The sequence below is a fragment of the Mesoplodon densirostris genome, assembly GCF_025265405.1.
Source record: "Mesoplodon densirostris isolate mMesDen1 chromosome Y unlocalized genomic scaffold, mMesDen1 primary haplotype SUPER_Y_unloc_1, whole genome shotgun sequence".
Classification (NCBI taxonomy): Eukaryota; Metazoa; Chordata; class Mammalia; order Artiodactyla; family Ziphiidae; genus Mesoplodon; species Mesoplodon densirostris.
Window position 1 is genome coordinate 958,518 of NW_026778236.1, and position 72,089 is coordinate 1,030,606.

The following is a 72,089-nucleotide window of genomic DNA, read 5'->3' on the forward strand; positions in this document are numbered from 1 at the left end:
ACCAAAGAGTATTGAAATCACTAATAAAAGATGCAGAGTTGTTGAATGGATTAAAAATCAAGACCCAACTATATGCTGCCTCTAGGAGACTCACCAAGTCTAACGGCAAACATAAGCTCAAAGTGAAGGAAAGGTAGATGATACTCCAAATATCAGACAAAATAGATGTGAAGTCAAAAAAAATAATAACAACAGGAGACAAAATGGGTGCTATGTAAAGATAAAGGAGACAATGCACCAAGAAGACATAACAACAACAAAAACAAAAAGACATAACAGTTACAAATACATATGCACCTGATATGGGAGCATCAAAATATATAAAACAATTATTAACAGACCTAAAAGGAGAAACTGACAGCAACACAATAGTAGTAGGAAACTTTAACAGCCCACTTACATAAATGGGTAGATCTAGATCATGCAGACAGAAAGTCAACAAAACAACAACAACAAAACCAGTAGTCTGAAATGAAACTTTAGGCAAGTGGATTTCAAAATTAATGCCAAACATTCTGTCCAAATGCAGCAGAATACACATTATTCTCAAGTGCACATGGAACTTTCTCAAGGATGGACTCCATGTTAGGAGGAAAAAACAAGTCTCAGTAAAAAAGTGTCGATAAAGACTGAAATCATATCAAGCATCTATTCCAGTCACGATGGTACGAAACTAGAAGTCAACTACAAAAACGAAACTGGAAATATATGGAGAATAAATAACATCCTACTGAATAACTATTGGGTCAACAAAGTATTCAAAGGAGAAATAAAAAAATACCTAAAGACAAATCAAAAAGAAAATATGCCATACAAAATTGTGTGTGATACAGCAAAAGTAGTACTAAGAGGAAAGTTTATAGCAATAGAGGCCTACCTCAATAAACAAGAAAAATCTCAAATAAACAATCTAAACTTACATCTCAATCAATTACTTAAACTTCTGGGAAAAAACTGAAGAGGAGGGAACACTTCCTAACTCACTTTATGAGGTCAACATCACCCTAACAACAAAACAAAGACAACATACTCACACACACACACACAATTACAGGCCAATTACTCTGAAGAACATAGATACAAACCCTCAATAAAATATTTGTGAATCAATTACAACAATACATTAGAAGGAGAATACCCCATGATCAAGTGGGACTTATTCCAGAGATGTAAGGATGGTTCGATATCCACAAATCAATCGAGATACACGTCATTTTAAAAAATGATTGATTGGGTCAGAGTCAAGATGGCAGAGTAGGTGGGCATGGAGTTCGTGTCTCCTTACAGGTACAGCAGGGGTGCACTGGAACAGTTTTCTCGGAGTGACAGCTGGGTGCCAGTGGGGGACCTCAGATGCATAATATTACAGGAGAGGTCCCCACAAAACTGGGTGGGGTTTGGAAAGGATGGAGTGGGGGAAGAGGGGTGGAAATGGGATGGGACCCCTGCCCCTGGGTAGGGCTTGGGGTGAGAAGAGGTTCCCACTCTCAGGGGGCCCACTCACGGAAGGAGGATAAGTGGGGATGGAGGGGGACCTTCAAGGGTTTGGGGGTCGGAGGGGAGCATGGTGACTGGTCTGTAGGGGGTGGGAAGGAAGTGGGGCACCATTATTGAGTGGCATGCAAGGGGTGGGGCCACCGTTGCGGCACCATTCTCCACCCTCCAGCCCGGCCTCCTTGGAGAGCGATGGGGGTGCACACGTGAGAAGGCTCACCCACCCCTCAAGCCCTAGTGACCCTGCTGGGATCCTAGGCCTGAGCCCAGCCCCTGCCAAAGCCTCTGAGGACCACCTAGGTACCAGGCCTGAGCCCTGCCCCCGATAAAGCCTCCAGAGGCTGCATGGATCCCAGTGGATCCATGCATGGATCCTGAGCCCTGTCCCTGCAAATGTGTCCTCTGGCTGCGTGGTCCCAGTGGACCCAACACCACCACCCCAAGCCTCTGTGGGACATGTGGGTCCTGGTGGCCCGGGTACCACCCCCGACAAATCCTTCTCTGGCTGCATGGATCCAGGTGGTCCAAGTGTTGTCCCCCTTCAAAGCCCCCTCTAGCTGTGCTGGCCCCTGTGGACATGGCTGTGGAAGCCTTACTTCCAGCCAGGCCTGTGTGGATATGTGGGTCGCAGGCCAGCTCAGGAGCAGACACTGGTAAAGTAACACATGCAGAGGTGGGGCTGACACAGTGGATCCAGAGACCTACCTAGAGGTCTTGAGGCCCACCTGGGGAGGCGGGTGTTGGATGTAGTTCACCATGGGGGCAAGAACATTGATACGAAGTACCAAGGAATTTCTATTTTTTAAATTTTTTATTTATTAAAAATTTTTTCTTTCTTTTTTTTGCTGTTTTGTTTTGTGGTTGTTTTCATTTTTATTTTTCTAATATATTTTCTAATTTTATTTTATTTTTTATTCTTTGTTATTGTTCTCCTCTTTTTTGATAGTTGGGTCTTTGTTCCCAGGCTTGGTTTGGGACTGAGCCCTGTGGTGGAAGCACTGAGTCCAAGATGCTGGCTAACAGAGAACTTCAGGCCCAGGGAATATTGATTAATGTGAGCTCCCCCAGAGGTCCTCATCTAAGCACTAAGACCCAACTCCACCCAACTGTCTACAAACTCCAGTGCTGGATGCCTCAGGTCAAACAACCAGCAAGACAGGAACACAGCCCCCACACATCAACATAAATGAGATGACAGGGAAATATATTACAAAACCTGTAAGACCAAATAAATGAAGAGGAAATAGGCAATCTACCTGAAAAAGAATTCAGAATAACGATAGTATAGATGATCCAACATCTTGGAAACAGAATGGAGGCATGGTTCAAGAAAATACAAGAAATGTTTAACAAGAACCTAGTAGAATTAAAGAACAAACAGAGATGAACAATACAATAACTGAAATGAAAAATACACTAGAAGGAATCAATAGCAGAATAACTGAGGCAGAAGAATGAATAAGTGAGCTGGAAGATAGAATGTTAAAAATAATTGCCACAGAACAGAATAAAGAAAAAATAATGAAAAGAAATGAGGACAGTCTCAGAGACCTCTGGAACAACACATAATGCATCACATTTGAATTATAGGTGTCCCAGAAGGAGAGAAATAAGAAGGGGCTGAGAAAATATTTCATCATATGGTTTTTATTCTTCAGTTTGTTGATGTGGTATATCATACTGATTGATTGCAAATACTGAAGAATCCTTGCATCCCTGGGTTAAATCCCACTTGATCATGGTGTATGATCCTTTTAATGTGTTGTTGGATTTGGTTTACTAGTATTTTTTTAAGGTTGTTGCATCTATCTTCATCAGTGATATCGGGCTGTAATTTTCCTTTTTAGTGATACCTATGTCTGATTTTGGTATCAGGGTGATGGTGGCCTTGTAGAAAGTGTTCCTTCCTCTGCAATTTTTTGGAAGAGTTTGAGAATGATGGGTGTTAGCTCTTCTCTAAATGTTTGATAGAATTTGCCTGTGAAGCCATCTGGTCTGGGACTTAGGTTTGTTGAAAGATTTTTAATTGCAGTTTCAATTTCCATACTTATGATTGGTCTGCTGATATTTTCTATTTCTTCCTGGTCCTGCCTTGGAAAGTTGTACATTTCTAAGAATTTGTCCATTTCTTCTAGGTCAGATTTTGGGCATATAGTTGATTGTAGTATTTTGTTATGATCCTTTGTATTTCTGTTGTGTCTATTGTAACTTTTCCTTTTTCATTTCTAATTTTATTGATATGAGTCCTCTCCCTTTGTTTCTTGATGAGTCTGGCTAAAAGTTTGTTCACATTGTTTATCTTCTCAAAGAACCAGCTTTTGGTTTCATTGCTCTTTGCTATTGTTTTCTTTGTCTCTATTTCAGTTTTTCTGTTCTGATCTTTATGATTTCCTTCCCACTACTAACTTTAGGTTTTATTTGTTGTTCTTTTGCTAGTTGCTTTAGCAAATTTGCTTTAGAAAATTTAGTTTGCTTATTTGAGATTTTTCTTCTTTCCAGAGGTAAGATTGTATTGTTATAAAATTCCTTCACAGAACTGCTTTTACCGCATCCCATAGGTTCTGGGTCATTGTGTTTTTATTGCCATTTGTCTCTAGGTATTTTTTGATTTCCTCTTTGATTTCATCAGTGATCCACTTTTTGTTTAGTAACATATTGTTTAGTCTCCATGTGTTTGTGGGTTTTTTTACAGTTTTTTCCTGTAATTAATTTCTAATCTCATAATGTTGTGGTTAGAAAAGATGCTTGATATAATTTCAATTTTCTTAAATTTACTGAGGCTTGATTTGTGACCCAAGATGTGATCTATCCTGGAGAATGTTCAATGTGCACTTGAGAAAAAAGGGTATTCTGCCACTTTCAGATGGAATGTACTATAGATATTTAACTAAGTCTATCTGGTCTAATGTGTCACTTAAGGCTTGTGTTTCTTTATTAATTTTCTGTCTGGATGATCTGTCCATTTGTGTATGTGGAGTGTTAAAGTCCACCACTATTACAGTGTTACTGTTGATTTCCCCTATTACGGTGGTTTGTATTTGCCTTATATATTGAGGTGTTCCTATGTTGGGTGCATAAATATTTACAATTGTTATATCTTCTTCTTGGATTGATTCCTTGATCATTATGTGGTATGCTTCCTTATCTCTTGTAAAAGTCTTTATTTTAAAGTCTATTTTGTCTGACATGAAAATTGCTACTCCAGCTTTCCTTTGATTTCCACTTGCATGGAACATCTTTTTCCATCCCCTCACTTTTAGTCTGTATGTGTTCCTAGGTCTGAAGTATTTCTCTTGTAGACAACATATATATGGCTCTTGTTTTTGTATTCTTTCAGCCATTCTATGTCTTTTGGTGGGAGAATTTAATCCACTTACAGTCAAGGCAGTTATCAATAGTATGTTCCTGTTTCCATTTTCTTAATTGTTTTGGGTTTATATTTGTAGGTCTTTTTTCTTCCCTTTTTCTTTTGTTCTCTTTTCTTGTGGTTTGAGCACCATCATTAGCATTGTGTTTGGGTTACTTTTTCTTTTGTGTGTGTCTGTAATTTTTGGGTTTGCTCTTCCTTTGAAATTTTGATATAGCAGTTTATGTTTGTACAAGATTGTTTTAAGTTGCTGTTCTCTTTCCTGCTTAGAGAAGTTCCTTTAACATTTGTTGTAAAGCTGGTTTTGTGGTGTTGAGTTCTCTTAGCTTTTGCTTTTCTATAAAGTTTTTAATTTCTCTTTCAAATCTGAATGAGAATCTTGCTGGGTAGAGTATTCTTGGTTGTAGTTTTTTCCCTTGCATCACTTGAAATATGTAGTGCCAATCCCTTCTGGCCTGCCAGAGTTTCTGGTGAAAAATCAGCGGGTAACCTTATGGGGATTCCCTTGTATGTTATTTGTTGCTTTTCCTTTGTTGCTTTTAATATTTTTTCTTTGTCCTAAATATTTGTCAGTTTGATTAATATTTATCTTAGCATGTTCCTCTTGTGTTTATCCTCTCATTATTCTCTGAGTTTCCTAGACTTGAGTGAATGTTTCCTTTCTCATGTTAGTGGATTTTTCACCTATAATAACTTCATACATTTTCTCAGACTTTTTCCTTTATCTCCTTCTTCTGGGACCCTATAATTCAAATGTTGCGGCATTTAATGTTGCCCAGAGGTCTCTGAAACTGTCCTTTTTTTTTTCTTTATTCTGTTCTGTGGTAGTGATTTCCACCACTCACTTATTTGTCTTTCAGCTCACTTACTTGTTCTTCTGCCTCAGTTAGTCTGCTACTGATTCCTTCTAGTGTATTTTTCATTTCAGTTATTTTATTGTTTGTCTCTGTTTTTTCTTTAATTCTTCTAGCCACTTGTTAAACAATTATTGTATTTTTTTGATCTGTGCCTCCATTGTTTCTCCGAGATTTTAGATTATTTTTACTATCACTACTCTGAATTCTTTTTCAGTAGATTTCCTGTCTCCTCTCTGCCTTACCACAGGAGCCAGTAAAACAGAAACTTTACTCATTCTGACTTTTGTGAGTGTGTATGCATGCGTATTTGTGCTCTTTTACCCATTAGCAGCAAACAGGTACTCTGGAAGTTGTTGATTTGTGGATGGGCATGAGTTGGTGGGGCAGAAGAATTCAGTTTTGATTTACCTTTTTAAAGAGAAGTGCTCAGTCAGCCTAATTTTCCCTTGGTGTGCCTGTGGCTTTCTTGAGTTTGTATCATAATATTTGCAAAGTATATAGGGGGGTCCTTTAATTTTTACTTTTGTGTACTAACTCTCTGTTTCTCTAAGGTTTTCACTTGGTTAGGTAAGTAGTTCTGACAAGGCAGCTAGGTTGCTTTCATTTCTGTGTTTATCTCGGTGCCCTGTAAATTCAAAAATGAGAATGATTTTCATTATAATGGTGGTAGACATAAACCTCGGGTCGGGTGTAGCTAAGGCTCCTTGAACAGAATGGTCAGATGGGTGTGCCAACCATAAACCTTGATATGGGGGTCAGTGCCCTCTCATCAAATTGACTAGCCAGGTTATGCCAGGCAGAGTTAATAAGGCCTGAGTTCCACAAGTGATACCTTCATGGGTTGGTGCATTGTATTAAGTAGGGTCACATCGTGTAGCGTCTTGCACAGTAGTGGATCTGTAGTAGTGGAAATAACACTAGCTGGCCTTTACTGCTTTACCGGCGCTTTATGATCACTTACCTTGTTCTGCCCTCTTATCTGCTCTATTTGGTATAGAAGTGTGCTGTAATTATTCTCATTTCAGAGATGACACAAGATTCCACATCTTCTAAGCTGAGGGACAGTATTTATACCCAGCACACACATACTGGAGAATGCCCAAGCTCTGGTTACTTTGCTTAATATGTCATTCTTTCTCACCTCCAATGCAGGTCACAAGCAACACTGTAAGCAAGCTGGTGAACCTTACTCAGACCTGAGCGCCTAAAGATAAAGGAAGGAGTGGAATATTTGTAGAGGAAATGGAGTAGATTAAAGGAATAGTCCCTGAAATCCATTTACTGCACCCCTTTAGGAGGTTTTCCGGTCATCTGGCTCCCTTTGCCCTTTTATTTTCACATTTACCAAAACCTTTTCCTCACCTAAGACTCCTGAGGATTGAATCCTTTGTTTAAGGGATATGACATTTACAGTGTGACATTCTAAATTCCTATTGTCTTTTCATGCAAGTAAAGTTGAAAGAAAAACCCACCTTTGTCACTTTTAAGTGATGAATCCCTGTGGGCAACCTGAGTTACATGGAATCAACATTGTTCAACCAAATGGCTTATGTTTATTTGAGTTAACATTGTGTACTCTTATGCAGCTTCTAAAAATCTCTTCTGGAACATAGTAGGGGTTGGATAACCATGGGACCAATGAGACATGTACTTGATATGAGGCATTTTATTTATTTTTAATAAATTTATTTATTTTTTTGTTTATTTTTGGCTTTGTTGGGTCTTCGTTTTGGTGCACGGGCTTCTCATTGTGGTGCATGGGCTTCTCATTGCGGTGGCTTCTTTTGTTGTGGAGCACGGACTCTAGGCATGCAGGCTTCAATAGTTGTGGCACGTGGGCTCAGTAGTTGTGGCTCACGGTGTCTAGAGTGCAGTCTTAGTAGTTGTGGTGCATGGGTTTAATTGCTCCATGGCATGTGAGATCTTCCTGGATCAGAGCTTGAACCCATGTCCCCTGCACTGGCAGGAGGATTCTTAACCACTGCGCCAGCAGGGAAGTCCCGATATGAGACATTTTAACAGCTTCCCCTGGTAGAGGTTATTTGAGCTTCACCAGAGTGTCACACACATATCAATGAGGAAAATAGAAAGTAGCTAATGGAGTTATGCTTCTTGAAAGAGAGTTGAGAGAAAAGGGGATTGTATGCAGCAAGTGTCTAACTGGTTGCATACAACTGCTTTACCTAATCTGGTCATGAGGGCATCATGTTCTTGCAGTGGCAGAGTTAAATTTGTTGCTGGGGCTCTTTGTAGCTGTCCTCCCAGAGTTGAAGGACAAGAGTGTATAAGTCAGAAATAATAAGTCTTGGAGTAGGCAGGTTGACAGGCAGGTTAATGTGTGTCTCTCTAGGTGTGTCAAACAAAAAAGTTTTAAACTTGTGGTTAGTTTCACTGAGTGCTCTTCCAGCAGCTGCCACAAGATTCTGAAACAAAGATTTCCTGTAGGTCAACTTTCCCAGGAGGCTAAATTAGTAACTGAGTGTGGCAGGTTATCAGCTCTCAGACTAGTTAACAGAGTTTTTCCCAGGACCACTTCCTCTCTGCCTAAGAAAATGCTGAAAATAGATTATGTTGGCCTGCATCTCACAGGCCAGCAAGTCCTGTGTTTGTGCAGCTTTAAGACCAAAGAAAGAGCCTGAAGTCAGCAACATAGACATCAATAGTTTAATGGATGGGGAGACTTACATGTCTGAAGCCAGGTCCTGGAGCAACACCCCATCATGTGCAGCTCACAGTGGACAGGACTCCCTGGGGGAAAGGGAAGGTTACCAGTTATAGGGGGAATTGACACCACGTTGGCTCATTAGTTACCAGGGAAACTAATAGAGGGGCACACCCCTCACTGCCCCTTTGATAAGCTATCCTGGTGAAGATGTTCTGATCTAAAACTACAACAATTACTAGCTTGGGCGGGGGCAGGTGAGTAGGAAGGTCAGTCATGTGAATAGAGTATAGGTGAAGTAGGCAGTGGTCCAGCAGGGGATGTACAGCGAGTAAGAGGACAGCCATCTTGGGGGGATCTGACCATATACCCACTTGCCCATCACATGCACAGCAGTAAGGAAGTTTCCTAGCATGTTAAGGGCCAAGCACAGGCGAATGGAGAGACTAATGATGTTGGGGGCTCTGATTTTGAGCTCTATTCATTTGGAAATATGGGTCTGATTGTAATATCTAAAAGATACTCAGAAGACAAGGGGAACCAAGGGACATCCCCCTGGAAACTTGGAAAATAAAACACAAGTTTACAACCTAAATTATCTACGAAACCAGTCAAACCAAAAGCTGCTGTTGTCAGAGGAACACTTTTATTTTTATTGTGGTATAATACACTTAGAATAAAATTTATCATATTAATAATTTCTAGGTGTACATTCAGTGTTACTGCATATAATCTTGAGCAACCATCACTACAATCCATCTTCATAACTCTTCTCATCTTATGAAATGTTATATACATTAAAAAAGAGCTTGTCATTCCTTATTTCCCTTCCTCTCTGCCCCTAGCCACCACCAGTCTACTTACTGTCTCAATGATTTGACTAAATATTAACATAAGTGGAATCATACAGTATTTGTCTTTTAGTGACAGCTTATTTCACTTATCTTAATCCTCAAGTTTCACCCATGTTGTTTGTGTCAGAAATTCCCATGAGAAAGATACCAGGGTGATCAGAAGATAGACTGTTATGGCCTTTATTTAGGTTTCCAAGGGAAAGACAGATGAGATTTAACTTACAGGGTGGTCCCTACTTTCCTGACACCTCGCCCTGCATGATTATGGCAGAGAAATATTGCCTCCTGGGGTGCAGGATCCAGACACAGGAGGTATGGCCCTGGGCTGGTTAGTTTGCATATCAAAGTGCATTCTCTGGTGAGTCTGTTGCTCTCCTGAGGATTTGGCTAGCCTGGAAGCAGCAGTCTCTCCATTGCCAGAAATGTTTTTATTTTATTTTTTTCTTTTTAGGATGTCAGAACATCAGAATGTGCTGAAATTTTAAAAACTACTTGCAATACAGAAGTATTTTAAAAATTTTTTCTAGTTTATTTTTGTGTATCCTCCATAACTATTTTCTTTGTGGTTACTGTGAGAATTACACTTAACATCCTAGAGCTGCTCCTTTACAGCTCTATCTCCACCTTTTTCAGTTGATGATGTCACAAAAATATATACTTATTCATATGTGTTCAAAACCATAAACTAATAATTAAAGCTGCATGTGTCTTAAATTATATAGAAAATGAAATGTGCAGTTATAAACCAAAAATACAATAATAATAAAGTAAAAATTATAATAATGCTAATTACAATAGTAATGGCTTTCATTTCACCTCCTTGACATCAGTTTTGGTAAAGCTTTTTTTGGATCTGACAACAAAACAGAAATAAACAAGTGGAACAACATCAAAATTAAGAGCTTCTGCACAGCAAAAGAAACAATTGAAAAAATAAAAAGGCAGCCTACCAAATCAGAGAAAATATTTGTAAATCATATATCTGATGAGGGGTTAATATACAAAATATACAAATAACCCATACACTCAATAGAAAACAAAATAACACCACCCAAATAATCCAATTAAAAAATAGTCAGAAGATCTAAATAGACGTTTTTCCAAGGAAATCATACAGGTGGGCAAAGGCACATGAAAAGGTGTTCAACACAACTATTCATCAGGGAAATGCAAATTAAAACCACAATGAGATATCACATAACACCTGTTAATATAGCTATCATCAAAAAGACAAGAAATAACTGTTGGCAAGGATGCAGAAAAAAGGGAACACGTGCATTATTAGTGTTAATGTAAATTGTCACAGCTATTGTGGTAAATGTTATGGAGGTTCTTCAAAAAATTAAAAATAGAACTATCACATGATGCAGGAATTTCACTTCTGAGTATGAAATCACTGACTTAAAAAATTTGTGCACTACCATATTCATTGCAGTGCCTTCAACAGAGCACAGTTCAAAATGATTACATCAGACATATTCTGATGCACAGCTGTTGTCTAGGTAGGGAGATTCCTCATGCTTCCTACCCTGCCTTCTTCTCAGAAGTCCCTCTCCTAAAGAAATCCTTTAAGAGGAAAACTATGGACTTAGTTCAGGTAAAACTTTGGAGAATCAGATCTGTGGTCATGGTGCAGTCACTGAGAATACAGTGGTAAAGAAATGTAGGTTGGAATCCAGGATTCCAATTCCCATCTGGGACAGATAGATGATTGCTATGCTCAAATCTCTGGAGGTCACTCTGTCATTTTCCTATTCAGTTGCAGGGTCATAAGTCCTGGATAAACTCAGAGGTTGGGTCTGCTTTCTTCATGGTATTTGAAATACTGTGATTCCTGGCAACCACATCCTACTAAAAAATAATGACAAAATAACAAATTTCCTAACTTTGAAAGTAATTCCTATTATTTGAATTATAAATACATATTAATAGTAGCAATGGGGTTAAAGCAAGATTTTACATATATTTATTTTACATTGTTATTTTAAATTTACTTATTTGTTATAAATTTTAACACAAATTTTACATAAATTTACCATCAGGCACTTCTCCCAATTTTTGTTATTATATAACAACCCTGTGACAGAGGTCTAATGGTGAGAGCTTGTTCTGATGAGTATCTTTAGGGCCAGTGAAGCTAAAGGATTTCCTAGGACACAGAGTCGGTAGAAAAGATTAACACAATTAGAACTCAGACTATTTAGCTCCAGAGAAAGTTTTACCATCATTTCATATGAACTAATGGTGTTTTTCCCCTATTTCAAATATTCCTTATGTGAATTAACTTGTTAAAAACAACATTTTCATTATTCAATTTCCTCTAAGGTCTACTGCCCTACTCACCAACCCCCTTCCACTGCCTAGTTTTGAGATAAAATTGACATACAACACTGTATGAGTTTAAGGTATATAATATAATGATTTGATTTACATCATGAATTACCACTATAGGTTTAGTGAACATCTGTCATCTCATATGGATACATTAAATAAATAGAAAATACTATTTTAAGACCTACTTTTTAAGAAATTTCTTTTTTGTTGTGGTAAAATATATGTAATATAAAATTTATAATTTTAAACCCTTTTAAAAGTGTGCAATTCAGTGGTATTAATCACGTTCACAATGTACTGCAACCATCACCAGTATATATTTCCAAGCTTATTCATCACCCAAAATGGAAACTTTTTTCCCTTAAGCAATAATTTTATCCTTAATTACCCAGGCCTTAATAACATCTATTCTATTCTCTGTCTCTATGGATTTGCCCAGCCTGTATATTTCATATAAGTAGAATCATTATAATATTTGATATTTTGTGTGTTTCATTTTCACCTGGAATAGTTTCAAAATTAACACATATTGTAGCATGTGTCAGAACTTTCCTTTTATGACAGAAAAATATTCCATTTTTTGTATACACCACATTTTCTTTACCTATTCTTCTGATGATAAACATTTTCCTCCAAACCTTTGGGGTAATGCTCCTATGAACATTCCTGTACAAGTATCTGAGTTCCTGTTTTTAATACTTTTGTGTATGTACCTGGGTTGGAATTACATGTGGGAATTCTATGTTTATCTTTTTGAGGAAATAATGAATTGTTTTACACAATGGCTACACCCTTTTGTATTTCCATCACAACATATAAGACTCCAATTTTTCCATATCTTTGTCAACCCTTGTTATTCTTTTATTTTTTTTTTTTCATAATAGTCCTCCTATCAGGTGTGAAGTAGTATTTCAACTGTAGTTTTGTTTTACATTACTCTCCTAACTAAAAATGTTGAAAATCTTTTCATATGCTTCTTGATCACTTGTATATCTTCTTTGGAGAAATGTATTTTCAAGTCCTTTGTCCATTTATTAGTTATTTTTATTGTTGCTGTTGTAAGTTGTAGGATTACATTATATATTCTGGATATTAAGCCTTTTCAAATATAGGGTTTGCAAATATTTTATCCCGCTTCAGAAGTTGCCTCTTTCCTTTCTTGCTAATGCCCTTTAGGCATGAATCCCCACAAATGTTTAGTTTGATGAAGCCCAACTTAACCTATTTTTTTCCTTAGTTACTCTTGCTTGAAAAGTCATATCTAAAATCCATCCCTAAAAATGTCATGAAAGTTTTCTCTCTTTTCTTTAACGGCTTTATGGTTTGAGCAATTACATGGAAGTTGTTCAGCCAGTTAGAGTTAATTTTTATATATGTCATAAGGTAAAAGTTCAACTTCATTTTCATGAAGAAAATATTTTCATTTGCATGTGAAAATCCAATTGTCCTAAAACCATTTTTTGAAGAAAACATTACTTCCCTGTTAAATGGTCTTAGTAACCTGGTTGAAAATCACCTGACCATAGTTGCATGGATTTATCTCTGAATTTTTTACAACTTTATTGGAGTATAATTGCTCACAATGGTGTATTAGTTTCTGCTTTATAACAAAGTCAATCAATTATACATATACATCTGTTCCCATATCCCTTCCCTCTTGTGTCTCCCTCCCTCCCACCCTCCCTATCCCCTCTAGGTGGTCACAAAACACTGAGCTGATCTACCTGATTTGCCCTCCCCCCCTCCCTCTCCCCTTTGGTAACCCCTAGTTTGTCTTCTACATCTGTGAATCTGTTTCTCTTTTGCAGAAGTTATGGCTGAAAACTTCTCATTTGCAACAATATGGATGGATCTTGAGGGCATTTTGCTAAGTGAATAAGTCAGACATAGAAAGGACTGTATGTGGTTTCAAAAAAAAAGAATAAAGAAAAAACTGAACTCATGGATACAGAGAAAAGATTAGTGACTGATAGATGTAGGGCTTGTAGGGGGTGGTTGGACAATGGGTGAAGGTAGTCAAAAAGTTCAAACTTAGAGTTATAAAATAGGTCCTAGGGATGTAATGTATAGCATGGTGACTATAGTTAATAATGCTGTACTGTATATTTGAAAGGTGTTAAGTGAGTAGAACTTAAAAATTCTTATCCTTTCAAACACACTGTGAAAGGTACATATTTTTTATTTCCGTCCCCCACATTTTTAATGTCATATTTTGTATCTTCATTCTTATCCCTTAACTGTTTATTGAAGTTATAGTTACTTATACAATTTTTTGTCTTTTAATCTACACACTGGCTTATTTATATGATCTTCAGTTCTTACTAAATATTTGCCTTTCCCCTTGAGAGTTCCCCTTTCCAATGGATTCCTACTTCTTTTCCATGTAGAGAAGACCCTTCAGTAATTCTTTGATGGGAGGCTTACTATTGATGAATACTTTTTGTTTTTTCTTTTCTGAGAAGTTCTTTCTCTCCCCTTCTACACTAAATGATAATCTTGCTGGGTACACTATCGTAGGTTGTAGGCTTTTCCCCTTCAGGACCTTAAATGTATCATGGCACTCCCTTCTGACCTGCAAATTTTCTGCAGAGAAATCAGCTGATAGCCTTATGGGGTTTCCCTTATATATGACTCTTTGTTTTTCTCTTTCTGCCTTTAGAATTCTCTCTTTAACTTTTGCCTTTTTAATTATGCATCTTGGTGGTGTGGGTTTGTTTGGGTTCACCTTGTTTGGGACCCTTTGTGCTGCCTATACCTGGGTACATATTTCCATCATTATGTTTGGGATGGTTTCAACCTTAATTTTCTCAAATATAGTTTTGAGTCCTGTCTCTTTTCTTCTTCCAGGTCCCCTAAAATGCAAGTGTTTGAACATGTAATGTTATCCCAGAGATTTCTTAAACTGTTACCATTTTCAGAATTTGTTTTTCTTTTTGCTTTTCAGATTGGCTGATTTCCATTATTCTATCTTGCAGATTATTTATGTGTTCTTCTGTAACATGTAGTCTGCTTTTGATTCTGTCTAGAGTGTTTTTTTTCTAATTTCAGTTATTGATTTCTTCATTTTTGAATGGGTCTTTCTCATATTTTCTAGCTCTCTGTTAAAATTTCCCTGTGTACATCTGTTCTTTTCAGTTAACATTTTTATTACCAATGTTTTGAACTTTTTATCTGCTCAGTTGTTTATTTGTTTCATTATTTTTTTCTAGTGATCTTCCCTTGTTCTTTCAATTTAGAATCGTTCCTCTGCCTTTTCATTGTGCATAAATTTCTCTGCATCTATGAACTTAGTTGAAACAGTTACCTAATGTGGTCTTTAAAGGTGTGTTCTATATGAAAGCATCCCTTTACTAACATTTTGTACAATACCTTTTGTTGGATAGCTGGATCTGATGTGATCACTAGTCATGTCTCTTCTTGGGGTGTGCTGGCAGCTTTCACCTTGGTAGGTGGTGGGGCTGGAGATGGAGAGGCTAGAGCTGGAGTCAGGCCTGAGGCAGGACTTTCCTTCTGTTCAGTGACCATCCCTACCTTATCAGGGTGAGGTCTAATTTCAAGTTGCTGGGGCAGAATCCCTAAGGTTCAGGCTTGAGCTGTCTTCTTTACTTTTAACTGTGTGTTTTCCTGTCTCACAGCAGTGGGCCATTGCCCAAAGTGGGTTGGTGCTGAAGAAACTGGGGCCTGTGTGAGCTCTCAGCTCATGTTACCTGAAAGAAGAGGTCTGAGTTGTCTCTGATGTGCTGCCTGTGAAGTCATCTACATTTGTGTCCCTTGATCTGCTCAGACAGCAGTCCTTGGCATAAGGCCCCATGTCCCTCAGATCTGATCACTGCCCCCCAGACTCTGCTGCCCCCACCCTGTTTTTGAACCTCACTGCAGGGCAGGTGGGGCCTGCATGGAGACTCAGGGTGTATCAGGGGGTAAGCTGTGGTGAAGTGGCTGCCAACAGATATCTGGGCCGCTTCTTATGTACTTCAGTACTTCAGTAAATGCTAACAATGGCCATCTCTGCTCCATGTAGGCTCTGCTCCAGGACTGAGTCACCTTGGTCTGCATCCCGGGTCTTCTAACCAGTTGTGGCCACCCCATATCTAGTGTTTCATTGTGAAAGGGAGTGGGTAGGGCCAGAGTGTTTGCTTGGCTTGGGTTGTGGTGTATCGTAAGGTGGTTGCAGGAAATTCAGCAGTCACCAGTCTCTCCACCCCACCTGGGGGCATAGCCAGTGTATACATCTCATTAACAGAGTCCAGGCTTCTCCCAGCCCTATTGTTAGTTCCAGTGACTTTCCAACCATCCAAGAAGGCTTGTCGTCTCTGTGTCAGACTCAAGTACTAGGATGCCCAATCTGTGGCTCAAACTGCTCACTCCCTAGGGCAGGTCTCCATGCATGTAATCTCCATATTTCTCTGAGTACCTCAAAGGGACACAGATCCAGACCTGATCACTTTTCTTCCCTTCCTACCCAACTCCATGTGTATCTTTCTTACTGCCTTGGTTGTACAGGAGTCTTTCTGCCAGGTTCCAGTTTGTTTTCAGTGAGGATTGCTTCACACATAGATGTATGTTTTGATTTGTTCATGGGGGAAGATGAGTTGCATGGCCTAATACTCATCCATCTTCATCAATCTCTGATGTTGCAGTTATTTTTTTAAATATTCATCTCTTTTAATAAAATTTAAGTGTTATCTTAAGAATTAGAGTCTTAAGGTACATTTCTACATGACAAAGACCTAGAGGGAAATTCCTAGGCAGGGATCTAGAGCTAATTTCTAGGTGGGAAGTCCTAGAATGAACTGTGGAGTGAACTGGGTCACCTAACCTTTTAAAATGTGGCTTGAAATTGGAAAGACTTGTTTATATTGATATATAGTCTGAAGAAATTGACAGTCAAATGAGAGACTGAATCCATTTAACTCCATAGAGAATGGACAGTAGTTCTTTCCAGCCACAAGTCATTCTCATGTGACTGAGAACCTAGGGGAAGTGTCTTGACAATAATCCTTATGAGTAGTGGTCCCATGGGGAGTCCTATCATGACACTTTAAGTAATTTGTGGCTTGTCTGGGGACACACATACAAGATTGTTGATACATTGTTTTGAGTTCCCACAATGTTTTTGTTTTTTTTAAACATCTTTATTGGAATACAATTGCTTAACAATGGTGTGTTAGTTTCTGCTTTATAACGAAGTGAATCAGCAATATATATATATCCTCTCTCTTATGTCTCCCTCCCACTCTCCTTATCCCACCCTTCTAGGTGGTCACAAATCACTGAGATCATCTTCCTGTGCTAGGCAGCTGCTTCCCACTAGCTATCTATTTTACATCTGGTAGTGTATATGTCCATGCTACTCTCTCACTTCGTCCCAGCTTACCCTTGCCACTCCCTGTGTCCTCAAGTCTATTTTCTATGTCTGCCTCTTTATTCCTGTCCTGCACCTAGGTTCATCAGTACCACTTTTTAAAAATTCCATATATATGTGTTAGCATATGGTATTTGTTTTTCTCTTTCTGACTTACTTCACTCTGTATGATAGACTCTAGGTCCATCCACCTCACTACAAATAATTCAATTTCATTTCCTTTTATGGCTGAGTAATGTTCCATTATATATATGTACCACATCTGCTTTATCCATTCATCTGTTGATGGACAATTACGTTGCTTCTATGTCCTGGCTATTGTAAATAGAGCTGCAATGCACATGTGGTACATGACTATTTTTGAATTATGGTTTTCTCAGGGTATATACCCAGTAGTGGGATTGCTGGTTTGTATAGTAGTTCTATTTTTAGTTTTTTAAGGAACCTCCATACTGTCCTCCATAGTAGCTGTATCAATTTACATCCCCACAAACAGTGCAAGAGGGTTCCCTTTTCTCCAAACCTCTCCAGCATTTATTGCTTGTAGACTTTTTGAAGATGGCCATTCTGACATGTGTGAGGTGATACCTCATTGTAGTTTTGATCTGTATTTCTCTAGTGATTAGTGATGTTGATCTTCCTTTCATGTGTTTGTTGGCAATCTGTATATATTCTTTGTAGAAATGTCTGTTTAGGTCTTCTGCCAATTTTTGGATTCTGTTTCTGTGCCAGTACCATACTTTCTTGATTATTGTAGCTTTGTAGTATAGTCTGAAATCCAGGAGCCTGATTCCTCTAGCTCCATTTTTCTTTATCCAGATTGCTTCGGCTATTCAGGGTCTTTTGTGTTTTCATACAAATTGTGAAATTTTTTGTTCTAATTCTGTGAAAATTACCATTGGTAGTTTGATAGGGATTGCATTGAATCTGTATATTGCTTTGGGTAGTATAGTCATTTTCACAATGTTGATTCTTCCAATCAAAGAACATGGTATATCTTTCCATCTGTTTGTATCACCTTTAATTTATTTCAGCAAAATATAGATATACGGAACAGAATAGAAAGCCCAGAGATAAACCCATGTACATATGTTCACCTTATTTTTGATAAAGGAGGCAAGAATATACAATGGAGAAAAGACAACCTCTTCAATAAGTGGTGCTGGGAAAACTGGACAGCTACATGTAAGAGAATGAAATTAGAACACTCCCTAACACCATACACAAAAATAAACTCAAAATGAATTAAATGTAAAGCCAGACACTATAAAACTCTTAGATGAAAACATACGCAGAACACTCTCCGACATAAATCACAGCAAGATCCTTTTTGACCCACCTCCTAGAGAAATGGAAATAAAAACAAAAATAAATAAATGAGAACTAATGAAACTTGAAAGCTTTTGCACAGCAAAGGAAACTACAAACAAGATGAAAAGACAGCCCTCAGAAGGGGAGAAAATATTTACCAATGAAGCAACTGACGAAGGATTAATCTCCAAAATTTAAAGCAGCTCATGCAGCTCAATATCAAAAAACAAACAAACAAACCCAAACAACCCACAATGGTTTTACATTTCTGGTCGGAGGCATGGAGAAGCAAATAATCTGAACTGACTCAGGCATGACACCTTCAGGGGAAAGTTCACAAGCCCCACATTTCTGACTCAGTACACTGTCTTTAGAAATTATTCAGACGTTATAGTAGAATGAAACTAAAAGAAAATGAGAAATTATGCTGCTAAAGTTCCTGGGCATGCTGCCACACATTGGAAGTCTGCCTGGCTTCATGTACAATTGGTACAGAGCCATTACTTGTGATTACTTTTCAAAATGGGAAGATCTAACAAAAGATAACTTTTTTTGGTTGCACTGGGTCTTCTTTGCTGCGTGTGGGCTTTCTCTAGTTGCGTCAAGTGGAGGCTACTCTTCGTTGTGTTGTGCGGGCTTCTAGCTGCAGTGGCTTCTCTTGTTGCAGAGCAAAGCCTGTCGGTGTGTGGACTTCAGTAGTTGTGGCCTGTGGGCCCTAGAACATGCAGTCTTCATTAGTTGCATTGCGTGGGCTCAGTAGTTATGGTTTGCGGACTCTAGAGTGCAGGCTCAGTAGTTGTGGTGCACGGGCTTATTTGCTCCATGGCATGTGGGATCTTCCCGGACCAGGGCTTGAACCTGTGTCCCCTGTGTTGGCAGGCGATTCTTAACCACTGCACCACCAGGGAAGTCCAAAAGATAACTCTTTAATAGCCAAGCCCCAGGGTTCTTTTGATGTTACAAAGGTGTTTTTGTGTACACAGGGAAAGCCAGCTTGATAAAACGTATTTTCATAATTCTGATCCTGAAGGAACAAAATTACTAGGAGATAGCTTCAAGTAGTAACTCTTACTTGTCCTTGAAATTTGAGCACAGCCTACATCTCCCAAGACTACAACCTTGGATAAATTAGTAGAAATGAAACTGAAAATTAAAAAAGGATAAAGAGAACTTTAAAAGCTAAAACAAAGAGGACTTTTTAAACTCAAACAAACTTAATTTATTACTAGATTACATGATCTAGAGTTAAGTTTTAATGAATGAAAACAAGTTTAAATTTTTGATTTAATACAACATGTCTTTAGAGGTGTCAACATTAAGTATAATACTATTTTGTACCTATGTTTACTGAAAGTCAATAAGCTCATGTTGTCTCTGTTACAAAATTTGTCAACAAGAATATTAACTTGGCTTGATAATATTTTTATAAGTAGTGAAATAGAGATAAACAGGATAAGAGTTTCTTAGATGAACTCTATAATTATGGTATGTTTTCTGCAGATTTTTGGTAACTTGAAATTTAAGAGTTTTGCTAAATTAAGTTAAATGATGAAAATTTGTTGAATGGCTAGATCATTTTTATTTAAGATAAAACATTGAAATTCTAGTGGCTAAAAAGTCTGTATACCTACTTTTGACCTCTTTTGAGAGATTAAATATGTTTGAGACAATTAACCAATATTTTGTGGTTTATTGAGATATTGTACTATAACATGGAATGTGTTTTTACAAATTAAGATTAAAGAGATTGTATGTGTAAATATATATAAATATTATAAGATATATAATTTGTAAGAGAAAGTATGAATAATGCTGATTTGTTGTTGTTGTTAAGGAAAAAGGAAGTTATTTTGTACTGAAGCTGGTTATTTCTAAATAGGAAAGAAATCAAATGAACACAAAATTGTAAAAAATTTGTGAAAAAGGGAACCTTTAAAAAGGAATTTTTAAAAACTGTTAGAAAAATGTGATTTCTACTTGGGGTATACCTTCTTGAGTCTCCAGTGATCAGGGCACCCACTTCATTGGGCAAATTACAGGATCCTTAACAGAAACCTAGCAAACTACCTAAAATTATCACTGTCTCTGTTACCCTCAATCATCAGACATGGTGGACAGAAGTAATGGAAAAACTGAACTCAAGGAGAACAATAATTAATTACATGAAATTGAATGAACTTATAACTTTTATGATATTTTGTCTGAAATACTATTGATTTTTGATCTTTGTTATTCCAGATATAAGGACAGTTTTCCCCTTAGGTTAACTGTGACTTACAGCTGTTTGGCAAATTATGCATTTATAAGCAGAATTTAAGCATTTATCTTTTCTCTCTACCTAATCCCTCCAGAATTCAGAAATTCTTAGTGAGTCATTTGCATGAGTTCAATAAGAATCTTTTCTCCTTTTAACAGGATACCATCAGAAATATTGGTTGCATTAGTGTAGTTTTGACTGAAATATCATATTTGGAAAAATACATAAAATCAAATCTGAACAGATTTAAAGAACTAAGAACTTAAAAGATCTAAGGTAGAATTTATGGAGCCATAAAATGCCTTGGAAAAACAACCTGGCACCTTGCTTATAGGGTTCCCAGCAGCCTTACCAGGAAGGCCATTTGTTGAGAGGTGCAGGAACCTCAACATATTTTGGACACCAAGAAGAGAGGAATTCAGTCAAATCTATAAGTATTGTAGGTGAAGTTTGATGGCAAGTCATTACTTTCCTGGCCTTGAAAGTCATTTTAAAAGTTTGATATGAGATTCCTTATGACAAGTTCCAGGAGATCCTCAAGATGACAAAGGAGTAGGAGGATGTGGAGTTCATCTCTCCCACAGAAGCATCAAGAATACATCTACATATGTAACAATTCTCACAGAGCACCAGCTGGACACTAGCAGAGGACCTCAGACACCTAAAAGGACAAGGAAGATCCACACGGCTAGGATGAAAGAAATAAGAAGGGAAAAGGAAGGAGAGAGGAATGGGACAGGACCCGTGCCCCTGGACAGGGAGCTAAAGGAGAGGAAAGATTCCCATAGGGGAAGCCCCCTCACCAGCAGTGAGATCAGGTTGGGCAGAAGAGGAGATTCGGGGGCTCAGAGGAAGCACAGCAACTGGTCTGTGGCAGGCAGGACAGAGTGTGACCTACACAGGTGGTCTGTGCCACAACCCTGCACGCCCCAGCCTGAGACATGTGTCCACCAGTACAGACAGGGGCTGGATGCTGAAGCATGGGGTTTGGAGAGCAGACCTGGGGAGGGGACTGCTGTTGGCTGTGAGGAGACAGGCTGAGGGGACAGGAGTGAGGAGTTCTGCAAGCAGGAATGCTCGTGGAGGAAGCCCAGACCAACACAGAGGTGAAGTGCCATTGTTGAGTGATGAACAAAGGGTGGGGCCGCCATTGCAGCCTCTCTCCCCACATGCCAGTCGTTGTCTCCAGAGGCACTGGGAGGGGGCCCACCAGAGTGAGCTCATGTGCCCACTGCCATCTCCTTTGCTCCCTCCCTCCTGGGTGGCCCGATCGCCCCATCGCCACCTTGGCTCCCTCCCACCTGAAGGGCTCCTGTTCTCCAGCAGCCTCAGGAGCAGACACCACAACTGAGCCCCAGGGACCATGTGACTAAGGAAGAAGACCTAAAATCTTTCCTCCAAGCTGCACAAACTGGGAGTTTACACCTCTGCTGACGGCTTCCTAAATTGAGCACCTGCAGAACATCTGAATGGACAAGTGCTCCTGCAGCTGAGAGAGGTCTGGCTTTAGCAGGTGTGGACTCTGTGGTCACATACATGCAGGAGTTGGTCCAGGCCAGAGTCTGAGCTGCCTCCATAGCTCCCACAGCAGGTCCAGGTGCATGATTACTGCAGTCCTGGGACCTGACCTCGGTGGGTCTGTGCTGGTGGCCTAGTGAAAACAACGTCTGAGAGTCACCAGGGCCAATTGCCATTATACCCACAGATAAGGCGGGACTGAGAGCAGTGCCAGTAACAGTGTACTTTGTGAGCCCACACATTGGGCAAAAGGGGACATAATAGAGCACGTTCACAGGTGAACATCTCCTGAGGAGAAAAACTTACCGGCTTCTCTCTCTATGGGAGTGCTCTAATCCCACCAACCTTGTGCTGCAGATCAGAAACACAGCTAAGAAACAGATCTGGGAGTCGCTACTCCAACAATTATGGAGCCCACGCCACCCCTGACAGGGCAGTGACAACCACAGAGCAAAGGGAAGCCCCACTAAATATTCAGGGCAGGCTCTGGTCACCATAGCACCAGTCAACCTGCTATCAAGGAAATACAGACTTCAAATGCACACAGTATTGCAGCCAGTTTTGCTTGACTATAAAAACATTGGAAGGTGAACATTACAGGAGTTGCTGTGAATGTTTGTCCTTATTTAAAATAGATCCATAAAATATTGCAGTGTATTTACCATTCATGCTCCTAAAAAGGAGAAATTGTAGTATAATGGAGAAACCTGAAATGTATATTCTGGCATCTTGCTGGAGTAAATAGCACACCCTAGGTTTATTGATTCTAAGAACCTGATGTGCTATCTTTAGTAAATCTAGATTTTGACCAGCTAACATTAGTATTGTCCATATTTCTGTCAGTTCTTGCACTTGCAGGTGGAATCATCTGGGGGATTATAAAAATAAGGCTGCCCAGGCTCCATGGCTGATTATTTAAATATGATTCCTGAAGAGAATTTGGATTTTAAAAGCCTCTACTTTCCTCAGGTGATTCTGTCATGTAGTTAAGGGTGGGAGACACTGGAGGTACAGAAAGTAGATCTATGGATATTTCAGCAAATAAATACAGGAGGAAGAATAGGATAATATTGAAAAGGGAGGTAATTCAAATAGTCTTTTGACTTGGATGCACCTCAAAAGGGATGAAAACCAGCAAGCTATGTAGTATTCACTTTCCTGCTTGCAAGCTGGTCTAACAGTGGAGAAGACTCAGGGGTCCACTGCCTACCCTGTCTGTCCCTGTGGGGCACCCTAGCCCTTTTATTTTGGGCTGGGTGGCCGAAGCCCCTTTCCTCTGCAGGGAGTTTATCATGAGCTACCACGTGGTGTCGCTGTTGTTCCACAGAAGGAAGACTGAGACTCCAGGATTGTCAGAATCAGGACTGGGTGTGGGAAAATGTGATTATGCATGAATGACTAGTGAAGGAATTTGGGGTGATCATTGGGTCTGCCCCTGTATATCAGTAGGGCCCCCCTTCACCTTCTTAAGGTCTTTGTTCAAATGGAATCTTCCACTTCAGGCATCCTTTGACCATCTCTGTGAAATATAATGTATCCCTCCCTGCCTCCCTAGTTTCATACTTCTCAACTACCTGCTTGCTAGCTTGATTTCTCTGTGTGTCACTTTATATGTCTGTCTCTCACACACACCAATTTAGTTGTACAGTTCTATTGAGATATAATTTTCATACCATACAATTTACCTTTACACACACAATTCACACTTTAAGTGCACAATTTAGTAGTTTTAGTATATTCACAGAGTTGTGTAACTTTCACCACATTAAATTTGATTTTATCCTCCCCAGAATGACCTATGTGTGCCCTCTACCTATCATCCTCTATCCGTGAACACTCCCTCATCTTCAGGTCTAAGCAACCAGTAATCAACAATCAACTTTCTGTCTCTGTGGATTCACCTATTCTGTACATTTCATATATATATTATATTGTGAATGTAATGTATATGGAATTGTATAATATGTGACTTTTTGTTTCTGTCTTCTTTTACTCAGCATAATATTCTTAAGATTTATGCATGTTTCTATTCTTAGTTATTATGAGTAATGCTGCTGTGAACATTGATGTACATCTTTGTGTTGATGTGTGTCTTCATTTCTCTTGGGAAGGTACCCAAGAGTGGAATTGCTTGGTCATGTGGTAACTCTATGTTTAATCTTTTGAGGAGCTGTCAGGCTACTTCTGAAAGCAGTTGGATCATTTTAGCCCTTCTTTACTTTTTCTCTCTAATACTTATTAAGGGTTTCTAAAGGAGCCTCTAATTTACTTTCTTATTTTGTCTAGTGTCTTTCTCCTACCATGAGGTGCAATTCCACCAAAGCACAGACTTGAGTCTATTTCATTCACTGCTATATCCCAAGGGCATGGTATAAGGCATAGTGAGTAGGTGCTTAGTAAATATCCCTCCAGTGAATGGATGGACCTGAGTTTTCTGGTATTTTCATTCATTTGCACTCATGTATTCAATGTGGATACATAGCTCCAACTATATACCTTACATGCATACAAAAATGGACAAAGCAGATTGCTCTTGTCAATTTAGAGTGGACACAGGGTCTGGAGGTGTGGTCTGACTCCCACCATGGCATGCAAACCAGACAGTGGAATCTGTTTTTCTCACACTTACAGACTAGTGGGAATATATCTATCTATATCTATATCTATATCTATATCTATATCTACATCAGGATGTGATATGTACAGTGAAGGGGGGGAATGCCTAGGAAGTGCACCTTGCTCAGATTCAAGAAATCAGGGAAGTTTTCCTGAAGGAGGTGGTATAAGTGCTGGAATAGGAAGATAAATAAGGAGATTGACAGGTTGCAGGGGTAGGCAATTGTGAAATACAGTGTGGAGACCCCCTTGGACTAGAGCAGGGAGCCAAGAAAAGATGTTCTTGCAGTGGTTTAGGACAGAAGTGACTCCAAATTGGTGGTCTGAGTGGCAACAGAAATGGTGAGGAGGGAGGGAAGTGGGGTTATGTCACTTTTGGTATGTGTACTCTATTTTTAAAATTTGGAAGGCATGAATTCCAAGACCTGTTAGGCTGCTGTAGCTTGTGATGAGCTCAGACCTGCATCTCTCTCTCCTGCCTGATTTAAGCCACCAAGGACAGCATATTAATGGTCGTTTGCCACACTTGGTGACCTGCCACTCGCTCAGGTGACCTCAAGACTGAAGAAAGAGGCTTCCTGGGTGTGTGACAGCCTGGGGCACGGGCATCTCCGCCTGGCCCTCTGGGCGCATGTGCTGCCCTGGCCCATGCCGGCCATCCCTCTGAGTGGCTCTCGCTGCTTCTTCCAGGCACCCTGGCCGGGGTCATCTTTCTTGCCATCGACTGGATGACAGACCTGAAGGAGGGCATCTGCCTGTCCGCCTTCTGGTACAGCCACGAGCAGTGCTGCTGGACTTCCAATGAGACCATGTTTGAGGACAGGGACAGGTGTCCCCTGTGGCAGAAGTGGTCGGAACTGCTGGTGAAACAGTCGGAGGTGGGTACAGGGGCGAGTCCTGGCTGGGAGCCCCGTGGCTGGTGTTGGGGGAAGTCTGAGCTCTCACCTTGCAGTGTCTGTCCTGACTGTCGTTGTGACTACTATGAGTGCCACTTGCCACTTGGCTTTTTCTAGCTCTAGAGTTCAAACTTCACTTGGAAAATTCTTTCCCACTGTTTCATATGCAATATATATGTATGTGTGTATATATATATATGTGTGTGTGTGTATATATATGTATATATACACATACATATATATATATGCATTAAAATTTGTGTTTCGCTTCATTTTTCTTAATGTGAATTCTTTGTAGGTCATGCCAAAGAAATGGATTTGCTTTTTTGTCTACCTATTGAGGTGAAAACATGTTATTTATTTTTTAAAGAAAATTTTATTTCAGTATAATTATGTTATCAAATAATTCACTAATTTAAATTTTACAATTCAGTGGCTTTAGTACATTCACAGGTATGTGCAATCATCACCACAATCAATTCTGGAACAGAAGAAATGCTATACCCATTAGCAGTCATTCTTCATTTCTCCCATATCCCCAGCCCTAGACAACCACTGAACTACTATGTGTCTGTTCAGATATTTTTATTATGGACATTTCATACAAACTGAATTTTGTAATATGTGGTCTTTGTGCTGGCTTTCTTACTTAGAATAATGTTTTCAAGCTTCATCCATATTGTAGCGCATACCAGTACTTCTTTTCTTTTTGTGGTGGAATAATATTCCATGTCGGACCACACTTTTTTATTGAGACAAAATTGACATACAACCTTCTATTAGTTTTAGGTATACAACACAGTGATTTGATATTTGTATATACTGTGAAATGGTCACCACAATAAATCTAGTTGACGTCCGCTAGCACACATAATAACAATCTCTTGTTCTTGTAAAGAGAACTTTTAAAACATCCTCTCTTAGCAAGTTTCAAATATACAATACACAGTTATTAACCACAGTCACCATTCTGTACCTTACACCCCCAGGATTTTTAATTACTTTATAACTGGAAGTTTGTACCTTTTGATCCCCTTAATGCATTTTACCCCACTCTACACTCCTGTGTCTGCAAATCACCAATCTGTTTTCTGTATCCAGGGGTGCATTTTTTCCCCTTTAATTTCACTTCATCAAAGCTTCATCCATGTTGTCACAGATGTCAGGATTTCCTTCATTTTTATGACTAAATAATATTCCATTGTGTGCATATGTGTATGTGTGTGTATCACATTTTAAAAATCTGTATATACATTCAAGTTTTTTCCACATTTTGGCTACTGTAACATATGTTGCAATGAATATGGAGGGTGAAGAAATATTTTCCACCTAGTGTTTTCATTTTCTTAGGATAAATATCTAGAAGTCAAACTGCTGATATATATGGTAGTTCTATTTTAAAATTTTGGAGGTATCTCCACATTGTTTTCCGTAGTGAGCGTAAAATTTACATTCCCACCATAAATGCACAGAGATTTCCTTTTCTCCACATCCTCACAAACAATTGTTTTCTAATTATTTTGATTATAATCATTCTGACAGGTGTGAGATGATATCTTATTGATGTTTGATTTGCATTTCTCTGATGATTAGCAATCTTGAGCATCTTTCCTTGTACCTGTTGGCCATCTTTATGTCTTCTGGTGTCACATCTAAATACCATCATTAAGAGCTTTTCGCTTGTTTTCTTCTAGAAGTTTTAAGGTTTCTGGTCTTGTGTTCAGGTCTTTAATCCATTTTGAGTTAATATTTGTATATAGTGTAAAGTTAGCCTATCTGAGATTTTTTATTATTTCTTGATGTAGGCATTTATTGCTGTGAACATATGTCTTAGAACTGATTTTGCTTTCCCTTAGGTTTTGGTGTATTTTATACCCATTGTCATTTGTCTCAGGTATTTTTTTTTCTTTAATCCATTAGTTTTTCAGTAGCATGTTGTTTTATCTCCATATATTTCTGAATTTTCCAGTTTTTTTCATGTAATTGATTTTTAGTTTCATACCATTGTTGTTGGAAGAGATGTTTGAAATCAGTTCAGTCTTCTTAAATTTATTGAGACTTGTTTTTTGGGGCCCCAAATGTCATCTGTCCTAGAGAATGTTCCGTGTGAACTTGAGAAGAATGTGTATTCTGTTGCTTTTGAATGCAGATTACTTTGGGTAGTATGAACATTGTAATGATATTAATTCTTCTGATCCACCCACATGGATGTCTTTCCATTTTCAAATATGAACAAGGCTGCTCTGAACATTTATTTGTCTACGAGTTTTTGTACGACATATGTTCTCATTTCTCCTAAGCGTATACCTAGGAGTGGAACAGCTGAGTCATTTGGTTTAATGTGTTGAGGAACTGCTGGACTGTTTTCCAAAATGGCTGTAACATTTTACATTCCCAGAAGCAATGTCTGAGGTTTCCAATTTCTCCATATCCTTGTCAAAATTTATTGTTATATGTTTTTGATTACAGTCACTGTAGCGGGTGTGAAAAAAAAGTCTGTTTTTCACTGGGTGAAATGTATTCCTCTGCTTTCTCACCACATAGGGCGTGAATATCTGTGATTATTAAGGTTAGAGCCATCTCCTGGAGTGTGTTTTTGCATTTTACAGGCACACATGTGGCCATGTCCATGACCTACCTTGTAGGTGCCCTCGCTTTTCCTCACCATCACATGAGGGATCCTGATGGTGGCAAGAAGCTGAAGTCTGGAGAATCGTGGTCTCCACCCACAGACAAGGACTTCAGTGTCAAAGACCCTAGACTGTGTGTTTGGTTCAGAAAGCATTCCCCACACATCAGATAATTTGGAATAGATGGTTCAATGAATTATCCTGAAGGAAATGATCAAGTTTCCTGTTTACAAGTACTTCAGGAATGTTAATTTGCATCACACTACCCTGGAGGGATTGTGAAAACATTTTTGGCCAAACCCCACCTCTGAGTGTTGGATTCAGCAGGTCTGGGGTGGGGCCTGAGACTGTGCATTTCCAGCCCACACCCAGGCGATGCTGATGCTGCTGGTCCAGGGACCATATCTGAGTAGCAGTATTCTAAAATGCAGTTCCCACACTTCCTCATTGGCAGGGCAGCTGTGTGCTGCGGCATGGATGTGACCTTCATGAAAGCAAAGAGACCAAACAAACCTTCCCGGGGCTCGAAGGCAGAATTTTCTGTTACACCTTTCATTAACTTGAGGGCCCGGAGCGATTAAAACCAAGCCTCATTCACAGTTTCTATGACTGTTGAGACCTCACCTGGTAGAAGGTGTGTGTACACAGCTCCCGGAGAAGCAGCCGGCACCGTGTGTGTGTGAACCGACTATAGCAATAGCAGCAGCTGATGAAGCCAACCCTGCCTCTCTGCTGACACAGGACCAGGAGAGAAGCTGCCTGGAGGAGCGGCAGGCGCGTTGCTCAATTCTGCCGTGGTCACTTGTTCTTTCTTGTTCTGTGTCTTGCTTAGGGTGCTAGCGATTACATTCTGAATTACCTAACGTACATCCTGTGGGCGTCGCTCTTTGCGTTTTTGGCCATCTCCCTGGTACGAGTATTTGCGCCATACGCCTGTGGCTCTGGTATACCCGAGGTGAGTGGGGGCTGAATGAATTTCCTTTGTACCAATAATAAGAATAGCAAATGCTTACATGCCACGGTTTTAAGCATTGGACATCTATTCACTCATTTAGTCCTCACAGTTAGCCTATGAGGTAGGTACTGTTATTCATTTGATTTTTGGGGAAACTTATGCATAGAAAGGTTAAGTACTGTGCTCCATAGTACCAAACTTAGAAGCTGGTTGTTGAACCCAACAGTCTAACTTCATGATTTAAACTCTTATTCACTGTGCTCTATTGCTATTCAGGTGATTAATCCCGGGCTTTGTAAATCTGGCATAACCCTTGTCTGCTGAATCAGAATTCATTATCCATACATATAAATGTGTCACTGTAATAATTTGTAGGTCCATCTTTTGTATAAAGGAATACTATAGTGGAGATTTACTGCAGAGAAAATTTACTCACTGTCAAACTCGCTTACCATGTTTTATTAGTGGAAAGGTAATAGTAATATTTTAAATTATTATTTCCACAATCAGTGTATAGACTGTGAATGTATCCCTGTGAACTTAGTTCTTACAAGTAATTTTTGGCACTTTCAGTTATCAAAGTATGAAGGAACTGATGTAATCATCAATTAAGAGAAATGCCTAAGCCAAACTTAAAACCTAGGAGGATCTACTTGGTCAAATAATGATAACTGAGCTAATTCACGAGAGGCCCAGACAGTAAAACATTTAACCAGAAGCAGCTGCATAGCACAGGGAGATCTGCTAGGTGCTTTGTGACCACCTGGAGGGGTGGGATGGGGAGGGTGGGAGGGAGGGAGACGCAGGAGGGAAGGGATGTGGGAACAGATGTATATGTATGACTGATTCACTTTGTTATAAAGCAGAAACTAATTTAAAAAATGAGAAAAAACATTTAACCAGAAATATATTTGTAAGTTCATGATATCACTATAATTAGTGTAATTTATTTCTCCTTTAAGTTGTTGCTTTGGCAGTGCCTATAGGCAATGGAGATGGTGAGTCTGAAGATGCAGCTCAAGATGTATGCTTTTCCCTGTTCCATGCACCCATACCATTTGGCAGTGCTGTGTAATACTGATGTTGGGCTCCCATGTAAGACCTTTTTGCTAATGAGACTTGAAAAGTATCCATGCACTGGGGTTTGCCGTCCTGCTGCTCTTGGTACCTGAGAGCACCTTGTAAACAAACATGGGCTAACGTGCTAGAGGATGAGTGGTCCCATGAAAGAGACTCCAGTCATCCCACCAGTCATTCGTGGTCTCCAGATGTGTGAATAAGCCCAGGTAAGGATAGCCAACCCCAACCCAAACTGGAAGGACTGCTCACCTGATTGTAGCCCAAAATGCTAACTCATAGTATCATGAGCCAAATTAATATTTGTTGTTTTAAGTCACTAAGTTTTAGATTGGTTTGGTAACTAAAATGTACTGATTCATGTAGTAAAGGGAAAATTAGCCAAATTTAGGCAAACCACTAATTTTTGAAAAATAGTTAACTGAGTCACAATAACATTGAAAAATCAACTGAATAAAAGACTCTATAGAACTAGTATTTTTCTACAATGATAGAAGAAGGCATAGCCTTAGATTTGGAAATTCATGTTAATAAAAGAAAAATTACATTTATTTTGGTAGATTGGAAGAATAAAGCTAAGTAAACTTGTGTAGGTAATTTTGATGTAAATCTTGTGACTGGAATACATGAAAATTCAAGGCAGAATGGAGATTTGTCATAAAAAACCTTTTCCTAAACTAAAAGATCAAAGATGAAATACACAAAGAATTACCTGGGAATTCTTGCAAAACTGGAATTAATATATCACTCATTTTATTATGTGTTGTCAGACACAATGAAGAGAAAAAAGATAAAAATTACAGTACAGAGAATAGAGCCAATATAGTGTAATAAGTTTGAACATAGTATAATGTAATATAAAAATATGGAGTCACTATGTTATGAAACTACTATAATACTGTAAATCAACTCTACATAAAAAAGAAAAAAATTATCATGAATCCTCTGACTTTAAAAGTGAAGTATTATTGGCATTCTATTATTCCACCTGTATACTTCACATATGAGAGAAATTTTATTTTCAAAGAATTCTACAAAGGGAAGAAAGACACTGGAAAACTCAGACAATCTTACTGCTAATGTTCTTTCCATAGTGGAAGGAAGAGAGAATTGAAAAGGAGGAAAAATCTGAAGCTTAGAAAAAGCTAAAGTTGTTTTTTACTTGCTTTTTTTTTTGATATTTCAGGCATGTGAAGTTATTGGAAAAAAATCTGATCTGTGCTATAATTACTGAGTTATGCTATTATAGTATGAAAGTAGCCATAGGCTACAAAGGAGGGGCAACACTTCAAAATAGGTCACATGGGAAACCATGGGACCAGTGATTTCACGCTTGGTCATATCTGCTGTGACTTGGTGAGAATGCAGTTTTACACTTTCATATCCTCACCTTCAAAAACTGGCATGGTTTGCCTGATGTGGATTAAATAATTAATTTTAAAGAATTAAAGAATTTATATCAATATAAACCATCAGAAATTCAGCAGTAATATATTAAAGATTTTTTTTCTATTTTTCCTGAAATATGACCATAATGAGTTTTTCTTTTGACAATCTTTTAATTACTTCAAATCTTTCTGTGGACTGCCTGGACTAATGCAGTTCCCTGTGACATCAGAGACTAAATATTGTGAGACCTTTTATCATTAATTGTAACTAGCTTTTGGATGATTTTTAAACTAATTTGAATGACACACAAGGGAGAGAGAAAGTGGTGACAGATGTGCACTTTGAATGTTAAAATAGGGCAGCTGGAATGGAGCCCCCTTCCCTCATGCTTCTTTCCCTGCAGATCCCGTCTGGCCTCTTCATACCCAGCATGGCTGTGGGGGCCATGACAGGCAGGATGGTGGAGCATCTGGTGTGGAGCAACTGGCTGCTGGCAACTGGCAACTGGCTTACCATCACCATAACTGGATCGTTTTCAGGAATTGGTGCAGGCCCTGAGCAGACTGCATCACCCCACAGCTCTGTGCCATAGTGGGAGCTGATGCTTGCCTAGGTACCACTGTGTGTGTGTCTGTGTGTAGGAATGTATAATATATATTGTGAGTTAGCAGAAGGTTATTTTTCATCTAGCCATTCAGAGACCCAGACTCATGGGATTTCTTCCATCTTGAAGCTATATCATCTAGAGCAATGGTTCTCACCCAGGAGTGACTTGCCCTCCTTTCATCTTCCCCCAATTAATTTGACAAAGTCTGAATTTTGGGGGGTTTTAATTACATTTCAATAATTTATTAGTTTCAACTGTACAATATAGTGATTTTATATTTTATGCATTATGAAATGATTGCCACAATTGGTCAACTTACCATCCAACCCCATACAAACTTGTTATATTACCATGCTGTACCTTATATCCCTTTGACTTATTTATTTTATAGCTGGAAGTTTGTACCTCTTAATCATGTTCACTTATTTTGTTTGTCCCCCTACTTCCCTCTCCTCTGGAAGACACCAGTTTGTTCTGTATATCTATAAGTATGTTTCTGTATTGATTTTTTTGTTCTTTTGTTCTGTTTTTTAGATTCCACATGTGAGTGAAATTATTTAATATATCGTTTTTCTCTTTTTGACTTATTTCACTTAGTATAATAACCTCCAGGTCCATCCATGTTGCTGCAAGTGTCAATATTTCATTCTTTTTTATGGCAGAGTAATATTATTTTGTATAAATATACAGAAATTTGGCTATGGTAAATAATAGTGTGATAAACACAGGGGTGCATATATCTTTCTAATTAGTGTTTTTTTTTAACGTATAAGTACCCAGAAGTGGAATTGCTCGTTCGTATGGTAATTCTAATTTTAGTTTTTTTGAGCAACCTCCATACAGTTCTCCATATTTGCTGTGCCAATTTATATTCCCAACACTGTATGAGGGTTCCCTTTCTCCACACACTCTGCAACAGTTATTATTCCTTACCCTTTTCATGATAGCCATTCTGACAAGTGTGAGGTGATATCTCATTGTGATTTTGATTTGCATTTTCCTGGTGATTAGTGATGCTAATCATTTTTTCATGTGCTTGTTGGCCATGTGAATGTCTTTGGGAAAAAGTCTGTTCAAGTCCTCTATCCATTTGTTAATTGTTTTTTGTTGTTGTTGAGCTGTATGAGTTCTTTATATATTGTGGATATCAACCCCTTATCAGATATATTCTTTCCACATACGTTCTCCCATTCAGTTGGTTACCTTTTCAAGTTGTTGGCAGTTTCTTTCCCTGTACAGAAGCTTTTTGGTTTGATGTAGTCACATTTGTTTATTTTTGCTTTTGTTTGCTTTGCCTGAGGAGACACATACAAAAAATTTTGTTAAGACCAATGTCAAAAATCATACTGCCTATATATTTGGAGTTTTGTAGTTTCAGGTGTTAGATTCAAGTCTTTAATCCATTTTGAGTTTATTATTTTATTTGGTTTAAGAAAGTGGTCCAGTTTGATTCTTTACATGTACCTGTCGTTTTCCCACATCATTTATTGAAGACACTGTCTTTCCTCCATTTTATATTCTTGCCTTTTTGACTGAAATTACCAATAATTTACCATATGATTGTGGGTTTGTTTCTGGGCTCTCTATTCTGTAAGTTTATCTGTTTGTTTTTATGCCAATACCATGTTATTTTGATTACTGTAGCTTTGTAAGATAGTTTCAAGTTAGGGAGTGTGATTTCTCCAGCTTTGTTCTTCTTTCTCAAGGTTATTTTAGCTACAGGGTCTTTTGTGTTTCCACACAAATTTTAGTACTATTTATTCTAGTTCTGTGAAAAATGCCCTTGGTATTTTGATAGAGGTTGCATCAGATCTGTAGATTGCTTTGAGTAGTATGAACATTTTTATTATATTGATTTTTCAATTCATGAGCAGGTAATGCCTTTGCATTTATTTGTGTCCTTTTTAATTTCTTTACTCAATGTCTTATAGTTTTCAAATCACAGGTCTTTCACCTCCTTGGTTAAATTTATTCCTAGGTATTTTAATCTCTTGGTACAGTTTAAATGCAGTTGTTTTCTTTATTTCTTTTTTGATAGTTCATTGTTAGTGTATAAGTATGCAAAAGATTTCTGTATATTAGTTTTGTATCCTGCAACTTTGCTGAATTTATTTATTAGTTCTAATAGCTTATTGGTAGTGTCTTTGGAGTTTTCTGTATCATGTCCTGTGCAAATAGTGGAAATTTTATTTCTTTCCTTCCTTTTTGGATGCCTTTTATTTCTTTTTATTGTCTGATTGCTGTAGGTAGGGCTTCTAATACTATGTTGAATAAAAGTTGTGACAGTGGGCATCCTTGTCTTGTTCCTGATCTTAGGGGAAAACTTTCAGCTTTTCACCACTGAGTAGGACGTTAGCTGTGGGTTCATATATGGCCTTTATTATGTTAAGGTATATTCCCTCTACACACACAATGTTGAGAGTTTTTAGGAAAAATGGATTATGAATTTTGTCAAATGTTTTTTTTAATCTATTGAAATAATCATATGGTTTTTGTGTGTGAATAATGTGGTAAATAATGTTGATTCATTTGCAGATGTTAAATTATCCTTGCATCCCTGAAATATACCTCACTTGATCATGGTTTATGATCCTTTTTACAGTATTATTGAATTTGTTTTGCTAATGTTTTGTTCAGGATTTTGGCACCTATGTTTATCAGGGATATTGGCATGTTATTTTATTTTTATGTAGTGTCTTCATCTGGTTATCATACTAGCATAATGCAGGTCTTGTAAATTATGTTTAGATGTCTTCCTTCCTTTTCAATTTTTTGAATAATTTGAAAAAGATAGATACCAGTTATTCCTTAAATGTTCATTAGAATTTACCATGCATTCTTGGACTTTGTTTTTTGAGAATTTTTGATGACTAATTCAAATTTGCTACCAGTAATGAGTCTATTAAGATTTTTTTCTTCGTGATTTCCAATTTCAAAATTGGAAATTTTATGTATCCATTTCTCCTAAGTTGTGTAATTTGTCTGCATATAATTGTTCATAGTTATCTCTTATAACCCTTTGTATCTTGGTGGTATCAGTAGCAATTTCTCCTCTTTCTGATTTTATTTATTTTGGCTCTCTCGTGATTTCTTGATGAGTTTTGTCAATTATCTTTTTTGTCAAGGCTAAAGTTTTGTCACTTATCTTTCAACAGCTAACTCTTAGTATCATTGATATTTTCTAGTTTTTTTAGTCTCAAGTTCATTTATTTCTGCTCTGCTCTTTACTATTGCATTTCTTATACTAACTTAAGGCTTTGTTCTGTTTTTCCCCTAGTTCCTTTAGTTCTGTTAGATTGCTTATTTGATATTTTTCTGTTTCTTTAGGTAGGCCTTTATCAGTATGAAATTCCCTCTTAGAACTGCTTTTGCTGCATTCCATAGATTTCTGGAGAATTGTATTTCCATTTTCATTTCTCTGAGGTATTTTTTAATTTCCTCTTTGATTCCTTCAGTAACCAATTTGTTGTCTCTTAGTGTATTGTTTAGCCTCCACGTGTTTGTGATTTTTGCACCTTTTGTCCTTGTAGTTGATTTCTAGTCTCATAATGTTGTAGTCAGAAAAGATGCTTCATATGATTTCAGTCTTCTTAACTATTCTAAGACTTATTTTGTGGCATAGCATATGATATATCTTGGAGAATGCTCTATGTGTACTTGAAAAAGAATGTCTATTTTCTCCTTTATTAAGTCCATCTTAAGGTTGGTGTTGCCCTATTGATTTTGTCTGGAATATCTGTCCATTGATATAAGTGAGGTATTAAATTCTCCTACTGTTAACAGTGTTAGTGTCAGCTTCTCCATTTATCCTCTCAATATTTATGTATTGAAGTGCTCCTATATTGGGTGCATATATATTTACAACTGTTATATCTTCTTCTTGGATAGATCATTAGTCATTATGTTATTTCCTTATTTGTGTCTTTTTGTAGTCTTTGTTTCAAAGCCTATTCTATGTATCTATGTATCTATCATGTACCTCTCTATCTAATCTATCTACCAAGTTGCTGATCTCTTAAGTTTTAATGTATTTTAAAAACCCTGCATTTTTACTCCCCCACCATGTTTATTGTTTTTGACATCATATTATATGCCTATTTGTTTTGTCTATCCCTTAGCTCGTTATTATGGATATAATGAATTTATTAGTTTTTTCTTTTAACCTTTCTACTAACTTTATAAGTGGTTAATTTACTACTTTAATTTTCTTTATATTTGCCTTTACCAATGACATTTTTCCTTTGGTAATTTTCATGTTTAAAATTGTGATCTTTTCTTTTCTCCTTGTAGAAGTCCCTTTAACATTTCTTGTAAAGCTTGTTTGGTGGTGCTGAACTCTTTTTGTAAAACGTTTACCCTCTCCTTTAAATCTGGATAGGAGACTTGCTGGGTAGAGTAATCTTTGTTGTAGATTTCCCCCTTTCATCATTTTAAACATATTGTGCCACTTCTTTCTGTCCTGGAGTTCCTACTGAAAAGTCAGCTGATAACCAGATGGGAGCTCCTTTGTGTGTAACTTGTTCCTTTTCCTTTTTCTGCTATTAATATTCTATCTTTTTTTTTTACATCTTTATTGGGGTATAATTGCTTAACAATGGTGTGTTAGTTTCTGCTTTATAACAAAATGAATCAGTTATACATATATATATGTTCCCATATCCGCGCCCTCTTGCGTCTCCCTCCCACCCTCCCTATTCCACCCCTCCAGGCGGTCACAAAACACTGAGCTGATCTCCCTGTGCTATGCGGCTGCTTCCCACTAGCTATCTACCTTATGTTTGGTAGTGTATATATGACCATGCCTCTCTTTCTCTTTGTCACAGCTTACTCTTCCCCCTCCCCATATCCTCAAGTCCATTCTCTGGTAGGTCGGTGTCTTTATTCCTGTCTTACCCCTAGGTTCTTCATGACATTTTTTTTCTTATTAAATTCAATATATATGTGTTAGCATATGGTATTTGTCTTTCTCTTTCTGACATACTTCACTCTGTATGACAGACTCTAGGTCTATCCACCTCATTACAAATAGCTCAATTTCATTGCTTTTAATGGTTAATATTCCATTGTATATATTGCCACATATTCTTTATCCATTCATCCGATGATGGACACTTAAGTTGTTTCCATCTCTGGGCTATTGTAAATAGGGCTACTGTGAACATTTTGGTACATGACTCTTTTTGAATTATGGTTTTCTCAGGGTATATGCCCAGTAGTGAGATTGTTGGGTCATATGGTAGTTATATTTGTAGTTTTTTAAGGAACCTCCATACTGTTCTCCATAGTGGCTGTACCAATTCACATTCCCACCAGCAGTGCAAGAGTGTTCCCTTTTCTCCACACCCTCTCCAGCATTTATTGTTTCTAGATTTCTTGATGATGGCCATTCTGACTGGTGTGAGATGATATCTCATTGTAGTTTTGATTTGCATTTCTCTAATGATTAAAGATGTTGAGCATTCTTTCATGTGTTTACTGGCAATGTGTATATCTTCAGTGGAGAAATGTCAAATTAGGTCTTCTGCCCATTTTTGGAAAGGGTTGTTTGTTGTTTGTTATAGAGCTGCATGAGCAGCTTATAGATTTTGGAGATTAAACCTTTGTCAGTTGTTTCATTTGCAAATATTTTCTCCCATTCTGAGGGTTGTCTTTTGGTCTTGTTTATGGTTTCCTTTGCTGTGAAAAAGGTTTTGAATTTCATAAGGTCCCATGTGTATATTTTTGTCTTTATTTCCAATACTCTAGGAGGTGGGTCCAAAAGGATCTTGCCGTGATTTATGTCATAGAGTGTTCTGCCTATGTTTTCCTCCAAGAGTGTGATAGTTTCTGGCCTTACATTTAGGTCTTTAACCCATTTTGAGCTTATTTTTGTGTATGGTGTTAGGGATGATCTAATCTCATACTTTTACATGTCCCTGTCCAGTTTTCCCAGCACCATTTATTGAAGAGGCTGTCCTTTCTCCACTGTACATTCATGCCTCCTTTATAAAAGACAAGGTGACCATATGTGTGTGGGTTTATCTCTGGGCATTCTATTCTGTTCCATGGATCTATATTTCTGTTTTTGTGCCAGTACAATACTGTCTTGATTACTGTAGCTTTGTAGTATAGTCTGAAGTCAGGGAGCCTGATTCCTCCAGCTCCATTTTTCGTTCTCAAGATTGCCTTGGCTATTTGGGGTCTTTTGTGTTTCCAGGCAAATTGTGAAATTTTTTGTTCTAGCTCTGTGAAAAATGCCAGTGGTCATTTGATAGGGGTTGCATTGAAGCTGTAGATTGCTTTGAGTAGTAGAGTCATTTTCACAATGTTGATTCTTCCAATCCAAGAACATGGTATATCCCTCCATCTATTTGTATCATCTTTAATTTCTTTCATCAGTGTCTTATAATTTTCTGCATACAGGTCTTTTGTCTCCTGAGGTACGTTTCTTCCTAGATATTTTATTCTTTTGTTGCAATGGTAAATGGGAGTGTTTTCTTGATTTCACTTTCAGATTTTTCATCATTAGAATAAAAGAATGCCAGAGATTTCTGTGCATTAATTTTGTATCCTGCTACTCTACCAAATTCATTGATTATCTCTAGTAGTTTTCTGGTAGCATCTTTAGGATTCTCTATGTAGAGTATCATGTCATCTGCAAACAGTGACAGCTTTACTTCTTCTTTTCCAATTTGGATTCCTTTTATTTCCTTTTCTTCTCTGATTGCTGTGGCTAAAACTTCCAAAACTATGTTGAATAATAGTCGTGAGAGTGGACAACGTTGTCTTGTTCCTGATCTTAGTGGAAATTGTTTCAGTTTTTCACCATTGAGGATGATGTTGGCTGTGGTTTTGTCATATATGGCCTTTATTATGTTGAGGAAAGTTCCCTGTATGCCTACTTTCTGCAGGGTTTTTATCATAAAACGTTGTTGAATTTTGTCGAGAGCTTTCTCTGCATCTATTGAGATGATCATATGGTTTTTCTCCTTCAACTTGTTAATATGGTGTATCATGTTGATTGATTTGTATATATTGAAGAATCCTTGCATTCCTGGAACAAACCCCACTTGATCATGGTGTATGATCCTTTTAATGTGCTGTTGGATTCTGTTTGCTAGTATTTTGTTGAGGATTTTTGCATCTATGTTCATCAGTGATATTGGCCTGTAGTTTTCTTTCTTTGTGACATCCTTGCCTGGTTTTGGTATCAAGGTGATGGTGGCCTCGTAGAATGAGTTTGGGAGTGCTCCTCCCTCTGCTAGATTTTGGAAGAGTGTGAGAAGGATAGGTGTTAGCTCTTCTCTAAATGTTGGATAGAATTCGCCTGTGAAGCCATCTGGTCCTGGGCTTTTGTTTGTTGCAAGATTTTTAATCACAGTTTCAATTTCAGTGCTTGTGATTGCTCTGTTCGTATTTTCTATTTCTTCCTGATTCAGTATTGGCAGATTGTGCATTTGTAAGAATTTGTTCATTTCTTCCAGGTTGGCCATTTTATTGGCATAGAGTTGTTTGTAGTAATCTCTCATGATCTTTTGTATTTCTGCAGTGTCAGGTTTTACTTCTTTTTCACTTCTAATTCTATTGATTTGAGTCTTCTCTCTTTTTTTCTTGATGAGTCTGGCCAATGGTTTATCAATTTTGTTTATCTTCTCAAAGAACCAGCTTTTAGTTTTATTGATCTTTGCTGTCGTTTCCTTCATTTCTTTTTCATTTATTTCTGATTTGATTTCTATGATTTCTTTCTTCTGCTAAATTTTGGGTGTTTTTTTCTTCTTTCTCTAATTGCTTTAGGTGCTAGGTTAAGTTGTTTATTCGAGATGTTTCCTGTTTCTTAAGGTGGGATTGTATTGCTATAAACTTCCCTCTTAGAGCTGCTTTGGCTGCATCCCATAGGTTTTGGGTCGTCGTGCCTCCATTGTCATTTGTTTCTAGGTATTTTTTTTATTTCCTCTTTGATTTCTTCAGTGATCACTTCGTTATTAAGTAGTGTATTGTTTAGCCTCCATGTGTTTGTATTTTTTACAGATCTTTTCCTGTAATTGATATCTAATCTCATAGCTTTGTGGAAGGAAAAGATACTTGATAAAATTTCAATTTTCTTAAATTTACCAATGCTTGATTTGTGACCCAAGATATGATCTATCCTGGAGAATGTTCCATGAGCACTTGAGAAAAATGTGTATTCTGTTGTTTATGGATGGAATGTCCTCTAAATATCAATTAAATGCATCTTGTTTAATGTATCATTTAAAGCTTGTTTTTCCTTATTTATTTTCATTTTGGATGATCTGTCCATTGGGAAAAGTGGGGTGTTAAAGTCCCCTTCTATGAATGTGTTACTGTCGATTTCTCCTTTTATGGCTGTTACTATTTTCCTTATTTATTGAGGTGCTCCTATGTTGGGTGCAAAAATATATACAATTGTTATATCTTCTTCTTGGATCGATCCCTTGATCATTATGTAATGTCCTTCTTTGTCTCTTCTAGTAGTCTTTATTTTAAAGTCTATTTTGTCTGATATGAGAATTGCTACTCCAGCTTTCTTTTGGTTTTCATTTGCATGGAATATATTTTTCCATCCCCTTACTTTCAATCTGTATGTGTCTCTAGGTCTGAAGTGGGTCTCTTGTAGACAGCATATATGTGGGACTTATTTTGTATCCATTCAGCCAATCTGTGTTTTTGGTGGGAGCATTTAGTCCATTTACATTTAAGATAATTTTTTATACGTATATTCTTATTCCCATTTTCTTAATTGTTTTGGGTTCATTATTGTAGGTCTTTTCCTTCTGTTGTGTTTCTTGCCTAGAGAATTTCCTTTAGCATTTGTTGTTAAGCTGGTTTGGTGGTGCTGAACTCTCTCAGCTTTTGTTTTTCTGTAAACTCTTTAATTTCTCCATCAAATCTGAATGAGATCCTTGCTGGGTACAGTAATCTTGGTTGCAGGTTTCTCTCCTTCATCACTTTATATATGTCCTGAAAGTCCCTTCTGGCTTGCAGAGTTTCTGTTGAAAGAGCAGCTCTTAACCTCATTGTGATTCCCTTGTGTGTTATTTGTTGTTTTTCCCTTACTGCTTTTAATATGTTTTCTTTGTATTTAATTTTTGACTGTTTGATTAGTATGTGTCTTGGCATATTTCTCCTTGGATTTTTCCTCTATGGGACTCTCTGTGCCTCCTGGACTTGATTAACTATTTCATTTCCCATATTAGGGAAGCTTTCAACTATAATCTCTTCAAATATTTTCTCAGTCCCTTTCTTTTTCTCTTCTTCTTCTGGAAACCCTATAATTCGAATGTTGGTGCATTTAATATTGTCCCAGAGGTCTCCGAGACTGTCCTCAGTTCTTTTCATTCTTTTTTCTTTCTTATGCTCTACGGTAGTTATTTCCATTATTTTATCTTCCATGTCACTTATCCATTTTTCTGCCTCAGTTATTCTGCTATTGATCCCATCAAGAGTATTTTTAATTTCATTTATTGTGTTTCTAATCATTGCTTGCTTCATCTTTAGTTTTTCTAGGTCCTTGTTAACTGTTTCTTGCATTTTGTCTATTCTATTTCCAAGATTTTGGATCATCTTTACTACCATTATTCTGAATTCTTTTTCAGGTAGAGTGCCTATTTCCTCTTCATGTGTTAGGTCTGGTGGGTTTTTATCTTGCTACTTCTCCTGCTGTGTGTTTTTCTGTCTTCTCATTTTGCTTACCTTACTGTGTTTGGGGTCTCCTTTTTGCAGGCTGCAGGTTCATAGTTCCCGTTGTTTTTGGTGTCTGTCCCCCGTGACTAAGGTTGTTTCAGTGGGTTGTGTAGGCTTCCTGGTGGAAGGGACTAGTGCCTGTGTTCTGGTGGATCAGCCTGGATCTTGTCTTTCTGTGGGCAGGTCCACATCTGGTGATGTGTTTTGGGGTGTCTGTGGATTTCTATGATTTTTGGCAGTCTCTCTGCTAGTGGGTGGGGTTTTGTTCCTGTCTTGCTAGTTGTTTGGCATAGGGTGTCCAGAACTGTACCTTGCTGGTCGTTGAGTGATGCTGGTTGCTGGTGTTGAGATGGAGATGTCTGGAAGATTTTCACTGTTTGATATTATGTGGAGCTGGAATGTCTCTTGTGGACCAGTGTCCTGAAGTTGTCTCTCCCACCTCAGAGGAACAGCACTGGCTCCTGGCTGCAACACCAGGAACCTTTCATCTACACGGCTCAGAATAAAAAGGAGAAAAATTAGAAAGAAAGAATTAGTAGAAGAACAAAGAAAGAAAGATAAAAAGAAAGAAGCGAGGGAGGGAAGAAGGGAGGGAGGGAGGAAGGAGGGAAGGAAGAAGGGAAGGAAGGAAAGAAGGAACAAAGATAAAGTAAAATAAAATTAAGTATGATAAAATATAATAAAGTTATTAAAATAAAAAATAATTATTAAGGAAAAAAATGGACAGATAGAACCCTGGGACAAATGGTGGAAGCAAATCTATACAGACAAAATCTCACACAGAAGCATACACATACACACTCAGAAAAAGAGGAAAAGAGGAAAAAATCATAAATCTTGCTCTCAAAGCCCACGTCCTCAATTTGGGATGATTCATTGTCTATTCATGTACTCCACATATGCAGGGTATATCGAGTTGATTGTGTTTTAATCCGCTGCTTCTGAGGCTGCTGGGAGAGATTTCCCTTTCTCTTCTTTGTTCTCACAGCTCCCGGGTCTCAGCTTTGGATTTGGCCCCGCATCTGCATATAGGTCACTGGAGGGCGTCTTTTGGGGGGTCTGAGGTCTTCTGCCAGCGTTCAGTAGGTGTTCTGTAGGAGTTGTTCCACGTGTAGCTGTATTTCGGATACATCTGTGGGGAGGAAGGTGATCTCCACATCTTACTCTTCCGCCATCTTCCCCGGAAGTCAATATTCTGTCTTTATATTTAATTTTTGCCTTTCTAATTACAGTGTGTCTTGGTGTGACCCTCTTTAGGTTGCCCCTTTTTGGGCTGGATGTAGGTGTCCTTTCTCTGGTTAGAAAAATTTTCAGCTAATTGTCTTCAAATATTTTCTGTTTCTTTCTTTCTTTCCTTCTTCTGGTCCCCCTGTTATTCAATGATGTTATGCTTGATATTGTACAAGAGGTCTCTTAAACTGTCCTTTTTAATGTTTTTGCTTTATTGTGTTCTTCTTATGTGATTTCCACTACTCTGTATCTCAGTTCACTCCTGTATGATTTATTCCTTTGTATCATCTAATCTACTGTTAATTTCCACTAGCATATTTTTAATTTTAGTTATTGTGTTCTTCATCTCTGACTGATATTTTATATTTTCTAACTTTTTGTTAAGGTTCCCATTGTGTTCATCCACTATTCTGAGTTCTTTGAGCATCCTTGTGATCATTGCCTTGAACTCTTTTTCAGGTGGATTGCTCATCTCTAGTTTATTTAGTTCTTCTTCTGGGGTTTTATCTTATTCCCTCATTTGGAACATATTCCTCTGTCACCCCATTTTGCCCAACTTACTATTTTTATTTCAGAGTGTATGATAGGTTGGTTATGTTCCTCACTTTTGGAGAAGTGGCCTTTTGTAGGAGATGTCCTATGCATCCCAGCAGCACAGTGTCCTCTGGTCACCAGAGCTATATGATTTAGGCATGCCTCCTGTGTGTGTTGTGTAGGTCATTTTGTTGTGGTGGGCTGACACTGTGGGTGGTCTGGTAGGTGTAGTTGGCCCTAGTCTATTGATTCTCATGTTCTGCCTTGTATGCAGGCTGTCAGCCACTGGTGGGTAGGATGAGTCAAAGGCAGATTTTGCTTTGGAGTCCCAAGCCATCCTGGGGCTGTTGCTGGCTCACTGGCAGGTGGAGCCATGTTCAAGGGTGGTTGGTTGTAGGATTGGGGTCCTGGATCTCGTGTTGGCTGGCCAGTGGGTAGAGCCAGTTTCTGACGTGGCTGGTTGTAGGATTTGTGACTGGGGTGTCCCAAAGCTGTTGTCAGACCACTGGTGAGTGTGGTGGATCACAGGACAACTGGCTTAGGGGCCCAAGGTATCTTGGAGTTGGTGCTGTCTTGTTGGTGGATGGGGCTGGGCCCCAGTTGGGTGCAGAGGCTATTGTTGGCCAGATGGTGAACAAAGCTGGGTGTGAGTGTCTCTAGCTATAAGGCCTTGAGGTTTTGGAGTTGGTGTTGGCTAGCTTGTGGATTAATCCAGGGTTCACAGAGTCCTCGGTACAGTGCTGCTTCACTGGAAGGTAGAATTGAGAACTGGGGTCTCAGGCTACAGGTTCCTTGGGGTCCTGGAGCTGGTGTTGGCCCACTAGTGGGCAAGGCCAGTTTCTTACATGGCTGGCTACGGTGTCTGGTGTGTCTTGAAGTTGGTGTCATCCCAGTGGTAGGCAGGGCTGGATCCCATGTCATGTGGCTGAGGGGCCCAAAGTTTCTCAGAGCTGGTGTTTGCCTACTGGTGGGTGGGGTACCAGGGATGGAGAAGGCCTGCTGGTGTGTCCTGATACAGGAAGCTGTGGTCATCCTGGGGCTATGTCTGCTCACTAATGGGTGGGGTTGGGGCTTGGACCCTTCTGTGGTCAGGGTCCAGACCTGGGTCAGTTGGGGTCTCTTTAGGTCCTAAGGCAACTGGCCTGCTGATGGATGGAGCCATGTCCCCATGCAGCTCTTGGCCAGAGGTGTCCCTGTACTGGTGCTGACAGGCTGGTGGGTGAGCCAGGTCCCAGTGCTAATAAGCTAGAGGGAGGACTCTAAAATGGCACTTGAAAATATCAGTGTCCACATGGTAGAATGAGCTCCCCAAAATGGCTGCCTCCAGTGTCTGTGTCCCCAAGATGATTTCTAGTTGCCTCCTGACTCTCCAGAAGGCTCTCCAAGATTAGCAGATGGATCTGATCCAGGTGCCTTTCAAATTACTGCTTATGCCCTGGGTCCCAGAACATGTGAGATTCTGTGTGCAGCCTTTAAGAGTAGTCTCTTTCTCACACTCCTCTGGGTCTGCCAGAAGTAAGGTCCATTTTCCTTTAAAGACAAACATTATGTGGGTTTGAATTCCCAGTGCAGGAGCCCAGAGTGGGGGAGCCTGATGTGGGGCCCAGAGCCTTTGCTCCTTAGGGAGAACGTGTACAATTCAATTATCCTCCAGTTTGTGTGTTGCCTACCTGGGGGTGTGGGTCTTGACTATACTGTGTCTCTGTTCCTCATGCCCAACTTGTTGTGGTTCCTTCTTTATATCTTTAGTTGTGAAGGATCTTTTCTGTTAGTCTTCTGTTTTTTTCTCATTAATAGTTGCTTTGTAGATAGTTGTAATTTTGGTGTGTCCATGAGAGGAGGTGAGCTCAGAGTCTTCCTACTCTACCATCTTGGCCACTCCCAAGATTCTATCTTTAACTTTTGCCATTTTAATAATAATGTGATTTGGTGTGGATCTCTTTGTGTTCCTCATTTTGGGACTCTCTGTGCTTTCTGTACTTGGATCTGTTTCCTTCCCCAGTTTAGGGAAGTTTCAGCTATTATTTCTTCATATAAGTTTTCTGCCCCTTTCTCTCTCTCTTCACCTTTGGGTCCCTATTTTGTGAATGTTAGTCAGCTTGGTGTTTCCCAAAGGTCTCTTAAACTGGCCTCATTAAAAAAAATTCTTCCTTCTTTTTTTTTTTTTTTTTTTTTTTGCGGTACGCAGGCCTCTCACTGTTGTGGCTTCTCCCATTGCAGAGCACAGGCTCCAGAAGCTCAGGCTCCGGATGCGCAGGCTCAGCAGCCATGGCTCACGGGCCCAGCTGCTCCGCGGCATGTGGGATCTTCCCACCGCGGCATGTGGGATCTTCCCAGACCGGGGCACGAACCCATGTCCCCTGCATCGGCAGGCGGACTCAACAACTGCGCCACCAGGGAAGCCCTTCCTTCATTTTGCTATTCTCATTGTTCTCTTCTGTATCATCTAACGTGCTGTTGATTCCCTGTATTGTATTCTTCAGTTACGCTTTGTTCTTTCCTATATTTTGTTAGTCTTTGTTGACTTTCTCACTGAGTTCCTTCATTCTTCTTCTGAGTTTGGTGAATGCCCTATAACTGTTTCTTTGAACCCTTTATTAAATAACGTACTTATCTGTTTCATTAGGGTTTTTCCCTCAGGGTTCGTTTTTTTTCACTTGGAATATACTCCTGTGTTTCTTCATTTTGTTTGACCTTTTGTTTGTTTCCACGAATTAGGCAAAATAGCTACCTCTCCCAGTCTAGAATAAGTGGCTTGTGTGGAGCATCCTTTGCATAGGCTGCATGTACTTGGTGGGTTTGGTAGGCTGGCTGTATAGAACTGCTGTGGAGGAAGTCCTTCCGTGCCACCAATGGCACTTGCTGGCACCTCTGACCCCGGAGAGGGCTCCAGCATTTCCCTGCTTGTTTTGCAGAAACTCTAGTGTTACTAAATGGATTTCCTTCCTGTATAGTCTAGGTGCCCTTTAAAGTTAAGTTTCCCTGTTTCACAGGATGGGTGAATCTGCACTCTGGCCCTTCAGCAATATCCCTTCCTACTGCAGGGATGGCTACTGTGTCTCCATCTTTCACCTGTTTCTGTGTGGTACTTCTTTGTGCAGTAGTTGTTTAATCAGACTTCAGATCTTCTTTAGGATAAATTGCTCTATTTATAGGTGTAGATTTTGTGTGTCTTTGGGAGGGGGCGGGTTCTCAGTCTTCCTACTCTACTGAGTTGGACCCCTTCCAGTGTCTTCATTTTTGATTGTCACTGATCAGGTGGGGGAAGGTGCTACTGGCATCTGGTGGGTAGAGGACAAGGATGCCTTGGATGACAAGGATGCCAAAATATCTAGTAGAGCAGAGGATGTTTCTTCCCCATCACCAAAGAGAATTATCCAAACCGGAAATGTCAATAGTGTCAAGATTGATAAGTCTTGGTTTGAGCTCATTAAACACTAGGAGTTCACATGGATTGTCTCTTTGAATACTAAGGATACTAAGAGACAAATGGTGGGGCCATCTCCTGTCTATATCCCCTGGAGGTCTCTACAATTTTCCAGCTGGAGGGGTTCTGGAAGAGAGCCACACTTGCTGAGTCAGAAACCTGCAGAGCCCACATAGGCTCCACTCACCAAAAAAGCAAGGCGTGTGGTCCTGGGTGAATAGACAACTCGCTGTCCCTCACAGGAGAAGAGCCCCCCAGGCAGATGTGACTTATGGATTCTGATGCAAGGCTGTGTTTACCAAGCCTGGTCTCTGTCCTAGAGTTACGAGCCTGGGCGCCTTGTAGGACTGTCTCCATAGAACAGGTGCCGCGAGGGTAGAGCCGGCTTCTCGGTTTCCACAGTTCATGTCCTCTTGCGGATGTGGAGTCGAGTCCTGCAATTTCATTCCTCCCTTTGGTTGCAGGTGGAGTTGCCAGGATGACGGTGTCGTTGGTCATCATCATGTTTGAATGGACGGGTGGTCTCGAGTACATCGTGCTCCTGATGGCGGCAGCCGTGACCAGCAAGTGGGTGGCCAATGCCTTTGGGAAGGCAGGCATCTACGAGGCCCACAGCCACTTAAATGGGTACCCGTTCCTGGACGTGAAGGACGAGTTCACCCACCTCACGCTGGCCACCGACGTCATGCGGCAATGGCGGGGGGAGCCGCCGCTGTCCGTGCTCACCCAGGGCAGCATGACCGTCGAGGACGTGGAGACGCTCATCAAGGAGACCGACTACAACGGCTTCCCCGTGGTCGTCTCCAGGGACTTGGAGCGCCTCATCGGGTTCGCCCAGAGGAGGGAGCTGATTCTTGCCATAAGTGAGTAAAGCAGGTGGCTGCCGTTTCACGGAGACGAATGGCACCTCTGTGCCCCGACATTCTCAAAGAGGTTCGAGAGAGTGGACGAGGGTAGGAGGGCTTCAGCCCAGGGTCTCTCGCGCGTTAATGCTTATTCGTTTCACCTGGGCGTCTGGCCAGACTGCAGTAGGTCTGGGGTGGGCCCCGAGACCCTGCATTTCTCCCGAGCTCCCTCTCTGTGCTGCTGCTGCCGCCCCCAAGTCACAGCGTGAGGGACAGTGTCTTGTCGGAGGCATTCTTAACTGGACACCGACCACCACGTTTGCAAACAGCCCCCTGGGTCCCTCCCGCTAGGACACACGTGCTCCGCCTTTTAGGGACGTACTGGGCGAAGCTCAGCAGGAAGCGGTGGGAGAGCTTGGGCTGGCCGGGCCAGCTGCTCACAGAGACAGACTTCCAGGCAGGCTGACCGACTCAGATGTTGAGCCCTTGGCCTCAGACACCCACCTTGGCGCCGCTCAAGCCCTTGACTTCGCGACGATGTCCGATGCCATCAGTTCGAGGCCCACGTGGGTCCAGTCAGTTCCGTGGGATGCTTTTCCTCCTCGTGCACTAACTGGATCAGCCGGGCCGAGGGGCAGGCTGCTGAGTTGGGAGAGCAGAGAGGAGATGATGCCCAGCTGGATGTTCCCGACACGGGCGGCTCAGAGAAGCCCGGGGCTCCCGTTGGCCCAGAGGTGAGCGCCTTGGAAGGGGAGCTGGAGGTAAGAGGATCCCACAGACAGAGGCCTGGGTGTGAGTCTTTGGAGGCCCAGCTGTGAGTCTTTGGAGGACCAGGCAGGGAGAAGCAGTGACTCTTAGAGGGTTTTCTCCAGGTGGAGAGGGGGCAGGAACGAGCAAATGAGATCCTGCTCACTATCACATCATTTCAAGGTAGGCTGAAACCCATGACATGGCTTCTGTGTGCACTTGATTTTACTGTATATGTCATCTTCAAGAGTATTTATGAATTTTGCCACTGGGACTTGTCGAGGTATAATGGTGAAATGCTCCCCTGGGAATATACCTTGGCCAGACAACCCTTTGCTTATCTCTGTTCTTTGTTAACTATTTATAAGGCTCTCCCTTTGAATTTCTGAAACTTCTTCCCAATGTTAAAAAAGTTTATAAACAGCTTTGTAAATATTTTAAAATTATGTTCATCAAAGACTTTATCAAAATAAGGACTCAAAGAAGACCCAGTGAGAGTAGAGAATCAGAGTTATGGGAGAAGAGTTAAAAAAAACTCTTTGTTTTCTTACTAGTGTAAGATACTAGGGTATCTTCTGGCAAGTTGAAAGAGCTCTATATCATGACTGAACAACAACATAAATGTCAGATCTGTTGGATGATTATTTGGGACTAAAGATGCTTCTGTCTGAGAGGTTAATTACATAATAAACCATGGAGAATTGTTGGATTCCCTGCTTCTTTCTGCTGGGGATATTAAAACATATGTAGACGGACTTCTCTATGCCTTACTGAACTATAACTTGTCATAAAATAATCTGCTTTTTATTCTAAGTAGACTTTACCATTTTATCATACTGTTTTTGTACTGACCACCACTGTGTCTTCTTCTGGTTTTTCACTGTTAAACTGCCTTATTAATTACATCTGTTTTATGGAAGCAATTAAACTTCACAGGATTAGTAATATCGCCTTAAAAACGTAATTACTCTAAACTAGAGTTTTTCAACCATGGTATCTTTGGCATTTAAAGTCAAATAATTCTCTATTGTGAGGGAGGCTGCCCTGTTCATTTTGTGATCAGCATCCCTGGTCTCTACCACCACATATCAGGACCATCCTCCTGTCAGTAGTGACAGTCAATAATGTTTCCAGATACTGAGAAATGTCCCCTGAGGTCACAGGCAGAATTACTCCCAGTTGAGAACCATTGCTCTAAAGCCATTGTAATCACTTACTGGATATGTGATTACTTCCAGTCTTTTAAAATATCTTGGCTTATCATAGTTTGTGAAATTCACTTTATCAACACTTTCCTCATTACCCTCGCTGCACCTGGCATTATGATCGTACTGCTGCTAGCAAGTGGAATGTCAGCGTGAATGACTTTAACAGGTGCTTGTAAAAGGTACATCATTTTTCAGGAGCTGTAGCCACTGATAGTAGTTGTGGTAGAATAGAACAGTAGACCCCCAATACTAACAAGAATTTTAAAAACAGTTTAACTACTTGATCTTTACAACAAATATGAAGTTTGTTACATTTTTAAAGTAAAACTAATACTCATAGAATATTGGGGAAATCAAAAGCAAATGGGAAAAAATATGCATATTCTCAACACCGCAGAAGGCCATTGTTAATATTTGGTGTATTTTCTTCTTGTTTTTTAGGTCTTTTACACATGTAAATGTTGGGCCATATTTTTTTTCTTTCATCCTTTCCCCCTCTCTCCTTCCCTCCCTCCCTTCTTTCCTTCCTTTCTTCCTTCTTTCCTACACTCCTTCTTTTCTTACACAGGAAGGCTCCCATGAGTCCCTGGGTCTGGGAGCCTACACTGTAGTAGCACTGGATCATGCCCTGGGTGGGGGGTTGGTTTACCCTCTTGTACAGGAACTATTTATTGCTGGTAGCATCCACTATGTGCTGGTGCTCCCCCGGAAGCTGGGAGCACAGCTTCCAGGGAAGGTGGGATGACAGTAGTCAGGCTCTGCCCTCTGTGAACTTGTATCCTTGAGTTTGTTGCAGCCATTCTGGTGACTGATAAAGATTTCTTGTTCAAACAAGGAGTGGATGGTTCACCCTAGTAGAAAGATGTGAAGAGCTTTCCTGCTGGCTCTTCTTCCATTCACCAGCTTCCAGCTTTTTATTAGAGTACTCTGTTGCAATAAATCACTTCAGAACAGACAGTTGGATTTTTTTTAAAATGAACAATATAGGTGAATAGTAGTCTTGAGAAAGCAAAAATTATAGAAATCAGGATCCATTTTAAGGTAAGCTTCACTGTACATTTTCCCTAATTCTTCGCATGATCTAAAACAGAGATTAAATTTTTTACCAAAGGAAATTTGACTTGGAGATATGTCTACTCATGAATTTACTTCATGTATGAATCTAAATAGCCTGGTTTCTAGCACTTCATTTAGGTATATGAGTTCCTGTTAGCATATTTTATTTTAACTTTCTTTCACATGATATTCTCTGTAGACAGAAATTGGCTAATTGTAACCACAGCAGTTCTAATTTATTTGAGAAATTCACAAAAAAAGGAGATTAAAAGGGATAAAATATACTTTTTCTAGGGTTATTTCTTGGTTCCCAAAAGTCATGGTTAGACTGAGCTGCATTTCTGGGCTGAGAGTCTAGGATGGTCCTCTTGGTTTCTTGTTCCTTTCAGGATTTATAATGCTATCTGGGCCAGTTATACGTTAGTTTGTTTTAAAAAAATGTATTAAGGTCATTGGGCAGCTAAGTGAGGTTCCTTTTCACGTCAAACCTCAGCCCCTGATGAGGTGAAGGTGTGTCAGGAAAGCAAGAGTGGCAGGCCGTGGGCCACCTGGGTACCCTGGCGACCAGGCAGAAGCAGTGCATTTCCCTAAAGGAAGTAGCCTGGTCAGGCGCGCGTTGCACGACTTTGGAAGTGAATGATCAGGTCACAGCAGGGGGGTCTCGCACAGCATTAGCTTGAGAGAGAGAGATGCCAATTTCACAGATGTTTGGACAAAGCTTCTCGTTAAGAATGTAGAGTCTGCCTTCTGCGCCCCTCCCCTGTGGGATCCTAGGCTGCTGGGGGTGGGGGGAGTCGTATGTTGCTGTGGGATGGGATGGGGGGGAAGGGACTCCGCAAGGGAGTCTCATGGGGCTCACTGTCCTGCTCGCCCATTCCAGAGAACGCCAGACAGAGGCAGGAGGGCATCGTGAGCGACTCGGTCATGTACTTCACCGAGGAGCCCCCTGAGCTGCCAGCCAGCAGCCCGCAGCCCCTGAAGCTGCGGCGCGTCCTGAACCTCAGCCCTTTCACCGTCACGGACCACACCCCCATGGAGTCGATGGTGGACATCTTCCGGAAGCTGGGGCTCCGCCAGTGCCTGGTGACGCGGAGCGGGTGAGTGGCGGGACCCTGGGGGGAACAAGGTGAAGGGGACGCGGGCTCAGCCCTTGGGGGACTGGCGGGGACCGGGGCAGGGTGGGTGGGTGGCAGTGCTCGGAAGAGATGTCAGTAGGTGAGCCCGGGAGGAGGCGTTGCCAGCGAGCTTGGGACTCAGGCTTCCAGGTGGGGCTGCTGTCCCTGCCCTGAGGTTGAAGGTGGAGTCCCGAGGGGAGGAGCCCACGGGGAGGGGCTTTGGCTGCTTTTCCAGTGCCCTGGCTCTGGCACCAGAAGACGTTCAGACTGAACTGGCATACCCGTCTTCCCGTTTTCTGCAGAAACGAGCAACGAAAATCTCAGGGCTAATGAAAGAAATGGGGTTAGACGCACAACGTTCAAACACTTGGCTGACACACACACAAAATGCAACCCTAATAAAAGAAATGGCGCAGTTTTACACATTTAATGGATAAGAAATACATAAATTTTATAGTAAATATGTCATTCTTTACATTAAGGAAGATCTGACAATTTTTGTAGAAGTAGGCATCAAAGCGCTGAGTTACTGTGATTTACTGTGAAGAGAGATATGGCTCTTAGCATATACCTGAGCTGAGGAAGTTTATAGATGTTTTACGTGAACAGGTGTGCGTTTTGTGTATTTTTGTGCCACTGGGCTCAGATGGGTGTCGTAATATGCATTCAGAAATCACATAAGCAAATGGTAAATATATATTATGATTAAATTTTCTGTTAATTTTAGTTGTGCAGATTCACATTTTCAAAACAAATGTTATCTGTGAACTAAGAGTTGTGATGACTCCATGGCATTTTATAACCCAATAAACGTTTTCTTTGTTTTAATCACATGTTATGAAAACAACAATGAAAATCTTGAGCAGCAGATCAAAAGATTATAACATTTTGAGAGGTATAACAAACTGAGGCTCATTCTTTTTTTTTTTTTTTTGCGGTAGGCGGGCCTCTCACTGTTGTGGCCTCTCCCCTTGCGGAGCACAGGCTCCGACGCGCAGGCTCAGCAGCCATGGCTCACGGGCCTAGCCGCTCTGTGGCATGTGGGATCTTCCCAGATCGGGGCACGAACCTGTGTCCCCTGCATCGGCAGGCGGACTCTCAACCACTGCGCCACCAGGGGAGCCCGAGGCTCATTCTTTTGGATTACAGACATGATTAAATTTGGGTAGAAGAATGGATTGGCTCTGTCAATGTAGCCTGAAATCTGGGGTTGTCTGCCTATATTCTATTTCCATAGGCTGGAGATAGGAGGTGGGTAAGTGTTGTGGGATAGTGACACTGTGTATAGTTTAGCCCTTTATAGAATTCATAGTCTTAACTATCCAATGTAGTTTACTTTCCAGAGCCAACTCACTTGGTTTAACCCAGTGTTCTCAACAAACGTGTTTTTGTCCCTTGTGGCAATGTCTGTTGTGTGGCTCTACTGACATATCTAGTACATAGAGGCCAGGGATGCTGCTAAACATATGATCAATGAACAGGACAGCTCCCAAAGACAAAGAATTATATTATCATGTGCCCAAACTCAATAATGCTCAGGATGAGAAACCTTGCACTGGCTGGCCGTGAATAGCCAAATGAGCAATTTTTATTCATTTGACTTCCTTCCTGCTGTTCTGGCAACTAGGACACAGGGCTTTGCAGGGGATACATTTGCATATTGACCTAGAGAATTGGTAGCTGGCAAGAAGTATCCTCCTTAGGTTTGATTGTAGCTGAGGGTAAGGAGAGTGTGTTGCACATGCTGAGGGGTAATCAGTAGAAGAATAAGTGTTTGAGGCTAGAGATCAGGTGGTTTTTAAAGGAACTCAGTGGTTCTCAAACTTGAGTGGGCAACAGAATCCTCTGGAGGATTAAACTTCCAGGTTAAATGCAGAGTGCCAGGGCCCCATTGCAGTTACTGATTCCTACGATCTCGGAGAAATGTGTATTTCTAACCAGCTCCCAGGTGCTGCTGCTGGTCAGGGTCCCTACTCTGCAAACTGCTGAAGCCCATTAATGTACTTGAAATTCCAGGACTCAGCATAAATATCACTGTGATCACTTGTGTCATTTCAAGTGTGTAGCAGTTTCTCTTTCCCTTTAAAATAATAATCCAACATCAGTTATCATTAGAATTTCCAGTTCTGGCAGGAAATTCTTCCCTTAACTCCCGCTCACACCTCAAGAAGCTCCATGAGGTTTTCTGAAGAAGATCTGGGTGCTGAAATTTGCTCTGAATGTTCTGCAACAAAGCAAAAATCTCTCTCTCTCTCTCTCTCTCTCTCAATATTTTAAACAAACACAGATGCTGATACATTAGTGTTGGCAAGAGATCCTTGTTTTGCAGGACATTTCATCTCCCTGAGCTTTTCTCCTCCTAACACCATACCCAAGGTCTTTTAGATTTTCTTCTGTGTTATTTTCTAGGAATTTTATAATTTTGTATTTTATATTTAGATCTGTGATTCAAGTTGAATTAATTTTTGTGGCAGGTGTAAGGGCTGTATCTACATTCTTTTTTTTTTTTTTTTTTGACATGTAGGTGTCCAGTTGTTTCAGCACCATTTGTTGGACACATTACTTTTATTCATTGTATTGATTTTGCTTCTTTGTCAAAGATCAGGATTTATTTCTGGACTCTCTGCTCCATAGATCTGTTTCTATTCTATCTCTTTTCTTTCACCAATACCACACTGTGTTGATTACTGTAGCTTTGTAGTTGCCATTGAAGTTAGATAGTGTCATTCTTCTGAATTTAATCTTCTATATTATTGTGTTGGCTCTTCTGGGTGTGTTTCCTCTCCATTTAAATGTTAGAATCAGTTTGTTGATATCCACAAAATAAGTTGCTGAGATTTTTATTGGAATTGCCTTAGATTAAGTTGGGAAGAACAGGCATCTTGACAATATTAGGCCTTTCTATTCAGTATGGAGCATCCCTCCACTTATTTAGTTTTTCTTTGATTTGTACATCAGAGTTTTATAGTTTTCCTCAGGAGGATCTTGCACATATTTTGTTAGGTTTACACCTAAGTATTTAATTTTAGGGGATCTAATGTAAATGGTATTGTATTTTAAATTTCAAATTCCACTTGTTCTTACTGGTATATAAAAAAGCAATTTACTTTGATATATTAACTTGTTGCTGCAACCTTGCTATACTTGCTTATTTGTTCCAGGAGGTGGGTTTTTTTTTTTCAGTTCTTTAATATTTTCTACTTGGATGAGCATGTCATCTGTGAGGAAAGATGGTTTTATTTCTTCTTTCCTTATGTATATGCCTTTTATATCCTTTTGTTGTGTTGTTGCATTAGCTAGGAAGTCCAGCACAATGTTGAAAAACACCGCTAATAAGGGATTTTCATGTTTTGTTCCTGATCTTAGTGGGAAAGCTTTGAGATTCTCACAGTTAAGTATGACATTAGACCTTCCTTATCTAATTGAGGAAGTCCCTCTCTATTCTTAATCTACTGAGACTTTTTATTATGAAAGGATGTTAGATTTTTTCAAATATTTTTACTGCATCTGTTGATATGATCATGTGATTTTTCTGCTTTAACCTGTTGATGTGATGGCTTACATTAATTGATTTTCAACATGGAAGCAACTTTGTATACCTGAGATAAATCTCACTTGGTTGCAGTGTGTAATTCTTCTTATACATTGTAGAATTTGATTTACTAACGTTTTGTTGAGGATTTTTGTTTATGAGAATTATTAGGATATCTTTTGTAGATATCTTTCATGTGATGTCTTTGGTTTTGTATTAGTGTAATGTTGGCCACATAAAATGAGTTCAAATATATTACTTATGCTTCTATTCTCTGAGAGACATTGTAGAGCATTAGTATAATTTCTTCCTTAAATATTTCATAGAATTTACCAGTGATCTCATCTGGGCCCACTACTTCCTGGTTTGGAAGATTATTAATTAGTGATTCAATTGTTAAAATAGATATAGGCCTATTCATGTTCGTATTCCTGTTGTGTGCATAAGCATTCTATTTTTCAGCAATTGGTCCATTTCTTCTAAGTTTTCAAATTGATGGGGATAGAATTGTTCAAGTGCTGCTTTACTATCCTTCTAATGCCCCTGGGATCTTTAGTGAAGAGTTCCCTCTTTTGTTTCTGATATTTGTTATTTTTGTCTTTTCTCTTTTTTGTTAGTTATCCTGGTTAGAGGTTTATTAATTTTACTGATTTTTTTTAAAAAAACAGGATTTTGGTTTCACTGATTTTCTGTCTTGAGTTCTTGTTTTCATTTTCTTTGATTTCTGCTCTACTATTATTTTTCTGCATTCTTTGGATTTAATTTGCTCTTTTTCTAGTTTTTTAAGATGGAAATATAGATGACTGATTTTAGATTGTTCTTCTTTTCTAATACTATAAATTCCCCTCTAAGTGCTGCTTTTGTTATATTCCATAAAGGGTATTTTGATAAGTTGTGTTTTAATTTTCATTTAATTCAAAATATTTTTAGTTTCCCTTGAGACTTCTCTATTGATCCATGCTGTTTTATCTTCCAAGTATTTTGAGATTTTCCAGCTGTCTTTCTGTTGTTGATTTCTAGTTAAATTCCATTGTGGTGAGAGCAGGCCTTGTATGATTTCTATTTTTTAAAAATTTGTTAAGGTGTGTTTTATGTCCCAGAATGTGGTGTGTGTGTGTGTGTGTGTGTGTGTGTGATGAATCTTCCACATAAACTTGAGAAGACTGTGTATTTTGCTGTTGTTGGGTGGAGTAGTATATAGATGTCAGTTATGTCCAGTTGAATGATGATGTAGTTCAGTTCAATTATGTCCTTACTGATTTTTAGCATGCTGGATATGTCCATTTCTGTTGGGGGTGTGTTGAAATCTACACTTATGACACTGGATTCATCTATTTCTCCTTTAAGTTCTGTCAGTTTTTGACTCATACAGTTTAACACTTTTATTAAGCATGGCTTATATTCTTGGTTATATATCTGGTATTTATAATTCATTGAATTTTCTTGAACTGCTATCAAAAGGGGCTGGACATTCAAAAACTTGATTTAAATCAAATTGGAAATTTCATATAATTAATGGGCCTGCTGGATTTGATATGCCTCCATTTGAGTTGATGTGCAGTTTCTTATGGTGATAACTGCTATTAAAATTATTGTTACAATTATAAATATTACAATTATTGTGCACAATTATTATTACAGACCAGGGTATAATTTACACACAAATAGAAGACAGATTCTATATTCATATTCCCTAGTGTAGTCCTTACCAGCTTAATATACAGATGTGACAGTTACAGAACTTCTGACAAGAGATTTTCAGGGCTGCTTTAGGCAAATGCTTGATCTTCTGATACTATTTCCAGCATGAAGATAAGGAAGCAAAAATTGAGTTTCATAGATATAGGAGATTTTGGTTTTTTGGTAGGGGGTTAGAGTTTTGAGAGGACGTTATGATAGAGTTGTCATCTGTAAACATTAACAAGTCATTTTTTTCAAAGCATCATTGACTAAATCATCACTTAACTGAGAATCTACTTTGACTTAGAATTGGGAAAGGCTCAAAATAATTTCAAACAAAAATTATGAAGTAAAGGATCTTGTTCTCTACTGAAGAACATGGATATAATCCAATTAAAGAGGCATTACTCAGGACAGGCTTATTAGAGGCAAGCATTCTGGCCTAGGCTTTTAGGTAGAAAATAAGAAAGAAAAAGAGTTTTAACCTGAGGGATGTCTACTGTTCATGATTGTCAATAGTAGTGTCCCTTTCCATGGGCAATAACACCTTTAGGTGGATCAAACTGTTTAAACCCACTTTTCTGAGACTGCACTTTCTAATTGGTGTATTATAGGTGCAGGCTGCTAGCCTTACAGCTATTTCTTTTTCATTTTGAAAGGACAGTGAAAATCCCAACAGTCACAGATGCTAATTTCAAAAGTCCTCCATCTACTCTCCACTTGCCCTTAATTCTTTCAATTATACTTTCTGAGAGAGAAGTTAGGAAGAGACTTTTTCATTTGTGCCTTGTTCTTGGCATCATATTCTAGCATCTGAGTGGTGAGTGAGACTTTATAAATCACATGGGTGATATATTATTAATTTCCATGGGCTTCTGTAACAAATTGTCATAAACTTTGTACGTAAACAACAGAAATTTATTCTCTCAGAATTCTGGAGGCCATGGTCTAAAAGCAAACAGGGTGCTCTAAAGGAAAATATATTTCTTGCCTCTTCCTGCTTCTAGCTGCTGTAGGTATTCCTGAACATGTGGATACCTCACTCTAGTCTCTACCTTTGTGGTCACATGTATCCTCCTCTATGTATCATGTAGTGGGTCATGGGTCATTGTGGACTATTAAAAGATTAAGAAGGAATGTTATTTTTTAAGGAATTGCCTTGTTGGTGCTAGAAGGATGTCACTTTTTATGGTTGAGCAGGTATTTCTGTTTGGGGAGCTGCATAATGCAGATGCACAATGTGCAGTAGAGGGGATACCAAAGGGCAGAAAAAAATTTTTATGTTTAATTTTTTCTTATCTTTCCATAAAATATGAATTTTATTTCACAATTTCTCCCTTTTGGTTACAAATCTTTTGATAGAAAGAATTAGGTAATCAAATATTTGGTCCCTTGATGCCAGGGTGGTTGCTTACTTGCTCTGGGTTTCTCAGATTCCTTGATGCTGGGTCCTAATAGCCTGGTTTTCTCCTTTTTTGGGGTTTTACTGGCAGAATGTCTGGCAAGGACTGAGAGTCAATTCTACATTGTCCAAATAAGACTTAAGCCAATTTTCCATTTATGTGCACTGTATATGACCATTATTTTATAAACAACTATAGGTGTGATTTATACTTTCAAGTCATTTAGATATCATTATCTTAGTACAAGTAGGTGACTCACAATGTGAAAGGCAAGAAGCTGTTAGCTTATAAGTTCCACAAGCTATAATTAAAATTTCCAATAAGATGAACAATGTCATTAGCAAAGATTTAAGCCCAAATCCTCCTGAACTAAACCATGTTCCTAGTATTCACCCTAAACCGGGAAAAAGATTGTTCAGAGTGGAAATTTGACTCTTCATATGTCATAAGATGAGTTAACAAATATCATGGTCAAATGGTCATACTGTGGGAAAAGTGATAGAAACCAGTATGCTCATATTAAAGACAGGTTGACAGGAGCTGTTTCCAAGGCTACCTGTAGGTGACCTTGGGCCAAAGGGGTACTAACTGTGCATCTTTCTAACCAAGTTGGGGAGAGTCAAAGCCATAAACTTGTTCCATGAATCCACTGGGTTCCATTAGGAGGTACCCAATATTTAACATCTAGTGAAAAGTAGTAATTATGGCCAGGTTCAGAACAGGTGTCATTGACTGGCTTAGTGATATTGGCTGTGAGCACTAGAGTTTCTTCTAAGATAAAATCCTGTAGGCCTAGCCAGTTTGAACACTGAAGAGGTGTAATCCACCAGGGTAATCCAGAAGTGTTGGACATAGATAATTGGCCACAAATCCAGCAACTGGACTTATTTTTCACATTTGCAAATGATTGAGGCCAAGGAATAAATAATACTTTTCATTCGTAAGCAAAAGTACAAGTAATTATCAAAGTAATTAATATACAGGCCTAGTCTGGCATCTTGGGTCATCTTCAGATGTCATCCTCTTCTGATTCTCATCTGGTAGTGCTGGTCTCAGTTAGTTGAACTTGAGTCTCAGAAATGCAAGTTGTAGTTCATCTGAGAGACCTGATATGGTTCCTTCCAACACGGCTATAAAGAGTCCTTTATCTGATGTCATTTCCAGTATGCATAATCTCCTGGTTGCAGGTCGTGGGACATCTGATTGTCATCCAAAGTTAGATTGTTGTGGTAAGCTTCAGACACAAACTTAGAGTGCCCTTTTAATAACTCAAGTAAACTTTACAATAATAACATAACAATAAGGAGCCTTCTGGGAAGTGAGTCTTAGGCAGTAAATACAAACCTCAGTTAACAAAAACTAGAATTTAATGTCCACTGAAACATAATCTTTTTTTCTCTAAAATTACCATCATTTCTACCAAATGTAACCATATTCCACCAAATTTGTTTGCAAAATAAACCTGGCTAATTGACCACATAAGCTCTTTTAAATTGGATGTTCTGGCATTTTTCATTAGGAATCTCAGATTGAACTTTTAAAAAACTATCAAGATAAAGAATGCCACCCCAAGGGGGTGTCACAGATTCTGCCTTCAATATCTATAGATTTGGGTGATAGGTTTCAGTGAATTCCTCTCTTCTCCAGGTCCCCAGAATACCTTAGGGTGTGGCCTTCCTTGCTTACTTGATAAGTGCCTGGGAACCTAAGAGTTTCTAAATTCTGGAGGGATCAGAAAGAGTGAAAAGATAAATATTTCAATTCTACTTAAAAAGATATAATTTACCAAATTGCTGTAAATCATAATTATCTTAAGGGGAGATGTTTCCTTATGCCTGGAAAACACAGATTAAAAACCAGTAGTATTTCAGACAGAATCCCCCAAATTAACCATACTCATCAGTCTGCTCAGTTTTATCATTGGTCTTTATCTGCCGTTAATAGTAGTAAGAAGCCAACAGGTTTTCCATTAGAATTTTTTAATCTCTTACCCAGTTCAGCAGTATGATCTGAAAGTTATCAGAAACCTGTACTTGTCAGAAAGCACTTTCTGTGAATGCTCTTGAAGATGAAGCATTTTTTGCAAAAGTGTCAGAGTACAGCACTTTGTATGAATGACAAAAAACTTAAAAAGGCAAGGTTAAAGACCTAATTACAATGCAATTGACATAAACTTGACTATTGCTGTGGCATACAACAGTTTAAGGTAATAACTAGGATTATGATGGATAACATTTGCAAGGACATATCAGATATTCAGGAGTTTCATATAATTTCTAGATTATCTATATTAATAACACTTACCTGTATGACTCAAGAATATAACCTAAGATGTTTTATCATCATTTATCAATGGTTCCCATGTAATAACATACCAAATAAACCTAATTAGTTTAATATTCCTCTCTCTGAGATGGATAGAAAACAAATATTTGAGGTGTCCCGGGTTTAGCTAGAGGTCAAATGAACTTCATGTAGAATTTTCTCTTTGGAAAATTTGTCAAAAATATCAAAGAAGTTTCAAATGTTCACAATGACCTATGATCCTATTTGACCAGGTATTTGAAGAAACAATACCCATTTACTTAACCAAAGGGAGATAAAAGATCTCAAATGTTGTAATGAATCACTTAAAGTCAAAGCAACTCACACAATCTATTATGAGAAACAGGTCAATATTTTAAGAAAACTTTGTTTTCCCAGCAGAGAGAGAAAACCAAACTCATGTCTTGCATCAGCATACTCTTACTAACAAAATTCATTTACCTTATTAAATTCAATACAATCTTAGCCAATCCTGGCTATGCATAAAACTCTTCTCTCAGTGTTCCTTCTTCACAAACATTTCACAGCTTTCTGTATCCATATTAACTTGTCCTCACTCTTTTCCATTCAAAAACAGCCAGCTCTAGGACAAAAGCACTTCTTTTTCCTTTTACAAAATTCATTTCCATTCCTTATATCCTCTTCTTCTGAAAACTCACTTCCCATTTTCCTTGCATACTTAAATGTTTCCCCCACTAGTTTAGTAGCTTTAGTTATATATATAATATCATCTTAACCTTAAAGCCTAGTTTCTAGCAAAAATAAGAAGTAAGCAATTATAAACTGTACTTTTACATTAACATTCTGTAGATTGGCAAGCTTGTAATTACTATTAATGGTTTCTAGAAAACACGCTTGCTCTTTATGTTTAAGCAGGTATCTCTGCTGATGGGGAAGTTTGGTTGATGCACAGTGCAGATATATGATGCACAGTCAGGGAGAGAGGAAGCCAAAGGGCAGAGAAGAATTTTTTTATTTTTAAATTTTTCTTGTCTTGCCATAAAATATGAATGTTATTTCATACAATCATTACCACTATTTCCAGAACCTTTTATCATTCCAAACAGAAACTCTGCATTCATTAAGCAATAATTTCCCTTTCCTCCCTCCTCTGTATTATTTTCTATTATGTTGTCTGTCTTCATGAGTTCCCCATCTAGATACTTAATGTAAGTGGAATCATACAACATTTGTCCTTTTGTGTATGACTTATTTCATTGTCATGTTCTCAAGTCTCATTCATGTAGCATATTTATGAACTCCTTTTCTTTTTAAGCCTGAATAATATTCCATTTTATGTAAATTCCAGCTTTTTAAATATTCATTTATTTCGTTTTTTTAATTTTAGGTATTTTTTCAAAATTTCAGTAACATTGCTTTATAACATTCCATAAATTTCATGTATACAACATTGTATTTCTACTATATACCCTATAGCATGCTCACCACCAAAAATTGTTTTCATTTCTCACCATAAAGTTGATCCTCTATACCCATTTTATCCTCCCCTCACAACTTCTTCCCATCTGGTAGTCACTACTCTGTTGCCTGTATCTGCATATTTGTTTTTCTTTGCTTTGTTCACTTATTTTTAAGTTGTTATTTTTGTTTGTTTTTAATTTTCTCACATTCTACGTGTCAGTGAATCAATGCGGTATTTGTCTTTCTCTGACTGACTTATTTCACTTAGCATAATTCTCTCTAGGTCATTGTTGTAGCAAATGGCAAAGTCACCTTATGGCTGAGTAGTGTTCTATTGTAAAATGTACCGCATATTCTTTACCCATTCCTCTGACAATGGACACTTGGGTTGCTTCCATATCTTGGCTATTGAGAATAATGCTGTTCTCAACATTTGGGGTACATGTATCTCTTTGAATTAGTGTTTTCATTTGGATAGATACCCTGATTTGGGATAGTTAGATCATATGCTAGTTCTATTCTTAGTTTTTTGAGAAATCTTTATATTGTTTTCCATAGTGCCTGCACCAGTTTATATTCCCACCAACAGTGTAGGACGGTTCTCTTGTCTCCACATTCTCGCCAACACTTGTTTTTTCTTGCCTTTTTTTGATAATAGCCATTCTGAGAGGTTCATCAGGTGATATCTCATTGTGGTTTCAATAATGATTTCCCAATAATTAGTGATATTAAACATCTTTTTATGTTGAACATCTGTATGTTTTCCTTGGGAAAATGTCTAAGTCCTCAGCCCATTTTTAATTGGGTTGTCTTTTTGTTTTTGAGTTGTATAAATTCCTTATATATTTTGGATATTGGATATTTGATTTGTTACTAACTTCTCCCATTCAGTATGTTGTTGTTTCCTTTTGTTAATAAATTCCTTAGCTGTGCAGAAGATTTTTCAGTTTGATGTAGTCCCATTTGTTTAATTTTGTTTTTGTTTCTCTTGCTTGAGGAAGCATATGTTGAAAGATATTGCTAACACCAGTGTCAAAGAGCATAACTGCCTTATTTTCTTCTGAGAGTTTTATGGTTCCAGGTCTTACATTCAAATCTTTAATTCACTTTGAGTTGTCTTTTTATGGGTGGTATGAGATAGTGCTCTAGCTTCATTTTTAATTTTTTTTAAATTTTGCATGTGGCTGTCCAGTTTTCCCAGCTCCATTTACTGAAAAGACTGTCCTCTCTACATTGTGTATTCTTTGCTCTTTGTTGAAAATTAATTGTACCTATATCTGTGCGATTATTTTTGGTCTCTCAATTCTGTTACACTGATCTACATATCTGTTTTCCTGCCAATACCATGATGTTGTGATTACTGTGGATTTGTAATATAGTTTGCAATCAGGGAGTGTGATACCTCCAGCTTTCTTCTTTTGGGTTATTTGGGGTCTTTTGTGGTTTCATATAAATTTCAGACTTTTTGATTGTATTTTTGTGAAAAATGTCCCTATGATTTTGATAGGGATTGAAATGATCTTTAGGTTGCTTTAGGTAATATGGACATTAAAACAATGTTAATTCTTCAAATTCATGAAACTTTTATATCTATCTTTCCATTTCTTTATGTCTTCTTCAATTTCTTTCAAAAATATCTTATAGTTTAATTGTGGGAGTCTTTCACAACTTTGGTATAATTTATTCCTAGGGATTTTTATCTTGGTGTGTGTGATTGTAAATGGGATTGTTTTCTTAATTTCTCTTTCTGCTACCTCATTGTTGTATAGAAACTCAACAGGTTATTTTTTTTTAACATCTTTATTGGAGTATAATTGCTTTACAATGGTGTGTCAGTTTCTGCTTTACAACAAAGTGAATCAGCTCTACCTATACATATATCCCCGTATCTCCTACCTCTTGTGTCTCCCTCCCACCTTCCCTATCCCAACCCTCTAGGTGGTCACAAAGCACTGAGCTATGTAGCTGCTTCCCAGTAGCTATCTATTTTACATGTGGTGGTGTATATATGTCCATGCCACTCTCTCATTTCATGCCAACTTACCCTTCTCTCTGCCCATGTCCTTAAGTCTGTTCTCTATGTCTGTGTCTTTATTTCTGTCCTGCCCTTACATTTTTCAGAACCATTTTTTTCTTTTTAGATTCCATATATATGTGTTAGCATATGATATTTGTGTTTCTCTTTCTGACTTACTTCACTCTGTATGACATACTCTAGGTCCATCGACCTCACTACAAATAACTCAATTTTGTTTCTTTTTATGGCTGAGTAATATTCCATTGTATATATGTGCCACATCTTCTTTATCCATTCATATGTCGTTGGACACTTAGGTTGCTTCCATGTCCCGGCTATTGTAAATAGAGCTGCAATGAATACCGTGGTAACACTTTTTGAATTATGGTTTTCTCAGGGTATAAGCCCAGTAGTGAGATTGCTGGGTCGTATGTAGTTCTATTTTTAGTTTTATAAGGAAACTCTATACTGTTCTCCATAGTGGCTGTATCAATTTACATTTCCACCAAAAGTAAAAGAGGCTTCCCTTTTCTCCATGCCCTCTCCAGCATTTATTCTTTGTAGATTTTTTGATGATGGCCATTCTGTCTGGTGTGAGATGATATCTCATTGTAGTTTTGATTTGCATTTCTCTAATGATAAATGATGTTGAGCATTCTTTCGTGTGTTTGTTGGCAATCTGTATATCTTCTTTTTTTTGATATTGAACTGAATGAGCTGCTTGTAAATTTTGGAGATTAATCCTTTGTTAATTCCTTCATTTGAAAATATTTTCTCCCATTCTGAGGGTTGTCTTTTCATCTTGTTTATGTATTCCTTTTCTGCGCAAAAGCTTTTAAGTTTCATTAGGTCCCATTTGTTTATTTTTGTTTTTATTTCCATTTCTCTAGGAGGTGGATCAAAAAGGATCTTGCTGTGATGTATGTCAGAGTGTTCTGCCTATGTTTTCCTCTAAGAGTTATATAGTGTCTGGCCTTATATTTAGGTCTTTAATCCATTTTAAGTTCGTTTTTGTGTATGGTGTTAGGGAGTGCTCCAATTCATTCTTATACATGTAGCTGTTCAGTTTTCCCAGCACCATTTATTGAAGAGTCTGTCTTTTCTCCATTGTATATTCTTGCTTCCTTTATCAAAAATAAGGTGACAATATGTGTGTGGGTTTACCTCTGGGCTTTCTTTCTTTCTTTCTTTTTTAACATCTTTATTGGAGTATAATTGCTTTACAATGCTGTGTTAGTTTCTGCTTTATAATAAAGTGAATCAGCTATACATATACATATATCCCCATATCTCTTCCCTCTTGCATCTCCCTCCCTCCCACCCTCCCTATCCCACCCCTCTAGGTGGTCACAAAGCACTGAGCTATGTGGCTGCTTCCTAGTAGCTATCTATTTCACATTTGGTAGCGCATATATGTCCATGACACTCTCTCACATTGTCCCAGCTTACCTTCCCCCTACCTGTGTCTCAAGTCCATTCTCTAATAGGTTGGCATCTTTATTCCCATCTTGCCCCTAGGTTCTTCATGACCATTTTTTGTTTGTTTGTTTTTAGATTCCATATATATGTGTTAGTATGCAGTGTTTGTTTTCTGCTTTCTGACTTAGTTCACTCTGTATGACAGACTCTAGGGCCATCCACCTCACTACAAATAACTCGATTTCATTTCCTTTTATGGCTGAGTAATATTCCATTATATACAGGTGCCACATTTTCTTTATCCATTCATCTGTTGATGGACACTTAGGTTGCCTCCATGTCCTGACTATTGTAAAGAGCTGCAATGAACATTGTGGTACATGACTTTTTTTGAATTATGGTTTTCTCAGGGATAGTGGGATTGCTAGGTCATATGGTAGTTCTACTTTCAGTTTTTTAAAGGAACCTCCATAATGTTCTCCATAGTGGCTGTATCAGCTTACATTCCTACCAACAGTTCAAGAGTGTTCCATTTTCTCCACACCATCTCCAGCATTTATTGTTTGTAGATTTTTTGATGATGGCTATTCTGACTGGTGTGACATGTTATCTCATTGTATTTTTGATTTGCATTTCTCTAATGATTAATGATGTTGAGCATTCTTTCATGTGTTTGTTGCCAATCTGTATATCTTCTTTGAAGAAATGTCTATTTAGGTCTTCTGCCGATTTTTGGTTTGGGGTGTTTGATTTTTTGATATTGAGCTGCATGAGTTGCTTGTAAATTTAGGAGATTAAGCCTTTGTAAGTTGCTTCATTAGCAAATATTTTCTACTATTCTGAGGGTTGTCTTTTTGTCTTGTTTATGGTATCCTTTGCTCTTCAAAAGCTTTTAAGTTTCATTAGGTCCCATATGTTTATTTTTGTTTTTATTTCCATTGTTCTTGGAGGTGGGTCAAAATATATCTTTTGTGATTTATGTCATAGAGTGTTCTGCCTATGTTTTCCTCTGAGATTTTTATAGTGTCTGGTGTTATATTTAAGTCCTTATCCATTTTGAGTTTATTTTTGTGTATGGTGTTAAGGAGTGTTCTAATTTCATTCTTTTAGCTGTCCAGTTTTCCCAGCACCTCTTATTGAAAAGGCTGTCTTCTCCCCACTGTATATTCTTGCCTCCTTTATCAAAGATAAGGTGACCGTATGTGCGTGGGTTTATCTCTGCATTTTCTATCCTGCTCCACTGGTCTACATTTCTGTTTTTGTGCCAGTGCCATACTGTCTTGATTACTGTAGTTTTGTAGTATAGTCTGAAGTCTGGGAGCCTGATTCCTCCTACTCCGTTTTTCTTTCTCAAGATTGCCTTGGCTAGTTGGGGTTTTTTTTTGTGTCCATACGAATTGTGAAATTTTTGTTCTAGTGCTGTGAAAAATGCCATTGGTAGTTTGATAGAGATTGCATTGAATCTGTAGATAGCTTTCCAATCTGTAGATTGCATTGAATCTGTAGATAGCTTTGGGTAGTATAGTCATGTTCACAATGTTGATTCTTCCTATCCAAGACATGGTATATCTCTCCATCTGTTTGTATCTTTATTTCATCAGTGTCTTACAGTTTTCTGCATAGAGGTCTTTTGTCTCCTTAGGTAGGTTTTTCCCTAGGTATTTTATTCTTTTGTTTCAATGGTAAATGGGAGTGTTTCCTTGATTTCTGTTTCAGACTTTTCATCATTAGTGTATAGCAATGCAAGAGATTTCTGATCATAAATTTTGTATCGTGCTACTTTACCAATCAATGATTAGCTCTAGTAGTTTTCTGGTAGCATGTTTAGGATTCTTTATGTATATTATCATATCATCTGCAAACAGTGACAGATTTACTTCTTCTTTTCCAATTTGGATTCCTTTTATTTCTTTTACTTCTCTGATTGCTGTGGCTAAAACTTCCAAAACTATGTTGAATAATACTGGTGAGAGTGGAAAACCTTGTCTTGTTCCTGATCTTAGAGGAAATGGTTTCAATTTTTCGCCATTGAGAACAATGTTGGCTATGGATTTGTCAAGTATGGGCTTTATTATGTTGAGGTAAGTTCCCACTATGCCTACTTTCTGTAGGTTTTTTTTAATCATAAATAGGTGTTGAGTTTTGTCAGAACCATTTTCTACATCTATTGAGATGATCATTCAGTTATTCTCCTTCAGTTTTTAAATATGGTTTATTACATTGATTGATTTGGGTATATTGAAGAATCCTTGCATTCCTGGGATAAACTCCACTTGATCATGGTGTATCATCCTTTTAATATGGTGTTGGACTGTTTGCTTGTATTTTGTTGAGGATTTTTGTATTTATGTTCATCAGTGATATTGGCCTGTAGTTTTCTTTCTTTGTGATATCTTTGTCTGGTTTTTGATATCAGAGTGATGGTGGCCTTGTAGAATGAGTTTTGGCACTGTTCCTCCCTCTGTTGCTTCCTCCAAAATCTCCCTCAAAATTTTGGAAAAGTTTGAGAAGGATAGGTGTTAGCTCTTCTCTAACAGTTTGATAGAATTTGCCTGTGAAGCCATCTGCTCCTGGGCTTTTTTGTTGGAAGATTTTTAATCACAGTCTCAATTTTAGTGATTGTGAGTGGACTGCTTATATTTTCTATTTCTTCCTGCTTCAGTCTTGGAAGGTTGTGCCTTTCTAAGAATTTGTCCATTTCTTCCAAGCTGTCCATTTTATCGGCATATAGTTTCTTGTGGTAATCTCTCATGATCCTTTGTATTTATGCAGTGTCTGTTGTTACCTGTCCTTTTTCATTTCTAACTCTATTGATTTGAGTCTTCTTTCTTTTTTCTTAATGAGAAATGGCTAATGGTTTATCAATTTTGTTTATCTTCTCAAAGAACCAGCTTTTAGTTTTTTGATCTTTGCTATTGTTTCCTTCATTCCTTTTTCATGTATTTCTGATCTGATCTTTATGATATTGCCTTCTGCTAACTTTTGGGGTATTTTTGTTCTTTTTCTCTAATTGCTTTTGGTGTAAGGGTAGCTTGTTTATTTGTGATGTTTCTTGTTTCTTGCAGTAGGATTGTATTGCTATAAACTTCTGTCTTTGAACTGCTTTTGCTGCATTCCATAGGATTTGGGTCTTCATGTTTTCATTGTCATTTGTTTCTAGGTATTTGATTTACTCTTTGATTTCTTCAGTGATCTCTTGGTTATATAGTAGTGTATTGTTTAGCCTCCATTTGCTTTAGGTATAAGGTTAGGTTGTTTATTTGAGATGTTTCTTGTTTCTTGAGGTAGGATTGTATTGCTAGAAACTGCACTCTTGGAACAGCTTTTGCTGCATACCATAGGTTTTGGGTCTTGTTTTCATTGTCATTTTTTTCTAGGTATTTTTTGATTTCTTTTGTGATTTCTTCAGTGATCTCTTGGTTACTTAGTAGTGTATTGTTTACCCTTCATGTGTTTGTAATTTTTACAGATTTTTTTCCTGTAACTGATACCTAGTCTCATAGTGTTGTGGTCGGAAAAGGTACTTGATATGATTTCAATTTTTTAAAATTTACCAAGGCTTGATTTGTGACACAATATATAATCTATCCTGTAGAATGTTCCATGAGCACTTGGGAAGAAAGTTTATTTTGTTGTTTTTGGATGGAATGTCCTATAAATATCAATTAAATCCATGTTGTTTAATGTTTCCTTTAAAACTTGCATTTTCTTATTTATTTCCATGTTGGATGATTTGTCCAATGGTGAAAGTGGGGCATTAAATTATCCTACTATGATTGTGTTACTGGTTTCCCCTTTTATGGCTGTTAGCATTTGCCTTATGTATTGATATTCTCATATCTTGGGTGCATATATATTTACAATTTTTATATATTCTTCTGGGATTTATCCCTTGATCATTATGTAGTGTCCTTCTTTGTATCTTGTAATAATCTTTACTTTAAAGTCTATTTTGTCTGATATGAGAATTGTTGCTCAGCTTTCTTTTGATTTCCATTTGATTGGAATATGTTTTCCATCCCCTCAAATTCAGTCTGTATGTGTCCCTAGGTCTGAAGTGGGTTTCTTGTAGACAGCATATATGGGTCTTATTTTGATTCCATTCTGTCAGTCTATGTCTTTTGGTTGGAGCATTTAATCCATCTACATTTAAGGTTGTTATCGATATGTAAGTTCCTATTACCATTTTCTTAATTATTTTGGGTTTGTTATTGTAGATCTTTTCCTTCTGTTTTGTTTCCTGCCTAGAGAAGTTCCTTTAACATTTGTTGTAAAGCTGGTTTGTTGGTGCTGAATTCTCTTAGCTTTTGCTTGTCTGTACTGGTTTTAATTTCTCCATCAAATCTGTAGGAGATCCTAGCTGGGTAGAGTAATCTTCATTTTAATTTTTTCCCTTTCATCACTTTAAATATGTCCTGCCACTCCCTTCTGTCTTGCAAAGTTTCTGCTGAAAGATCAGCTTTTAACCTTATGGGAATTCCCTTGTATGTTATTTGTTGTTTTTCCTTTGGTGATTTAATATTTTTCTTTGTATTGATAGCTTGATTAATATGTGTTGTGGCATGTTTCTCCTTGGATTTATCCTGTATAGGACTCTCTGATTCTCCTGGACTTGATTGACTGTTTCCTTTCCCATGTTAGGGAAGTTTTCAACTATAATCTCTTCAAATATTTTCTCAGTCCCTTTCTTATAGTCTTCTTGTTCTGGGACCCCTATAATCCGAATGTTGGTGCATTTAGTGTTGTCCCAGATGTCTCTGAGACTGTCGTCAATTCTGTTCATTCTTTTTTCTTTATCCTGCTCTGTGGTAGTTATTTCCAGTATTTTATCTTCCAGGTCACTTATCCATTCTTCTGCCTCAGTTATTCTGCTATTGGTTCCTTCTAGGGAATTTTAAATTTTAATTATTTTTCTGTGCATCATTGTTTGTTTGCTTTTTAGTTGTTTGAGGTCCTTGTTAAACATTTCTTGTATTTTCTCCATTCTGTTTCCAAGATTTTGGATCATCTTTACTATCATTACTCTGAATTCTTTTTCAGGTAGACTGCCTATTTCCTCTTCATTTGTTTGCTGTGGTGGATTTTTACCTTACTCCTTCATCTGCTGTGTTCTCTCTTTCTTTTCATTTTGCTTAACTTACTGTGTTTGAGGTCTCCTTTTTGCAGGCTATGTGTTCATATTTCCTGTTGTTTTTGCTGTCTGCCCCCAGTGGGTAAGGTTGGTTCAGTGTGTTGTTTAGGCTTCCTGGTGGAGGGGACTGGTGCCTATGTTCTGGCAGATGAGGCTTGATCTTGTCTTTCTGGTGGGCAGGACCGCATACGGCCCTGTGTATTGAGGTGTCTGTGACCTTATTTTGATTTTAGGCAGTCTCTCTGCTAATGGGTGGGGTTGTGCTCCTGTGTTGCTAGTTGTTTGGCATAGGGTGTTCATCACTGTAGCTTGCTGGTCATTGAGTGGAGCTGGGTCTTAGGGTTGAGATGGTCATCTCTGGGAGCTCTTTCACCATTTGATATTATTTGGAGCCAGGAGGTCTCTGGTGAATGTTTTCTTGAATTTGGCTCTCCCACGGCAGAGGCACAGGACTTACACCTGGCTGGTGCACCAAGACCCTGTCAGTCACATGGCTCAGAAGGAAATGGAGAAAAAAAGAAAGAAGGAAAGAAAAAATAGAATAAAATAAAGTTATTAAAATTAAAAATTATTAATAATAAAGCAATTAAAAAGTAATAGAAAAGGGAAAAAAAGAAACAAAGAAAGAAGAGAGCAACCAAACCAAAAAACAAATCCACCAATGATAGCAAGCGCTAAAAACTATCCCCCAAAAAAGGGACAGAGAGAACCCAAGACAAATTGTAAAATCAAAGGTATACAGACAAAATCATACAAAGAAGCATACACATACACTCTCACAAAAAGAGAAAAAATATATATTTATTTATATATACCTATATATATAGATAGATAAAAGAAGAGAGCAACCAAATCAATAAATAAATCTAACAATATAATAAACTCTAAATAGTTAACTAAGATAAACATAAAACTGGAAAGAAATTAGATGCAGAAAACAAACCCCAGGTCTAAAATTGCTCCCAAAATCCACTGCCTCAATTTTAGGATGATTCTTTGTCTATTCAGGTATTCCAGAGAGACAGGGTACATCAAGTTGATTGTGGAGATTTAATCCGCTGCTCCTTTGGCTGCTGGGAGAGATTTCCCTTTCTCTTCTTTGTTCTCACAGCTTCTAGGGTTCAGCTT

At 38.6% G+C, this 72,089-nt stretch overlaps 1 pseudogene; it reads left to right on the top strand.

The window, feature by feature from the left end:
• The first annotated feature begins 25,348 nt into the window (after nucleotides 1-25,348).
• On the top strand, nucleotides 25,349-52,018 carry LOC132482959 (H(+)/Cl(-) exchange transporter 4-like; annotated as a pseudogene).
• Nucleotides 52,019-72,089: the final 20,071 nt, after the last annotated feature.